This window comes from Mustela lutreola, chromosome 14 (assembly GCF_030435805.1).
Source record: "Mustela lutreola isolate mMusLut2 chromosome 14, mMusLut2.pri, whole genome shotgun sequence".
NCBI classification, from domain to species: domain Eukaryota; kingdom Metazoa; phylum Chordata; class Mammalia; order Carnivora; family Mustelidae; genus Mustela; species Mustela lutreola.
Window position 1 is genome coordinate 746,027 of NC_081303.1, and position 69,606 is coordinate 815,632.

At 53.0% G+C, this 69,606-nt stretch overlaps 2 protein-coding genes across 2 annotated transcripts in view; both read left to right on the plus strand.

The window, feature by feature from the left end:
• Positions 1 to 2,486, plus strand: part of SFT2D2 (SFT2 domain containing 2) — a 19,158-nt gene extending 16,672 nt beyond the window's left edge. The window contains exon 8 of the mRNA XM_059145480.1: positions 1 to 2,486. This exon is cut by the window's left edge and continues 2,538 nt beyond it. The gene's annotated coding sequence lies outside the window, so the exon portion shown is untranslated.
• A 1,390-nt stretch (positions 2,487 to 3,876) lies between these two features.
• Positions 3,877 to 49,996, plus strand: TBX19 (T-box transcription factor 19). Its single transcript, XM_059145479.1, has 8 exons — positions 3,877 to 5,197; positions 27,028 to 27,706; positions 36,257 to 36,521; positions 37,698 to 37,832; positions 40,329 to 40,390; positions 41,780 to 41,841; positions 45,762 to 45,897; positions 48,742 to 49,996. Exons 2-8 carry the CDS (start codon positions 27,510 to 27,512, stop codon positions 49,025 to 49,027), a joined length of 1,143 nt encoding a protein of 380 aa, XP_059001462.1. The 5' UTR covers positions 3,877 to 5,197; positions 27,028 to 27,509; the 3' UTR covers positions 49,028 to 49,996.
• The last annotated feature ends 19,610 nt before the right edge of the window (positions 49,997 to 69,606 follow it).

The following is a 69,606-nucleotide window of genomic DNA, read 5'->3' on the forward strand; positions in this document are numbered from 1 at the left end:
TTAGCCCGCTGCAGGGTGGGAGGAAGAAATCCCCGGGAAGTCTCTGAAAGCTGTTACCAGGCGCCCTCGTGGGCAATTGGGGGTCAGGGTTCAGACCCTGCGGCTGGCTTGCTGCTGGTGGTTTTTGTTTCCTGCAAACTCCCCTCGCCACGGCTGGGGGAAGGAGAGGCTGTTGCATCTCTGGAATGAAAGGAATCAACTCCTGCCCTTGTGCCCATCGGGGGTGAGGCGGTGCCTCCATGCCCGTGAGCCGCGCCCCCCACCTTCTTCCTTCTGTGCGGCTGTGCTGGGCACTGCGCTGCTCCCCAGGCCCAGACAGCCAGCTCCGGCCCTCAGAGCCTGCTGTGTGACTCCCCGCCGCCCAGCTCCCTACGGGGTTCCCCTTCTGCCCACTGGGCTCATGGGCAGTTCTGGCTCCCAGATCCTGTGTGCAGCTGTGCCACTGGCCGCTGCTGCCCAGGCCCAGCTGCGGGTCCCTTGGGAAGGGGTGGGGGACACCATCCTGCATGCAGCATTTCCACTGAGTTGATGATCTCGGTGTTCCCTCATTCTAGTATGGGGACCTTGGGGGGCTGTCCCCCGCCTGCCACCTCCGTCGCACCCTGATTGGTGTGGTCAGGGAGAGGAGAGAAAGTCATGAGGTGCATCTCAGTAGATGGCTTTTGGAACCTGCATTGGAAAAGAGGATTAAGAAGTGGGGCATACCTTGAAAGAAGGGGGTCGGGGATACGGGTGTGGGCGCTTCTGCTTTTGACAGCTCCAGCAGCGGCGAGTGTGGCCTTGTGGCCCTCGGGGGTGAGTCAGGAAACTCAGCCTGTGTCTGTGCATCCTTGTCTGTGGGGCAGCCCATGCTGGCCGCCTGCCCGCTCCTCCCTCAGACATCTGGCCACACTCAGCTGCAGGGTCACAGACGCGTGAAAAATTCACAACCCATCCTTGACCCTCCTTTTCAGCAAATAAATGAAAAAATCCATGTTTGCTCAATTTTTGGCGTAGTTTTTTCTATCTTAAAATTTAAGATTTTGGGGGATGTTCTGAGGGTTGCTGTAGGTTTTTTGCAGATAGCAGTTTTTAAAAAGCCAGTAGAACTACAACCGAAGTTAAATGCAGGTTTACATCCAAAACTCTCGGTAAGATACTAACAAAAGAATTTCGATTCAGAATTTTTGATTTTTTGGGAAATTCTTATTTAAAAAGTTAGTTGGGAGGTTAAATCATGGGACTTTAAAGTAGCTCGTAGTTCACAGTTTATGCATTTTGTGAAGTTATGAGGTCTTGAGTGTTTCCATCCAGTGAAGAGACAGAACTGTCGTGCGGTGTGTTTGGTCCACCAGGACAGGCTGCTTACCTCCTCTTTGGGCTGTTTCAGTTCTGCCCCAAAGGCACAGGCGCCTGTGGTACACCTAAGCCCTGTGGTCGGTGGCTTGGGTTTCTGTAGCGCAGGAGGCCCTGAAGCCTGGGCAGAGAGCGGCGGCAGTGCAGCCCGGCCCGTGCCCATCTACACTGACCACGGGAGACTCCTTCTTCCTGGCAGGAGCCCGCAGGCTGGTAATAGGCTTAGAAATGCACAGAACTTTGTGTCTGGATGGGACAGGCTGAGAACAGGGAAGACTAAGCTCCGTAGGCAGTGCGTGTCCTCTCGGGGACAAGACGTGCTGTGTGAGACGAGAAGTCCTCCCACGGCGTCGTCATCCACAGGCGATGCTCAGGTCCGTGTGGCCAATAAGGTAGTGTCACTGCACATAGACAGTGCGGAGAACCCTGTACACCACAGACAAACTTTCCCTGATAACCACGGGGCTGGCTGGACTCAAGTCCTCGCGGGGCCCCTTTAGACCAAATGGAGGCCGGAGTCCGGGCAAAGCTCTCCGGCCCTCGTTGTGCAGCTGCTGAGCTTGATCGCAAGTACCTGCAGGTGTTGCGTTCATGGGGGGTGCGGGGAAGCGCAGTCTGCGTCCAGCTTTGCGGCCTTCCTGCTCTGAAGTGTATGTCTTGCCTTTTTCAGTACTTTCGCTTGACGTAGCCGCAGTGAACAAGGAAGGAAAGATTTCACATCCTCTCAGCTCTGTTCCTTTGCCACTTTTGTAAATTCTCGTTGGGGGTAAAGATGTTCAAAATCCTGTGGGGAATGTACATGCCTTCAGAACATTGTGCTTGTTCTAATATGAGGAGCTTTTAAGACGCTTTGTTAAAACATGAATCCATTTTTGTAATCGTATAGTAATACTTAACTAATTTTGAATTCTGGTTATTGCATAACTGAATCTTTTATATACAAAAACATATTCTTATGTCCTACTTTTCCTACCTTGAGATTGTTTTGTACAACAAATGTTTTCTTTTCACTGATGTATTTCAAAGAAAAGGAACTTTGCTCATATTAGAGCTGATTTTTTTCCCCACCAGGACATCATAAAACTTAATTTTTCTTGTTTTGCTTTTTGTTTCCTTTTCTAATAAATGATAGGATTATGATCTTTAATAAATCTGGTATCGTGTCTTGTTTATGTCTGTTTCCCCAGGAGCCACTAAACCAAATGAAGATTGTCTGGCTACAAGAAAAGAACACGTCCTTGTATGCGTAGCATGTAGCATTGCAAGCACTTGAGGTGGTTTTTGAGCTAAATTGTTACGTAATCCTCTCTTTCCAAGGGCATGGGAGTAATAGAATCTAAGTCTTAAAGATTTTTGAAGGTAAGAAGTGGAAGATGTTTTTATTTTGGAGAATTCCTGCACACCTGCCTCACCTGCCTGGCTTACACTGCATAAACTGGGTTGTCAGTTAGTGTGAAGTTCGTACTATTTCCATACTCTTTTAATGTTCCAAAATTCAGAGTTATGACCACTCTTTCTCTGATGATGCTGGTACTTTGCTTTATCTCGGTCAGTCTGGTTTGGAGTTTATGGTTTCATGATTTCAGAGACAAACTGGCTGAAAAGATTTGAATGGTCCTTTAACACAAATATGTGAACAGCCAACAAGCGTGTGAAATATATACTATGTTATTTTATGTAATATATTAATATGTGATATTAGTATATATAAGTTGATATTCCTAACTTAGAAGTTAAGAAAACAGGTGAAGCCCACCTCTAAAGGTGCGTTCTCAGGTGGTAAAATTACAATGAAAAGTAGGACATTATTTGTGTAAAGTTCAGATCGTGATGACTTTTTGAGGTATGGAGAGGTTAGTGATTGGGAAGGGATGCAGTGTGGAGGGGGATTCTGGGTGCTGGTTGTCCTTTTTCTTTTGTTTTTTGAGAGCTCAAGGGGCTGGTGAGGGACAGAGGGAGAGAGAAATCTCCAGCAGGTTCCATGTCCAGTGCAGAGCCTGACATGGGGCTTGATCCCAGGACCCTGAGATCGTGATCAGAGGCCAGATCAAGGGTCAGATGCTCAACGGACTGAGCCACCCAGGTGCTCCTGTCCCATTTCTTGGCCGAGTGTTATTTGCAGGGTGTTCACTCTGATAAATCATTACCCTATGTTTTTTTCATATGTGCACTTTTATGATGTGTTATACTTTATAATAAAGGTAAAGGCTTAAGTAATTGGTTTTAGATATTTTTTCTATATAATTTAACATGATAAATGTCCTTCTGAGCATGGCTTTAGTTGCATCTCACAAATTTTGGTATGTTGTATTTTCATTGTAATAAAGTTCAAAGTAGGGGTGCCTGGGTGGCTCAGTGGGTTAAGCCGCTGCCTTCGGCTCGGGTCATGGTCTCAGGGTCCTGGGATCGAGTCCCACATCGGGCTCTTTGCTCAGCAGGGGGCCTGCCTCTCCATCTACTTGTGATTTCTCGCTGTTAAATAAATAAAATCTTTAAAAAAAAAAAGTTCAAAGTATTTTCATTTTTTCCTTTTTACTGTTTACTGCCGCCCCCCTCTGGACCACCTCCTCAGTCCCTGCTCACCACCCAGCCTTCCCTCCTCTGCCCTCCCCTCTTTGTCCTCACCAGCTCCTCCCCTTTTGTGCCCCTCCTCCCCTGCCTTTCCCCACCCCCCACCCTCCCGACGATGAAGAGGCAATGATGACAGCGACAATGACGAGGACAACCCCAATGACACAGACTCTGCTCCCCATGACACCACTCTGACAAGGCTGCCACCCAGAAGAGGCCACCGCTGCAGACAAGGCTGCTCGTGGCTCGGGGTGGTGAGGCATTTTGTGGCAAGGCTGCTGGCGGGTAGGGGGCCGTTGGCATCTCAGGGCTGCTGGCATCTCGGGACCACTGGTGTCTCGAGGCTGCAGGCATTGGGACTGCTGACAGCTGGACCACTGGTCTTAGGACCGCTGACTTCTCAGGGCTGCAGGTGCAGACAGCTGGACCGCTTAGGTCTCGGGACTGCTAGAGGCGGTACAGGTGGTACTGCAGGCAGCTGGAGGCTGTGGGCGGCTTGGGGCCGCAGGCAGCTCGGGGCCGCTGGCGGCTGGCGGCTGCAGAGAGCGCCTCGAGGCCGCCAGAGGTGGAACCACAGGCTGCTTGAAGCTGCAGGCGGCCGCTCAGGGCCGCAGGCGGCTGGAGGTTGCAGATGGCAGCCCAGGGCTGCCTGAGGCAGAACCATAGGCGGCTCAAAGCTACAGGAGGCTCGGGGCCGCCGGAGGTTGGAGACTGCCGGCAGCGGTTATAGCTCTTACAAGAGCTGTTCCAGCTCCTCCAGTCGGCGGGCTCTTCCGTTCTCCTGGACTCTTTCTTCTGCTCCCGCCACAGCTCAACTGCGAGCCTCGCACAGCGACCTTTATGTGGTTGGTTGAACCCCGCCCCTACCCAGGTGACCAATCGGATCTCTATTCACTCTAGTGGCTATAGGTGCGCCCCACCGATTGGACATCTCTACCCAGCCTGCCCCGCCCCTACATCCGGGCTCCACAAGCACGTTCCTCGGGAGCGGCAGGCCCTCACAGTACAGTTCTGGTGTAGTCAGAGAACATATTCATTCGGGAGGGAAAGAGCACGAGGTGAGGGGGAGGGGCCGAGGGAGAAGGAGACGCAGGCTCCCCGCTGGGCAGGGAGCGCCCGCTCTGGGCTCAGTCCCAGGACCCTGGGGTCGGACCGAGCGGAGCGCAGGCAGACGGGGCGGCCGAGCCGCCCAGACGCCCCGGAGGGCGCATCCTCAGGGATTTTAACCCTTTAACACTTACCGGGACCTGTTTTATGCCCCGCCTGCCTTCGGTCTTGCTGGATGTCGCAGGTATGCTTGAGAGGAATGTGTTCAGCAGTTGGTGGAACGTTCTAGAAATGCCACGTCGGTCGAGGTGCCGTTCAGGTTCTAACCGAACCGAGGTGGTCCGTCCTGTCAGTCTGAGAGGCCGCGCATCGCGGTGTGTACTTCACGGTCTCTTCCATTCGGCTCGCTGTAACAATTCCATTTTAAACATAAAATATGCAACACGGAAATGTGCGGCTCAGTGAATTATCTCAACGGGTCGGTGTCGCCGCCTGGGTCACGAAGTAGCGCGTCGCTCGTCCCCGCGCCGGGCGCCGCCGCCGCCTGCGGCCCAGCGGCCGCGAGCTCTGCGGGGATTTCCTCACACGCGGCCTGAGGCAGCGCGCCGTCGGGGCTTCACCGCCACACGCCGCGGAGTGGCCGCCGCGGCCAGTGCCGTCGACCTCCGGCCTCTCGCAGGCGTCAGGACACGGAAGGTAAAAATCCTCATTTCCTTGGACGGGACCTCCGCGGTTTCTTCTCAGCGCCTTTCCACGCGCCCCGCAGCGCTCGCCGCCCGCGCTCCGGGGCTGCTCCTGCCGCCCCCCGCGCCCGCCTCTGGCGCCCGCGCCCCCGGGACCCCGTGTCGTCGACCCACGGGGACGTGCGACGGCCGCGTTCGTCTGCCACGTGCCCCGCTTAGCGCCGCGTCCCCGGGGCCATCCGTGTAGTCGCAGACGGCGCGACGGTCGCTCCCGGGACGGAGCGGAGTCCCTGGGGTCCGAGTCCCCTGCTTGCTGTCGGGCCACCCTCCACGGACACCCCTGCAGTCTCCCGCTCGGTGCCGTGGATCCGGCCATGGCGGGGCTTCTGCGCGGCCCCTAGTCAGGCGGCTGCCTGCGGCTCAGGTAGGGTCGCAGGGTCCGGGGTCGAGCCCCGCGTCAGGCTCCCTGCTCGGCGGGGCCGCTCCTCCCTCCGCCGCTGCTCGCCGAGGCCCGCGCACGAGTAATGACGTCAGCGTGACGTGCCCCGCCGCGGTCTCCCCCGCCGTCTGCGCCGGGAGCCGTGGTTCTCGGGTGTTTTCGTCCCGACGGGGCGTCGAGCCTCGTCAGGCGCCGTTTCTGCGTCAGCTGTGACGGTTGCGTGTTTCCGTCCTGCCGTGAGCGGTGTTCACGGGGCTTTCCTCGCCGAACCGGCCTGAACAATCCGAATCATCACGCCCAGTCCGTTCGTGCGCTGCCGAATCCGGGTCGTTCGCACCTTCGGGGGTTCCCGCCCTGACGTTCGCGACGGAGCTCGGTCGGCAGCTCTGGTGCGGTCTCTGGCCCGACGGGACAAGTGCGGAAGCCTTCCCCTCTCTCCAGGGTTTTGGGAGAATTTCCCAGAATTCATTCCTTAACAGTCCCACGCTGTGAGGGCCCGCCCCTCCCAAAGGAACGTGCTTGTGGACCCCGGATGTAGGGGCGGGGCAGGCCGGGTGGAGATGTCCAATCCGTGCGGCGCGTGTATATCCACTAGAGCGAATAGGGATCCGATTGGCCGCCTGTGTAGGGGCGGGGCTCAACCAACCGCATAAAGGTCGCTGTGCGAGGCTCGCAGGAGAGCAGGAGAGCTGTGGAGAGAGCAGAAGGAGGAGTTGGTGGAAGCGGAAGAGTCCGGGGAGTGGCGTTGTAACAGCTCTTGTAAGAGCTATAACCACCGGCAGCCGTCCTGCCTCCGGCGGCCCCGAGCCACCTGCAACCTTCAGCCGCCTGCAGCTTCCAGCGGCCCTGAGCTGTCAGCGCCCCCACCTTCAGCAGCCCCAAGCTGCAGCCTCCAGCAGTTGTGCTGACAGCAGTCCCGAGACACCGGCGGTCCAGTGGTCAGCCGCCCCAACACTTGCAGCCCCTAGATACCAGCGGTCCCGACGCCTGCAGCCCCTGGACGCCAGCGGCCCTGAGATGCCAACGGCCCCTAGCCGCCAGCAGCCTCGCCGCAAAGTGCCTCGCCACCCCGAGCCACGAGCAGCCTTGTCCACAGCGGTGGCTTCCTCTGGGTGGCAGCCTTGCCAGAGTGGCATCATGGGGAGCAGAGTCTGTGTCGTCCGGGTTGTCCTCCTTGTCATTCGTCGCTGTCATCATTGCCTCTTCATCGTGGGGAGCAGCCTCCTCCGGGAAGCGGTCTTGTCTAGAATGGCCTCTTCTTGGGAGCGGCCTTGTCCGGGGAGCAACCTCATCGAGCAGCAGCCTCGTCTTGGGGGTGGCCTCTTGGGAGCGGCTCCGATCATGGAGCGGCCTCATCTAGAGCAGCCTCGTCCAGAGCGGCCTTCTTGGAAGTGACCTTGTTGTGATCATCGTCATTGTCTTTTAAGAGATCGCTCTGACCGGTCAGTTTGATTCTTGATGCTTGGCGTGAAATAAAGTTTTGCTTGACCTTCGCTTTGTATCCGTCTCGTTCCTTTGATCACAGACCCTAACAACACAACCCACCAGTGATGTCACCAGGCCCAGGACTTGCTTCGGCAAGAGGTTTTTGCTTTCTTTAAAGATTTATTTGAGAGCGCGGAAGAGCGAGAGAAGGGGCAGAGGAAGAGGGTGAAGGAGAGAAGCGGGCGCCCCGCTGAGTTGGGAGCCTCACGAGGCAGGGCTCGATCCCGGCCCTGAGATGGGAGCCGCCGAGGAGAGGTGGAGCCAGCCAGGCCCCCGTGGCAGGAGGTTTGTGAGTGTGCTTTTGTCGTACTAGTCGTGGGCCTACTCTTAGTTTTCATTTCTTCATGATTTAGCTTTAGGACATTTTGTGTTTTTAGGAATTTGTCTACTTCAACTAGATCATCCGTTTTTTGGTATGTCACTGCATAGCATGCTCAGAATCCTTTTTAGTTCTGTGGCACTGATAGTAATGCCTCCCATTTTGATTTCTGCTCATAGTAATTTAGATCTTATGTCTTTTTTCTTATTTCAGCTGGTGAAATGTTTGTCAGTTTTTTTTGATCATTCCAAAGAACCAACTTTTTGTTTTATTGATTTTTTTTTCTTTTAATTTATTTATCTCCGTTCTGTTTATTTCCTTCCTTTTCCTAGCTTGGGGTTTAGGTTGTTTTTCTCCTAGTTCTTTAAGATGTAAAGTTAGGTTGCTGATTTGAGATCTTGTTTTTTAATATTTATTTGCCAGAGAGAGAGAGAGTGCACACAAGCAGGCAGAGCGACGGGCACAGGTGGAGAGAGAAGCAGGTTCTCAGCAGAGCAAGGAACCCAACTCGGGACTTAATCCCAGGACCCTGGGATCATGACCTGAGCCCTAGGCAGTGGCTTAACTGACTGAGCCACCCAGGCGTCTGGAGATCTTGTGTTTTTGTTGTTGTTCTTAACTTTTTATTTATTTATTTGACAGAGATCACAAGTAGGCAGAGAGGCAGGCAGAGAGAGAGGGTGAAGCAGGCTCCCTGCGACCAGGGAGCTTGATGTGGGACCTGATCCCAGGACCCTGAGATCATGACCTGAGCTAAAGGCAGAGACTTAACTCACTGAGCCACCCAGGCGCCCCTGAGATCTTGTTTTTTAATGTGAACATTTATAGCTATAAATTTCCCCCTTAGCACTGCTTTTGCTGCATCCCATGAATTTTGGTATATTGTGTTTTGTTTTCATTCATCTCTAAGTATTTTCTAATTTCCTTCAGGATTTATTCTTTGATCCATTGGCTGTTTAAAGCTGTGTTGTTTCTTTTTCACAATTTTGTGAGTTTTCCTTCCTTTTGTTTTTTGTTTTTAAAGATTTTATTTGCAAGAGAGAGAGAGAGTGAGAGGAGAGAGAGAACCCAAGCAGGGTAAGTGACAGAGGGAGGAGCAGAGTCCATGCAGAGCAGGGAGCCCGATGCGGGGCTCAGTCCTGGGGCTCCAGGATCATGACCTGAGCCGAAGACAGACACTTGACTACTGAGACACCCAGGTGCCTCCATTTTTCTTTATGTTTTGATTTCTAGTTTCATTCCATTGTGGTGAGAGAAGATACTTTGTATGTTATCTGCGTCTTAAAATCTATTGAGACTTAATCCGTGGCCTAACGTCTTCTGTCCTGGAAAATGTCCCATGTATACTTGAAAAGAACGTTTATGCTGTTGTTTTGGGTAGACTGTTCTGTATTTGTCTGTTAGATTGAGTTGTTCTATGTTCTTTATGTCCTTGTTTTCCTAATTTCTGTTTGGTTGTTCCAGCCATTATTCCAAGTGGGCCGTTGGTATCTCCAACAATTATTGTAGAACTCTCATCAGTTCTGTCAGTTTTTGTGTCATGTGTTTTGATGGTCTGTCTTTGGGTGTGTAAATGTTTATAATTGTTAAATATTCTTGCCATATGGAACCTTTTATTTATAGTTTTCTTTTCACCTCTTATAAAATTTTTTGACTTATAGTCTATTTTCCTGTTATGAGAATAGCTACTCCCACTCGTTTTTGGTTACTGTTTGCTTGGAGCATCTTTTTCCATCCATTCATTTGCAACCTGTTGGTGTGTCTGGATCTTAAATGAGTGTCTTGTAGGCAACATAGAGTTGGGTCATGTGTTTTTTGTCCATATTGCCAGTCTCTTTCCTTTGGTCAGTTCACGTGCATGAAAAGTCATTTCTGATCAGAGAGAGTTCTGCTACTGCGTTACTTCTTTCCTATAGATCCTGTAGCTTTTCTTGCCCTTGATTTCTTGCATTCCTATCTTCTTTTGTGTTTCACTGATTTTTTTGGTAATGAAATGTTTAAATTCCTTTTTAATTTCCTTTTGTGTGTATTCTGTAGTGATTTCTTTGTGGTTACCATGGGGATTATATTTAGCATCCTAAAGTTGTCACACTGTAATTTGAATGTATAGCAGCTTAATTTCAATAAGACCCTAAAACTACTCTTTTACAGCTGGGTACCCACCTCTTCTGGTTATTGATGTCACAACATCACACCTCTGTATACATTGTGTGCCCCCAAACATAAACAAAAATTCTTTTAAATGCATTAGTCTCCTGAATTAAGTAGAGAATAGGATTTGGAGTTACAAACCAAAGTTACAGTAATCCTAGTTTTTATGGAAATCCTTTTTTTACTTTAAATGTGTTGGAGTTTATTGGTCTCTAAAGTAATGTAGAAAACAAGAATACAGTTACACACCATTCTTACAACAAAATTCGCTTTCATAATTGCTCCTGGGTTTTCATATGTCAAGTGTCATTTCTCCATGCAGTTTCAAGGTATTGGCTAGTAGTGGGCTTTTGCTTCCCCTCGCAGAACTCCCATGGGCATTCTTGCTAGGCAGGACTAGTGGTCATGAACCCCTCAGCTGTTGTTTTTCTGTGAATGTCTTGATTTCTCTCTCCCTTTCGAAGGGCAGTTTTGTTGGCTATAGAATTCTTAGTAGTTGACAGTTTTTTTCTTTTAGCACTTTGAATATATTGGCTTCCTGTCTTCTAGCCTCCAAAGTTTCTGTTGAGAAATCTGCAGATACTTTTCCTGAGGTTCCCTTGTATGGGATGATTCACTTTTCTCTTGCTGCTTTCAAGATTCACTTCTTTGTCCTTTGAAAGTCTGATTATAATGTGTCTTGGTATGGGTCATTTATCTTGGAGTTTATTGAGCTTCTTGGATGTTCCTATTCATATCTGCTCATCAGATTGGGGAAGTTTTCAATCATTACTTCAGATATTCTTTCCGCCCCTTTCTCGGGACATGCACAGTACATATGTTAGTCAAATTGTTGGTATCCAAGTGGTCCCTTAGGCTCTCTTCACTCTTCTTCAATCTTTTCTGTTTCCCAGTCTTGATAATTTCCGTGGTTCTACCTTCAAGTTTACTAATTCTTCCTTTTGCCTACTCAAATCTGCCTTTGAATCTCTTCAGTGAATTTTTCACTTCCATATTGTACTTTCCAGTGCCAGGATTTCTCCTTTTTTTTTTTTTTTTTTTTTTTGGCTTTCTATCTTTTTATTGATATTTCCATTTTGTTCACACATTTTCTTGACTTTCTCCACATCTTCTTTTGATTCTTTAAGACTTTTCTTTTTTAAGATTCAATTTATTTATTTGACACAGAGAGAGAGATCACAAATAGGCAGAGCAGCAGGCAGGGTCGGGGAGGGGGGAGCAGGCTCCCTGCTGAGCAGAGAGCCTGACCCGGGGCTTGATCCCAGGACCCTGAGATCATGACCTGAGCCGAAAGCAGATGTTTAACCCACTGAGCCACTGAGGTGCCCTGATTGTTCAAGACTCTTTAGGACAGTTGTTTTAAAGTCTTTGTCTAATCTACTTGTCATTAAGTTTTTTTCAGGGACAGATGCTTTTGAATTCTTCCCTTTGAGCATGCCATACTTTACGTTCTTTGTATGACTTTGAGATTTATTATTTTTATTTATTTATTTATTTATTTTTTTGGTGGAACACTGGACATTTGAATATAATAATGTGATAACTCTGGGAATCAGGTTTTCTCTCTTATTCAGGGCTTGCTGTTTTTGTTGTTGTTGTCTGTTTGTTTGTAAGCAGGCTCCACGTCCAACATAGAACCCAAAGGGGCTCAAACCCACAACCCTGAGATCAAGACCTGAATGCTCAGCTGGTACCACCCAGGCATCTCTTGCTTTTTGTTTTGTTTTGATTGTTGTAGGCTGTCTGCGCCAAGGAGAGGCCTGAGGTGTAGTTGTTTCTGAGCCTTTTCTTGGACATGAACTTCCTATTTTTCCCAGTATATGTCTTGTTTTTGCTTGTCTTAGTTATTAACGTACAGGTCCCAAAGGGGAAAAAAAAAGAATGAAGGTGGGTGGGGAGAGGGTACTGGCCCTCTAAATCTCCTGGAAATGACTTTAGGTGGAGGGGGTGGGGCTTCAGTAAGTGGGAGTGTGCAGCAGCAGTGGCTGCTTACTTCTCTGTGTGCACTTCTGTGAGGAAGCAGCAATAAGCCACCAGAGCACAGATCTCCAATATTTAGAGGTCAGGGTCCTTTCTACATTCGCTTTCACAAGCTGTGTGTAGCTGCCCCAGGAACCTGTGCATGGCTGCCTGTCAGGAGCCTAGGGGTGGGAGATGGGTGATGGTCTGTGCTGAGAGCTGAAATTCAATGGGTGATGGTCTGTGCTGAGAGCTGAAATTCACTGAAATAAACTGCAGTTTACTGTGCAAGCCTTCCTTGGAAGGTGCAAGCCTTTAACAGATTCCAGGATTCCAAAATAGTTAAATTGGATTCTGCCAGTACGATTGTTATCTAAGTGGGAAGACAGCTTTCTGGTTCTTCCTAGTGTGCCAGCTTTCCAGAATCATTCTCAGTGGTCTGTTGTCCTTTTACTTTCATCATTTCTGTTAAGAAGTCTGTTTTATGAAAATTGGTGGCGTCTTTGAAGGCAGTCTGCCTTTTTCCATCTCTGTGCTTAGTATTCAGTATTTCACTGTGATGTACTGGGGTGCCAGTGTCGTCTTAGGGTCTTAAGATGGGCTTCTTGAACCTTTAGCTCAATGTCTTTCATTAGTTTTGGAGAGGTCTTAGCCTTTATGCCTTCAGCTACAGCTTCATTGTTTCTCTTCTCCTTCTGGGACTCTGACATGGTCTGTCCCTCTCTCTTCTCTGTGTGCTTTAGTTCTTCTGTTTCCTCACACCTCGTTGCCAGTACCCGGGCTCTTCTAGTAGATGTGGTCTGCAGCTATGACCAGTAGCTTATTGAACCTATCCATACTGAGTTCTTATTTTCAGTTGTATTTTTAGTTCTAGACTTTCCATTTAGTTCTTTTAAGAATAGTTTTCAGTTTCCTGTGGAAAAATCCCTACAATTTTTTTTACCTCCCTGATAGTGGTCAGCACGTATGGGTCAAATCTATTATCTGAAGCCTTATAGTTCTGTTTCTAGTGTCCTTTGGTTTTTCTGGTGTTCCTTCCTACTGTCTTTTACCTTATTTGCCTCTTTTTATTATAGGCATTGGTGTTGCATTTGCAGAATGCTTAGTTGAAATAATTTGAAGCCTGGAATCTTCCAGCGACAATTTATACCCGGGGCATGGCTCTTCAAGGGCCGACCCAGAGATCTGTTGTTTGACCTCTTTGCACCCTAAGCTCCCTGCCCCCCAGACTGAGAAGGCCTTCAAAATGCTTGTGAGATTGTTAGCCTCCGCTTTTGAATCACAAAAATCTTCTCAGGAAAAGCACTGCAAACACCCAGATCACTTCCCTAGCCTCTATCTTCCTCTGTGTCCTGACCTTGTAGTTCTTTGCCATCTTGTTGGTGCTCTGATGACTTCAAGGAGATGATTATATTTTGTTCAGATTACATATTTGTCCTCAGCACGAGGACTTGTTCCGGATTTTTAGTTTGCCATTAATGGAAACAAAAATACTGTCCTCTTAACTTTTGAGATTCTGTCATTGCCTCAAATGGACTTTTATGTTTCTTTATAATTCTTAAGCTTTTGACTAGTTGACTAATAAGCGTAATGACCATTTTGGTTCTCTTCCTGGCTGTTTTGTGTGTGTGTGTGTGTGTAATTTTTTTGCTCAGCTCTTATATTTTTTCCTTTATATGCTATCTTTTTCAAGTTCTATCAAAGCAGATGCAAAAGAAAACAAAAAAATAGTCAAGTATTGTGAATATGTTTGTGCATGCAGGGTGAAATTTGATTTCATTCTTCCTACTTTCCTCATAACCGGAGTAGTTTGCTAGGCTGCCTTAGAATTTTTGTGCTTCAGAATTTAGTTTTAGAAGATAACATTACATTTAATTTAGGTAAAATGCTTCAGTTGTACATAAAAAAACCTGTTCGTTTGGTTCCTTATTTATCTGCATGTATTTTTTTCATTATAAAAGACATTTCTCATTAGATTTAGATATAGATATGTAGTGGGTAATTGAAAGTCTCTATTTTGGGGCATCTGGGTGATGCAGTCCGTTAAGCACCAGACTCTTGGTTTTGGCTCAGGTCCCGATCTCAGGGTGGTGAGATCAAGTCCCATATTGAGCTCCATACTCAGTGTGAAGTCTTAGACTCTCTCTCCATGTCCCTCCTCCTTTTATTTATTAAATAAAGAGAGAGCACAAGCAGGGGGATAGTCAGAGGGAGAGAGGTGAGCAGATTCCCTGCTGAGCGGAAGCCCACGAGAGGCTTAATCTCATGACCCTGAGACCATGACCTGAGCTGAGATCAAGAGTCAGATGCTTAACCACCCAGGTGCACCACCACCCCCCCCCCCCCCCCCGGCAAAGTCTCTTTTTAAAAACTTTATTTAAATAAATTAATTAATTAATTTCAGTTCAAGTGTAGCTGACACAATGTTACTTTCAGGCATAGAATAGATTTGACATTTACATACATTAGGAAATGTTTACGTGGTAAAGAGAGTTACCATTTTTCACCATACAGTTATTATGACATGTGGACTGTGTTGCATGTGCTATACTCTTCATCCCTGTGACTTACTTGTTCTAGAACTAGAAGTTTGTACCTCTTAATCTCTACCCATTTTGCCCATCCCCCCAACTCCCAAAAATCTTTCAACTTTTTTTTTTTAAGATTTTATTTCTTTATTTGACACAGAGAGAGGGGTAGAGAGAGAGAAAGAAAGAGAGGGACAGCACAAGCAGGGGGGCGGTGGGTCGAGGGAGAGGGAGAAGGCAGCTTCCCACAGAGCAGGGAGCCCGATGTGGGGCTCGATCCCAGGACCTTGAGATCATGACCTGAGCAGACGCTTAACCCTCCGAGCCTCCCAGGCGTCCCTCAGCTTTCTTCTGAACTGTGGGCTAGAACTCGCTTCTGTTTTCTAGAGTCAGGTTCATCCTTCCGCTAACTCATGAGGAAGGAGGAAATGTTAGCTTCTATGTAGAAAGTCAGAGAGCTTGATTTAAGGTAGATAACACAATCAGTCAACCAAGAGACAATATATATAAAAAAAATCACTAGCAAGTTTGTATATAGAAATGTTTTTGGGGGGCGCCTGGGTGGCTCAGTGGGTTAGGCCTCTGCCTTCGGCTCGGGTCATGATCCCGGGGGCCTGGGATCGAGTCCCGCATCGGGCTCTCTGCTCAGCAGGGAGCCTGCTTCTCCTCCTCTCTCTCTCTCTCTGTCTGTCTCTCTGCCTATTTGTGATCTCTGTCTGTCAAATAAATAAATAAATAAATAAAATCTTAAAAAAAAAAAAAAAAAAAGAAATGTTTTTGGACCAGGGGCACCAGTCAGGGAGGAGAAGCGAGGCTTCCTCTGGAATCTGAAGGGCAGGTAGGAGGGAACTGGGCAAAAAGGAGAGATGCAGGAAAATGAAACCGGATACGCAAGGCCCACCGGGCCAGAGAGTGTGGCAGGGATGAGACCAGCGAAGGAAGGTGGGCCGGGAGGAGGGGCGGGACCAGACACTGTGCTGGTGACTTGTTACGAGTTGAGTGGATTAAATAAGAAAGGAGGGAGCATGTCAAGTAGTGGGGTCCCCTGACGACCAAAGCTGAAATGGACACTGTCAGTATTTTCATAGACGTTGCTCAAGAGGAAGTACGAGGTGAAATTGGGAAATTTATAGACTGTGCAAAGTTCACCCGAAAGTAAAAATTCTGCAGCTGATATGAAAGTGCAGGAAAACCAAAACAATTCTTTGGGGCAGAAAAGCGGCGGTTGGGGCGCCTGGGTGGCTCAGTTGGTTGAGCGACTGACTGCCTTCGGCTTAGGTCATGACCCCGGACTTCCAGGATCGAGTCCCGCATCGGGCTCCCAGCTCCTTGGGGAGTCGGCTTCTCCCTCTGACCTTCTCCTCTCTCATGCTCTCTCTCACTCCTTCTCTCTCAAATAAATAAATAAAATCTTTTAAAAAACCAAAAAAACGGCAGTTAGAGAAGTGCCCAGTGAAAAGCGGCTCAGTGTGCACAGGCGGCAGCTTGGCACGGTCTTTGGACCTTCCTGTGGGTGCGGTGGGAAGGCATTGTCCGCCGAGCAGAACAGCCTTCGGCGGCAGTTGTGAACCCAGATCCCGGGAATACTTGCGCTGACTCACCCCGAGAAGTCTGCACAGAGCCGCAAGTCGTTGGCAGATCCCCAGGGTTTGCGAACAGGTTCGGGAGAGAAGCGTTTGCGGTCTTGGCGGCAGGAACGCAGCCGGCTGGCAGGCTGGGAGGGGCGCCGGGCCTGGAGAGGACCGGAGCCCTGGAAGAAAGCAGACACAGGCTGGCACCCCAGATTCTTAATCTGAGAACTGGAGCTGCTCCCCAAGAACCAAAGGAGGCCGATTTAGACTCATTTTAGATTCAAGTTACTGCCGTTCAGTGCGGCAATGACGTGGCCTTGTGACTCAGAGATTGTGCGGGGACGTCCACGTCACCGCTCACTCGTTGGAGATAGAAAATGCCCCTGATTTGTCCCCTCGTGCAGTCCAGTCCCTGCATTGTGACGCGAGTGGGCTTTTTGAAGTGCAGCACTTTTAGGATGAGGCAGTGTCTCCGACTCTGACCCAGCAGACTGGATGGTCTCATCTGGTCCCGCCCCTGCCTCCCTGGCCACCTTCCTTCCTTAGTCTCTTCCCTGTCACGCTGTCTGGCCTGGTGGGCCTGGCGTATGCGATTTCATCTCCCTGTGTCTCTCCGTTTCGCCCAGTTCCTGCCTACCTGTCCTTCAGATTTTGTAGGCCTCACTTCCTCTGGGAGGCTCTCTCTCACCTCCCTGACTGGTGCCCCTGTCCTTAGCCGACACTGTTCCACGAGGGTGCGGGCCGTATCTGTTCCTGCCAGCGGCTCTACCCCCGGCCCCTTGCACAGCGCCTGGAGGAGAGCCTTGAGAAGTACCGCTGGAGAAGTGGAAGCATAAACAGGGAAAGGAGGTCAGAGCAGGCCGGCAGACTGAGCCGGACACATTCTGTTTATCTGCCGCACAACGTTGAGAATGTCTTCTGACACCTTTGGCTGGGCATCAGTCTTTCCACTTCCCTGTGTCTGGCGTGCCCAGCCTTCACTCGGCCGTCTGTGTGTCGGTGTCCCCGATTTAGCTGCCGGAGAGGTGCTGGATCTGTGGCGGGTAGCTGTGTAGGGAGGGAAAGATCTGTCAGCTGTGTCCACACGGAGGACACTCCTGTTCCGGTCCCTGTACTGTTCCTTCTTACCATCGTCAGAGACTGAAGTGGGGATTTGGAACAACATTCTCATAGACCCCTAGAAACTCAGAGCAGAATTCATTTTGGGGGACTGTTGTGATGAAAAAGTGCAGCTGATGGGGGACCTGAGAAATGGTGTGTTACCAGCGGCTTTGTGAGATCCAGCCTTTGAGACATAGGAACGGATGGACTGTGGCCTCAGAGGGTATCTTAACAGGCTGTGGTGTCATCGTATTGGAACTGACCCCAGACACTAATGAAAGAGTAATCCTCCCTAAATCCCCCCAAAGCTAGTAATCCCCAGGGCTGCATGTTGATGATTAAAAAAGAAAGGTAGAGCAGCTGTCTTTTTGTTCAGTTTAATTATGACCGATACCTGGGTGAGTGTTAATTTCCCGGGGCCCCCGGAGGCGGGTGGAGGCAGGTGTTAGGTTTCTGCAGGCTGCCGGCACCGAATGTGCAGACCTGGATTCTGTGGCTGTGCTCGGGGCTCCAGTGCTCAGTTTGTCCGGCTTTCAGTTCCTGCCCTTTAAGTCTAGGACCTGGGCTGCTGTGTGCCTGGGGACACAGAAGTGCTATCAGGTGTCATTCAGACCGCACACCTTCATTAATAAGGCCCCCCTTGCCTGGCAGGCGGGCAGCTGCTGGGCCCGGGAGATAGAACTTTATTGAGTCATCAGGCAGGAGAGGAACATCTTGCCCTTTTGAGCCCTTCAGCAGTGTTCAAGGCCAGAGGTCCCGGAACCGGGCATCTGCTTTGCCCAGCTCCCAGTTCCGAACATTCAGGTGGTGTCCAAGGCTGGGTTCAGAGCTAGGCTGTGCTGACCCTTCTTGGAAGTGAAAGCCCCTTTTGTAAGGAACATGGAGCCCGTTCCAGCTGTCCTCCGTGATCTGTCCTGGGGGACGGTCCCGTCCCCTGCCTGGCCCCTGCCAGCCGCTTGAGCGTGACCCATGCACGTGCTTTCTCCTTTGACCGCCGTACTAAGGGCAGCAGCTTCCATGGACCCTGCTTTCTCAGGAGGGCTCACCCCTGCAGAGTCTCTCCTGTTTCCCCTCCTTACCCTCCCCACCTCCTCCAGGGCTCCCCTGCCTGCCTGTTTTCCCACCCGGCTGCTACACCACCGAAAGCCCTCGTCCCACAATGCTGCCCTCCGCCTGTCTACCCGCCCGAATCACCCTGCGACTCCTCTCGGGCTGTGGCAGGTTTTGCTGACTCCCAGTCATCTCCCCTCGTTGGGGAGGCTCAAGTTTTACCTTCACTGTTGCCTTAGTAACATTTTAATTTAAGCTCCATCTCTTTTCTGGTTTTACTTTTTACTTGTCCTAAGAAATATCCTCAGAGGCGTGGGTTTCCCATGCTGGTCACATTTCTCTGTCATAATAACCAGGGTGAGTCCGCACCCACAATCGTTCACTCACGGAAACCGCACATCCGAGCCCACTGTCATTTCCCGAGGGGTCCGATGTTCTGGGGGCTGAACCTTGATGTTACGGAAACTCTCCGTGTTTTTATTCCTCTGACCTTGTCGGATGCTCTGTCTCCTGGAGTATCGTTCCGTCTGTGCCCGAGACAGCGGCTCTTCTTTAAAACCCCAGCCCAAGCGCCCCTGTTCCGTGAGGGAGTCCCTGGCTCTCCCTTTCCTCCTCCTCCTGGGGGGACTCCCTGCCAGACCCCTGCCGGACCGGCCCTGCAGGTGACTTGTCCGGCTCCTGCGGCCTGAGCCTCTGGAGGTCAGACGTGGTGCCGGGCACACAGCCTGCACCAAGCCCACTTCCAGGGAGGCCCATAAGTGAAGATCCAGATGGACATGAAACCCTCGGGCAGGTGAATTGTTGCAGAAAGAGGTCTCTGCTTTTTTATAGAACTCACAACAGAATTACTTACACAGCAAGCTTCCTGTTAACACCTCAAAGGCTCTCTAAGGAGTTTTTGGCATGAGGGTTGTGTGGTTGTGTATCTGTTTCCTCACGAGGAGTATGGGGCTGCACCTGCTGGGAAGCGTTGGTGAGAGCTAGAGCAGCGGTTCTGTCGGTGGACTGTGGCTGTGACACGTGTGGCTGAGCACTCCAGACGGGTGCTTGTCTCCACAGCTAGCAGGGGACCAGGATTTGATTTGATTTGATTTTTTAAAAGATTTTATTTTATTTATTTGACAGAGATCACAAGGAGGCAGAGAGGCAGGCAGAGAGAGGGGGGGAAGCAGGCTCGCTACTGAGCAGAGAGCCCAATGCGGGGCTTGATTCCAGGACCTTGAGATCATGACCTGGGCTGAAGGCAGAGGCTTTAACCCACTGAGCCACCCAGGTACCCCAGGGACCAGGATTTTAGGTGCTTAGGGTTTTGTGTGATGTCTCAGTTCATCATCTCCTTTTATTTTATTGCACGTGTGCACATGGGTTGGGGGAGAGTCAGACATGGGGCTCGATCCCAGGACCCTGGGGTCATGACCTGAACTGAAGTTAGATGCTTAACCCACTGAGCCACCCAGACTCCCCCTCATCTCCATTCTGGTATTAAATCACTTCTTCACAGATCAGGAATAGTATATATATTTTTAATTGTGTTGAGTTTTTTTTGGTTGTGTGTGTGTGTCTTTTTTGTTTTTTTTGATACTTTGTTGAAAGTGCAGCATTCCCCAATCCAGGAAGAATTATTACATATAATAATAACTTAAAAGCTACTAGTTTTACTTTTCATTATTTTCCTGTGAAACTATTTTTAGCTTTCTTAATGGGGTATTACTTTTCAGTGTTTTCCATCAAAATACCTTTAGGTCATCTCAAAGATAGCAATATGTTTTAAAAACAAAAATATTCTTGAAAAAAATACTTACAAAATACTAGTTTTCTCTTAAAAAGGGCTCAATAAAAATCATAATGCCTCTCAAAGCATATAGTTAAGCAAAAACAATGATTTTTCTTAAATAGCAGTTTCTATCTCATCGCATCTTGGTATATTAAATAATACACAATAATTATAGAGGGTCTTCTAGCTAGCTGTTGGTTTTAGGTAAAAAGTAATACGGCAAATGACACTGGAGGAAAACAATTAGTTCAGTGATTTTGCCCCAAGATGCAGGTATGAAGTTATACTTTTTAAATGATGAAGATGTGACATTGAAACATGTATTATCTAAGATTGAATTCTGCATTTTAGGAAAGTATTGTGCTGCAGAGACACTTGAAGAGAGAACAGATGAGTGACTTGTTTTCTAAGATGTTTGACCAGAACCCCTACTTATAAAATATGCCGGGGTTGCAAAAGAGTGGCTCTTAGAGGATAATTTTCAGCAACACACTCTAATGGAAAGCCAGAGTAGCATGTTATCTCGGAGCAAGACAAGCATTCCATGAAGGATTCTGAGCCTTTTTTTTTTTTTTTAAGTATATATAATGATTGATCCCTTGCTAGTAGATAAAAATAACAATAGCCTTTGGAGTGATAATTCGGACTGAAATGGCTTTACCGTTTACCTTGTACGTGTCATAAGCAGGATATGTAATGCCTCAGAGCCGAGTGCCCTCCCCGTTTAAAAAAAAAAAAAAACCGGTGGTGGCAAGGATTCTTTACCAGGTTATCAGTATTATATGAGGTCATATATAAAGCATATCGTGCAGTGCCAGGTACTTAGTAAGTACTTGGTACAACATAATGGTTAAAAGAATAAACCACTCCTTGGGCTCCAGTATGGGCTTTACTATTCACAGGTTAGATGCCTGTGGGCAAATTACTTAAAACCACTCAGATTCAGTTTTCTCACCCAGAAATGGATATAATCATAGCACTGACCTTATAGAATTGTTGCAAGGATTAAATGAGATAGTGCATATGAATTGCTCAGCATATTTTGTTCCATCAACTAACATTATTTCTGAGAATACAGTGTAAGAAAATAATCATGGATGTTCCCAAATATTTATTGTCTAAAATTTTGTCAAATTGTTTAAAATTATAAAAAAGAAACCCAGAGAGCCTGTAAATATTTAAGAGTAGAAGATAGGGGGATGCCTGGATGGCTTATTTGGTTAAGTGGCTGCCTTCAGCTCAGGTCATGGTCCCAGGGTCCTGGGATCGAGTCCCGCATCCAGCCTCTTGCTCGGCAGGAAGCCTGCTTCTCCCTCTGCTGCTACCTGCCACTCTGCCTGCTTGTGCTCTTTATCTCTCTCTAACAAAGAAATAAATAAAATCTTAAAAAAGAAAAGAGTAGAAGATCGGGAAAGTAGCATGATTCATTCCTAAGATGGAATGTTTGATGAACTTTAAGATAATAATGTGAACTATTATTTGATAACATCGGAAAATATTCCTATAAACTGTTAAAAATTGGGTTATGAAATAAATTTTATTAGTGTTTTATTTACTCATAAGGTTAAAAACTTACTACAAGAAAGAAAATGCTTTCGTCTCTTTTTCTAGAGGCGATCACTTTCCTCTCTTTTTGCTGTTATTTCTGTCAGTTTTTTCTGGATTTCTAGACATACCTATACTGCTTTCTCTTGCTTTTTCAACTTTAGACATTATTTACCATCTTCACACTATAGGAGATGAGAATTTAGCAGCCCCTTCTCCTTAAAATATAAATTTCTCCTTTGCTCGTCATCTTAATATGATTTTTGTTTAAATCAATATTTAATATTTGTTCTTACTTGTGTTTCCAGTTAAGCCACGGTATGCTGTGATTACACTTTTTTCTTGGACAACTTGTTTTTTCCCTGGTAGTTTGTAGTTGCTTCAGATTTTCCACTGTTCTCTTGCTTGTTTATTTTTAATGTACTCTGAGGCAGAATTTGAAGATGGCGGCCGAACTTTCTGTCTCCGGTGGACATGCCCCATGTAATGCCCTCCCTTTGAGTGTCGGCAGGACCTCTGAAGATGATGAGGTACCTCTGTTATGACGTTACCTTATATGGCAAAAAGAACTTTGCAGATGTAATTAAGATTCCTAATTACTTGACTGTGGCTGAATATAAGGGAGATCATCTTGGGTCGGTCTGACTGAATCATTTCAGCTCTTAAAAGCAGAATGAAGCAGCAACAGATGTTCTCCTGCTGGCCTGGAGGAAAAAAGGAAAACGGACAATTTTCTGAAATGGTAATGGAGAGTGGTGGCTTCTAGGAGCCTTAGTCCTTCAACCAGAAGGAACGGAATTCTGCCAACAACCTGAATGAGGTTGGAAAAGGACCCAAGTCTGAGGTGAGATGACAGAATGGTCTCTGTTTCCTCAGATTCCTTCCTTAATTTATTTTTTTCCTTTGGTCTGACTGGCATGTCTGAAATTTGATGGTGTGTGTGGTTGTATTTCCGGCTGAGGATGCCCGTGTGCATGGGCAGGGCTTCACCCACGTCGGCTTCCCCCATCTGACTGGCATCCGCAGTGGCTGGGGATGGGTCGTTTCACTGAGGACTCCTCGGATCTGTTACCTAAGGCATGTGTCTTGGCCCTCTGTTTTCAGTATGGTCCTCCCCGCTGTCCCCGTCAGTGACTGTTGTCTCTGAGTACCAATCCCCTCAGACCCTCTCTCTTCTGAAAGTCAGTCTCTTGTTTTCTGCTGCAACAGGGGAGAGATCGTTGCCTGGCGGAGGGGTGGGGATCTCAAAAAAGTTAACTGTTTCTTCTCTAAACTTCTGAACTTTCTCTTTCTTCTCTAAACCTTCTTCTCTAACTACAAGTTAACTGTTTCTTCTCTAAACCTTTCCTGGTTGGTCCGAGCCGGAAGTACCCACCCTCTATTTTAGGTGTCTGTGATGTACTTCCGAGTGCTGTGGCACACACTGGCTTGCTTCTCACTGGCCTTTGCCTGCAGAGCCAAGATTTAGCTTTCTCAGATCTGCCCGTCCGTCACCACCCAGCCGTCCAGTTCGTCAGTTTCCAGCCTTGGTTGACAGCCCTTTCCTGCCTCCATTTCCTCTTCTGTGTGCTTCAGCTTCGTGGGTTCACATTTTTTATTTCCTTGGAGCCATTTTAGAGGGGATTGGTGGGGAGCAGATATAAAAGCGTGTGTTCCATCTGCCATGCTGTTTTTAAATTTCACTTAAAAATATTTTATTTATTTATTTGACAGAGAGACAGATCACAAGCACACAGAGAGGCAGGCAGAGAGAGAGGGAGGCGGGCTCCCCGCAGGGCAGAGAGCCTGATGTGGGGCTCAATCCCAGGGCCCCGAGATCATGACCTGGGCTGAAGGTAGAGGCTGAACCCACTGAGGCACCCAGGTGCCCCTAAATCCCATTTTTCTTTATAAAGCAGAAAGTATGTGTATATTTGTAGGTGAAAAATGTCTATGCCAGACTTGTCAACAGAAGTTGTCTCTGGGTATTGAGATTGTGGGTGGTTCTTATTTTCTTGCTTATGTTTCTCAGAGTCATTTATAATAAGATAATAACTAGAGAACAATTAAAGTAAAATGGCATTATTTAGATATATCAGTCAAGGCATTTTATATTAGTTTCAAACCCAAGAATCAGGTTGACCCATAGGAAATCGATGTTTAGTCTTTTTCAGGTAAAACAGAGGGTGAGTAGCTGCAGTTTTACGTGGTTCCCTCTGAAGTATCTAACACAAGACAGATCTCAGAGGAAGTGTTGCCTGGAGAGGGCAGCAGCTGTCCAGAGAGGCCAGGGTGAAGGCCAGGAGAGGGTGCACCGGCCATGCTGGGAGGGGCCCGCTCTTGGGTGGCCATTGCATGTGCTGTTCCCTGAGAGTCGTCCTCTCCCGGGCCCCCAGGTTGAAGAGACTCTCGAGCTGACCTGCTACTCTGGTTTTCAGGAGCTCACGATTTGGGATGAAACTGACAAGAAACAAAACTATTATTTCCTACTTTTCTCCGTTATCGGTACTTCCAAAACACTTTGCACACTCGGTATTAAAGTTCTCTGGGCAGATGCCTTTTTCTCCATCTTAGGTTGTTTAATTCTTTGAAGGCAGGGACCCTCATCTTAGTGATATGATGGACTGTCTGGGGAAACACTGTTCACTATATTACTCAGTGTTTTCTTTATAAAGATTCGTGGGAAAAGTTTCTTCCAGGTAAATGGCTTGTTTTTTTATTTTAGGAACACAGTGTAGTTATGCCAGATTTTACTCCCCCGCTCTTTGGAAGAGGAAGCTCCCAGCCACGCTTACGCCATGGTCCTAAGCCGCACCGTCTTGAAATCTCTCCTTGGCTGGATGTGTCGTCGTCTTTGTATTAGTTTCTTATTGCTGCTCTAACAAAGTACCCTAGACTTAGTGTCTTAATACAACATACATTTATCTTCTAGTTCTGGAGGTCCAAAGTCTTAAGTCTGTTTCATGGGGCTAAAAGCCAGGTGTCGGCAGGTGTTCCTTCCAGAAGCTCTAGGGGAGAATCCATTTCCTTGTGTGTCCATCTTTTAGATGCTTCTGACTTTTCTCGGCTTGCAACTCCTTCCTCCATCTCCAAAGCCAGCAGCGTGGCTTCTTTCTTCTCTGATGCCTGCTTTCATTCCTTGCGCCTTCTCTGTTTGGCTCTGACCCTTTTGCTCCTTCATATAAAGACTTCTGTGACTACGCTGCACCCTACCTGGTAATTCTGGATAGTCACATGTGCAGATGCCCCCTCACTGCCTGCCCTGAGTAGATTTTAGTTTTTGGAGTGGTTTTAATTTTACAGCAAAATTGAGCTGAGAGGATACAGATTTCCATATACCTGCTGCCCCCGTGTCCCCCCACCCCCCGCACAGCCTCCTCTGCTATCAATATCCTGCACCAGAACGGTAAATTTATTATAACTGATGAACTACAATGACATGTCATCATTACTCCACATCCAGGGTTTTCTTTCTTTCTTTTTTCAAAACAAAGTTTATTTATTTTTATTAATTTCAAAAAATTTTTTAAAAATTTTATTCATTTGGCAGCTCAAGTACGGGGAGGAGTGGAGGGAGAGGGAGAAGCAGGCTCCCGACTGAGCAGGGGGTCTGAGTTGGGACTCGATCCCAGGACCCCGAGAGCATGACCTGAGCCGGAGGCAGACGCTTCGCCGACTGAGCCCCCCAGGCAGCCCCCAGGATTTTCATTAGGTTCCTTCTTGGTGTTGTACGTTCTGTGGGTTTGGGCGAACGTAGAATGACGTGTATCCATCGTTATGGTACCTTACGGAGTATCTTCTCCACCTTAAAAGCCCCCTGTGCTCTACCTGTTCTCTCTCTCCCCAGCCCCTGGCAACCTCCAGTGTTCGCCCGCTCCGGCTCCGTAGTTGAGCCTTTTCTAAAATGCCACAGGCTCTGGAACGTAGCCTTTTCAGATGGGTTTCTTTCACTTAAAGTGTGAATGTAAGGTTTTTCCATGTCTTCTCATATTTGATAGCTCCTTTCTTTTTAGTGGTGAGTAATATTCTTTTGTCTGGATGGACCACAGTTTACTTATCCATTCACCTATTAAAAAACATCTTGGTTGCTTCCAACTTTTGGCAAGTGTGCATAAAGCTACTAAAAACCTCTCCGTGGGATGCCTGGGTGGCCCCGTCGGTTAAGCCACTGCCTTCGGCTCAGGTCATGGTCCCAGGGTCCTGGGTTCGAGTCCCACATCAGGGTCCTTGCTTGGTGGGGAGCCTGCTTCTCCCTCTCCCTCTGCCTGCTTGTGCACGTGTGAGCGCTCTCTCTCCCTCTCTCTCTGACAAATAAATAAATAAATAAAATCTAAAAAATACCCAAAACCCTCTTTGTGCAGGTTTTTGTATGAACATAAATTTTCAACAACTTTGGATGAATACCAAGGAAAGCGATTGCTGGGTCATACAGTTAGAGTATCTTTAGGTGCTTTTGTTTTTTTAAAGATTTATTTGTTTATTTAGAGAGAGCACGAGCCTGGGGGGCAGAGGGAGACTCTCAGGCAGGCTCCCTGCTGAGTGCTGAGCCTCGGGTCAACACAGGGCCGGATCCCACACGCCGAGACCAGAACCTGAGCCAAAACTAAGAGCCAGAAGCTAGACCCATGGAGCCTCCCAGGGTTCCTGCCCCGAATACACTTTAAGTACTGAGTGTCCTTCCTCAGTGCACTTTATGTTTTAATTTTTGCTTTTGTTTTTCCTTTTCATTTTGATGCTCTTGTGGTTGTAGTGAGGGAAAAGCTCTAACCCCCAGGGTCTACTCTGGGTTGGGAAGGTAGAGCGCGCGACCCCTGTCCTTTCCCGCATCTCCCCAGGTTTTACTCTGAGTTACGGGTAAGAGAAGCATTTTCTGCTGGTAGTATATTACCTGGGAATGTGGGAATCCATCCTGGAATGCCAGGTAGGTCATGGACTGTCTACCAGGAAAGCCAGAGGGCCCTTCTGGATCCTCCTGATCCTTCTGGATCAAAGTTGCTCAGCATTGTAATGTCAGCAGCTTATTTTCAGTCGTGGAGGGAAGAATGCCTCTGTAGAGAAAGAGTAATATGATGCTAAATGAGTTTTTTTCCTCTCTGGCGAGGGCTAGAAAAAGGCAAATTGGGGATTTGGGTTCTAGGGAGGAAGGACAAGCTTCAGAGTCCCATTTGCCAGAGACGCTGAGGGCCTTTGGGATGAGCAGGCGTGCGTGTGCACGGGATAGGATCCCTCAGCGTGGAGAGGAGCAGTGGGGGGTGCCCGGGGAGGAGGAGACCTTAGGTCCACTTTCCTTTCCTCTGGATCTTGATCCTTGGGTGGGGGTGCACAGAGCCCCCCCTTCACTCCCGGGCGCAGCTGTCCTGTTCCTGGCACAGCGCACGCTCTTCTCTCCGGGGCTGCTAGACGGCGGCGGGGTTTGGGTTCTCGACTGCGTCCGGAAAGCCGCTTTGGCATCAAGTTTGCCGGTTCTCACCAGGACTTCTTTTCCTATAGGTGCCGCATGCCACGATTTATACACAAACATGGTTTGCCTGATTGTTGCAGTCTGGGCCTGGAACAATTTTAATTAATGGGAAAATGGTCCTCAAAACAGTGATTAGACCTCTTCAGGTACAACAAGATAAAAGCCTGATAATTTGGATGGAGTACTCTTCTTAAATGTCTATTCTGTGCCTGGCAGCCAATGGGAGAGCGGGGCCGTCTCCCACCTGATCCGATGAGTAATTAAGAGAGGGCTTTTTCTTCCTACCTCTCCCCTCCCTCCCCTCCCCACTGGAGCTTAACAGGTTGGTGGTATAATTTGGAGACTTTAAGGGGTGTCATGCTAGGGGCTTAGGCAAGGGCCCTGCATCTTCTCTCCAGCTCCCCAGACACTGCCCAGCTGGGTTTGAAAAGCCGGCAAGTGAGGGGAGGAAGGAGGTGGTGGCAGGAGAGAGGTGACGCTTCTCAGCCAAGTTTGAGAGGGGCCTGTGGCCATGAGCGAGCCAGGCAGCCAGAAGAGCAGCGACGGCACTGTGTCTCGCCTCCTCAACGTGGTGGAAAGTGAGCTACAGGCCGGGAGGGAGAAAGGCGACCCTACGGAGAAGCAGCTTCAGGTCGTCCTGGAGGATGCCCCTCTCTGGCAGAGATTCAAGGAAGTCACTAACGAGATGATCGTGACCAAGAATGGCAGGTGAGTTTCTCCGCCGGCCCGCTTGGGCTGGGAGGGCTCGGCGAGGGCGGCGAGCCCCCGACTGCCGGAGAGGCTGCCCGTCTTTGCTCAGAGGCAGCGCGGGCTGATGGCAGAGCTCAGAAGGACAGGCTCGCTCGGCTTTCCCCAGCCAACTCAATCAATTTCCCGAGATCAGCAGAGGTGCAGGGGTGAAGCCAGCTTGCCTGCGTGTTCACCGGACAGACTGCGGGAAGGCAGCGCACGGGGGCCATGCCCCATGGGTTAGGGAGATTAGCCCGAAATTATTGTTATTTTCTGACTCACTGCCTGTCCTGGAGCAGACCTGAGCTCCAGCTCGGTTCAGATAAGGTGAAAGTCAACTTTATTTGGAAGCTGAGTGTTTCCTCTTAAGCACGGCAAACTTGCCAGAAATTCGGGACCAGCTGAAGAAGGGGAACCAAAGGGCAGACGTCATCTCGCTGCCCATCGCTCCCTCGGCTTCCTGGTGTGTGTTCGTGGGACATTGTGTGTGTGTGATGGCGTGAGAGCCGTGGCAAGGACAATACCTGCCCGAGGCCGTGATGCGCTGAGGGAAGACACCTTCTTTTTTCTCGGTGCGGCAGATTAGAGATGAGCAGCAACCGGTCTCTGCCGGCCTTTCTTGGATTCTGTGCGATCCAGCCCTGCTAAGTGGCTGTCGAGGTCACGGTGGGAGCGCTCGCTCTGTAGAGGAAGTGCACATGCTCCGCAAGACAGTCTCTCTGCCCGCAGCTTGGCCAGACTGGCTCCCGGCATTGAGCTGCTGCTCACAGACCCTTTGGCTCACAAGGTCAGGAAGTACAGAGGTCGGAAGGCGCGTTTCCGCAGGGCTCCGGCGGTGGCCCTCAGGAGAAATTCTGCTACGAGAGAAAAGTTGAGGCCTGCGGGATTTCTGGCCAGCTTTTGACCTTGTGCAAAATGCTTCCTTTCCCGATGCCTTGGCTTCCTATTTTAAGAAAAAATCCACACCGTAGAAACGAACCATCCCTTGTCTCTCTGGGAGAATTGTGAACTCGAGCACTTTTGCATGGCATTGAAGTGCTCTGCGAGGGGAAGGTGTGCCAGAAATCAGGGCATTTCAATACATTGTAATCACTCCTAGTAGAAAGGATATTAAACCTGCTAGGAATACCAACCAAACGAGCTTGATATTTCTGTTTTCTGACTCTAAATGGGTCCCCTACTTGTTTCATATATCGGATTTGTTACTTTTAATATTTGCAGTTGTAACGATCTCAGTGCCTACTCTTGATCTGCATTTATACATTATTTTGGGTAGAAAGAAATAGAAAATACTTTTAAAAAAAGATTTTATTTATTTGGCAGTGAGAGCGAGAGAGCACAAGCAGGGGGAACAGTAGAGAGAGAGGGGGAAGCAGGCTCCCCCACCGAGCAGGGAGCCCAATGCAGGGCTCGATACCAGGACCCCGAGATCATGACCTGAGCCAAAGGCAGAGGCTTAACCATCTGAGCCACAGAGGTGCCCCAAAAATATGTTTTTTTTTTTTTAAGATTTTATTTATTTATTTGACAGAAAGAAAGATCACAAGTAGGCAGAGAGGCAGGCAGAGAGAGAGGTGGGGAAGCAGGCTCCCCGCTGAGCAGAGACCCCGACGTGGGACTCGATCCCAGACCCTGAGATCATGACCTGAGCCGAAGGCAGAGGCTTTATTTAACCCACTGAGCCACCCAGGTGCCCCCAAAATGTTTTTAATATCAAAGAATCAGCCCCACGTTTCTAGTTGGATTTACTTTCCTTCCTTTCACGCTGAATGACGCTGCAGTTGTACAAGTTCTGTCCAGTAGTAGGTGGGAGCGACTGTGGTTCATCCCTTGTGCTTAGTGGATAGTGTTTGTGCCAACGTCCAGCCTCACACTCTCCATTTGGCTGTCCAGGCGCTACCTGTGAGAGTAGAATAAGCACCATCACCAAGTAAAAATACAGTCCGTCTAGTCCAGTGAGGAAGAAATACAGTTTCTGAAGCCATTTAAGATCCAGGTTAATGATAGGACACATTGGGATGTTCTTTCACAATTTAGGAAGAGCTTTCTCTTGCCCGTGTTCACCTACATCATTTTTTCTGCTTATTTAAAATGTAAAATTCTTCCCGTTTAATGTCCTTTGATATTAAATATGGGAAAAATATTCTTTGTAGAAACGTCTCATCCCAGTCAACTCGGTTGCTGCTGTGCGTGGAGGCCCTGCGGCCGTTTCCCCTTCTCCAGTGAACCGAATCTTCTCTTAGGTTCCATTATGGTCCCTGAACCCCTTAGGGGGTTTTGCCAGGAAACAGTTCCCTTTACACTTCAGATAAAAGAAGGGAGATGCTCGTCTAAGAGATGGATGTGTTGATGATGAATGAGGTTAGCCGGAAATTACTCTCAGTCTCTTATTTTCACAGATTTAAATTGTTAGCAACTTCTTCCTGTTCTCGATACAGAAAGCTCTTGTTTCCGGTCCCTCCTCTCTTATGGGTCTATTCTTGTATGTCTCCTTCGTACCCACTGTCCTCTGCTTGCAGACCCAACCCGTCTCCTCTAGATGCTTCACCCCTGCCTTTCACACCAACTCCTGAGCCCGGGGCACCTGCCCCCACAGCCCTTCTCTGCAGAGAAGCTTAACACCCGGCTCCGGCCCCTCTCGTTCACATAGCCTGCCGGCCCCCGTGGGCAGACTCTGGATTTCTAGAAGCATCGGGGTGGGGGGGATCATCAGATTGTTCCTGTCCGCTATAAGAGCTTGAGCTCTGGAAAACAAACTGAGGGCTGCTGGAGGGAAGGGGTGGGGGACGGGTAACTGGGTGAGGGCCTTCAGGAGGACATGGGAAGTGAGGAGCCCTGGGGGTTCCACACAACTGATGAGTCCCGGATTCAGCCTCCGGAACTAGGAATGCATGATATGTGAATTAGCTGATTTTAAATAAAATTAAAAGAAGAGAAAGTTTTGAAATACCATAGCATGGCCTGATGGAAGAGTTCAGTCTGGGTTTCAGAAGGAGACCCTTCGGAGCATGCCAGTGGGAGGCTTGCCTCTGACAGGTCGAGGTGGGAAAGAGGGTTCTCCTGCGCATCATCCCCAGACGCCGGCACCCGACGACCTTCGTCCCCCTCCCTCTCTCCTGGCTCCCCCCTCCCTCCTTTTCTTTCCCTGCTTTTTCCCTTCCCTCTTTTTAAACGTCAGTTTGTTTTCCACACGTGTGTTTCCGATGCAGCAGCAGCAGTTGTGCCAACCTCCCTTCGCACCCTCGGCAGAGCGTCTGGCGGTGAATCCTCCCTTTCCTTCCCGGCGAACTTGAACTTCGATTGTAGGTTGAAGGAAAGACACTAATTTGAGGCTCTGAGACAAATCTGTGAAATCTCTTGCACCTCTTGTTTTCTTTACTAAAACATCTTCACGTTAGCGGAAGATGCTGTGTTTCCCAGGTATTTCCAAGCAGTTGAATAATTTCGACTCAGTTCTGATCGGATTTGCCTCCAGCAGGTTTTCAGAAGTTGGAAGCATCTCGGATGTAACTGAGACGTCCGTTTGTTATCCAAAAACATACGCTGGGAATCCTAAGTCGGATTTGCCAGCGATTCAGGGCAGCGAGCTGATGCGGGCACAGAGAGGGGAGAAAACGGAGCTTGTGCATCCGGCAAATACATTTCCGTGCCCTGTAGCCCCAGACACTTCCCCCAGGTTGACGGGCACGATCCCTGAGGGTCCTCTGAGTCTGTGTAACCTGCCTCCGACCCACTGTTTCGGCCTCTTGCAATTCTGGGAGGGGACAAAGGAAGGTGCTTACAGGAGCGAGTGAGTTTTACCTTCAGCCATCTCTGCTCCCCTCACCTGCAAAAGCTGCCTCCTTCCTGCAGACCTCACTCCTCATAGCCTCCGTCAGTAGTCCTGGCTCTTGAGATCGCCTGCAAGGAAAGCAGAAGCCAGAGACCGGCCCCCTGGCGCCGTGGCAGGGAGCAGAACCCAGCCACCTGCGGAGTGCTCGTTCCTCCATCCGCGCCTGCTTTCCTGGTCCTTGTGCTAGCTCTCTCTCCTCCCCCCCACCCCCGAATTAGGGGCCGGTGTACATGTTTCTCAGCTCCTCAGAGGCGCTGGGGCTCCTCTGTGGTTAGCCATCCCTTGGAAAGGAAAGAAGAAAAGCTGGCTGGGTTAGAGGTGCAGTTCACCCTGGAGGACAAACCCAGGCGCGTGCTGCCCGCATGTGAGGGCACGGACTCCCCTGGACAGTGCTCCTGCACCTTGTGACGTGGGGGTGACGTGGACACGAGGCTCAGGGTCTGGACTAGGCCTAGACTTGGGATGAGCTCCCGTCCTGGTTACCAGACTCATGACAAGGTGATGGACCTTCTTGTTCCTCACTGGGATAATAGAGGTTAAAAAATTCATAGCATCTTAGTTCATTCGTGTGGCGATAAAAGAACAAAAGTATTTTTAAAATAAGTTTTTTTATTTGAGTAGATAGATATGGTGTTGTCTGATTTTCAAGTGTACAACATAGTGGTTCGACAAGTTCATACATTATGCTGTGCTCACCACAGGTGTAGCTGTGTAACAAAACAGAAATAATCATAAAATTCTTGGTAGACAAGTACTAAAGAGAATAAAGCAATAAACCATTATGTAACTTTTCACAAACTTTTTACCCCCTTTAAGTAGACTCCACACCCAGCATGGAGCCCAGTGCGGGGTTTGCACTCACAACCCTGAGATCAAGGCCTGAGCTGAGATCAAGAGTCAGACACTTAACCGACTGAGCTACCCAGCCGGCTCCATTCTGTAACTTTTCAGATGTGTCCTTCTAAAATCCAGGACTATGGTTTCTTTATCTTTTTTTCTTTACTTTAAAAAAGAGTTTTATTGGGACCATTCATGTGCCGTACAACTCACCCACTGAAAGCGTGTACAATTTGGTGATTTTTGCTATATTCACAGGGTTATACATACATGCTCACAAATAATGTTTTAAGCATTTTCATTATCCACAAAAGAAATCCTGCATCTCTAGCCATCATCCCCCAAGTCCCCCCGTCCTGCTTGGCCCTGGCACCCACTGATCTTTTACAGTCTGTGGATTTGCCGACTGGACAGTTCGTACGAGTGGAATCATGCAATAGGTGGTCCCTTTCCATGAGCGTCATGTCTTCACAGTTCAGCCGTGCTGTACCATTTTTATTGCCAAATCATACTCACTTGTGTACATGGGTCCTGTTTTGTTTGCCCATTCTTCAGTGGATGGGCATGTGGGCTGTGTCCACTTTCTTTGCTCTTACGAATAACACTGTTGTGAACATTTGTGTACAAGATTTTGTGTGTTTCATGTCTCTCGCATGTGTGTGTAGGCGTGGAATTGCGGGGTCATATGGCAGCTCTGTCTGTAACCGGCTGAGGAGCTACTGGACTGTTCTCCAGAGTGGTCCTACTGTTCCGCATCCCCACCGCTGTGTTCAGTCTCCTAGTTTCTCTGCAGCCTCGGCAACACTTGTTACTGTCCACTTTTTAATCACAGACGTCCTCGTGAATGGGAAGTGATTCCTCACTGCACTTTCCGGTTTGCATGTCTCTGATGGCTAACGATGTTGAGAATCTTTTCGTGCGGTCGCAGGTTCTTGAGAACATCAGGTGTGGCTCCTGAACATAGCACAACAGGAGAAAAGCCATGACACATTCCCATATTCTGGAATTAAAGGTCATGCTACATTCTTTGTGAGACCTAGCATGACACAGCTAGGAGAGAGAGCACAAATGAAAAGAGAGAGAGCACAGGTTTCCCCCCTCATTTTGCCTTAGTCACCCTAATCTTCTCTTTCCTCGGTAGTCCTCAACGGTCCAGGCTTATCTGGACCCCAGGACCATGTACTTGCTGTTCTTTTCGTGTGCAGTTGCTTTTATAGAAGTCATTTCTGGCATCTGTAGGGTTCATTTCTTCTCCTTACTTGGCCTTAGCTTACTGTCCCCTGGACCTGCTAAGATCCATCTAGAGCAGTTTCTCACTCTTAATTCCCCTCTGTGACATCACCCACTGTTGTTCCTTCATAACAGTCTTGCAATTTAAAATTATCTTCTACATTTATTTATTATTACTTTTTAAAAAATCTTTTTTTAAAAAAAAGATTTTATTTATTTATTTGACAGACAGAGATCACAAGTAGGCAGAGAGGCAGAGACAGAGAGGAAGAGAAGCAGGCTTCCCATCGAGCAAGGAGCTGGACACAGGACTCGATCCCAGGAGCCTGGGATCATGACCAGAGCTGAAGGCAGACGTTTAAGTGACTGAGCCGCTCAGGTGCTCCAAATCATCTCTTCAGTGTTAAGGCAGAATTGTAGGAAACTTCTTAACATTTCATGCCCTGAAGATAGCGGCCATGCCACATGCTTGAGGGGCTGTGTCCTTACTCTGCCAGTTCAGTGTATGACGAAGATACGTTATATGAGCTTTCCTTCTTTCTTTTTTTTTTTTTTTTTACTTTTACATGTACTGCATATCCTTATCAAGAAAACTTACAGTACTTTTAAACTTCATATGTGAAATTATGATTACACATTTCATTTCTTTGTTTTCTTTGAACCAAACCACACCGGACCAAACAATTTCACCATTTCAGAAAAAGCCATAGACTAGAAATCAGACCGTCTCTCCATGTGCCTCACAGAAACGAGCCAGGCTCCCGTTGGTGAGGGTGACCAGTGTGGCCGGCGGGGTCATGTCTGATGTCTGCTTTGGTGATTCTTGGCAAACGGCTCTGTGCTTTTCAGGGGGCTGCTTCTTTCGATACTTGGCCAATATTATTAAAATAATTTAAAATAATTTAAAATGTTAAAATATGTTGTGGAAGGGAATAGTTTCGTCAAATACGACGAGAAAAGAATACATGAACTCCTTCTGTTGAAGAAAGAGCAAAAGAATATGCAAGGGGACGAATTTTGATGCCACAGGTTGCTCCCGGGGGGAGGACCATCATTTTCCTCTACAGGAAAGTCACCATCATGTCGTGAAGGGACCGGAGGGAGGAGGTGAGTCACGCAGCATCAGGCAGGACCTGGACTCAAGATGCAGGTTTCCCGTCAGAGTCTCCTGTAGTTCACGCACTCGCACTGGTCCAGCCTCCTACTTAGATTTTCTCTCCTTGAGCCAAGACTGGGGGAGGAGAGAGACGACTCTGGGGAGCCGAGGGAGGGAGGGAGCAGGCCGTCAGCATTCCCATGCACAATCCTGAGGCCAGGGGCTCCTTTTTTTTTTTAGAAGGTGTTATTGATTTGTTTTTTGAGAGAGAGCAAGAGAAATAAAGAGCCAGGGGGAGGGACAGAGGGAGAAACAAATCCCCCCGCTGAGCAAGGAGCCCAATGCGGGACCCTGGGATCATGACCCAAGCCGAAGGCAGACACCGAACAGAGTGAGCCACCCAGGTGCCCCAAGGCCAGGGTCTCCTTGCAAATGACCGTGAGCTAGCCCCGCCCTCACTCCCTCACATATCTCCCGAGTTTTTTTCTCAAAAGCTAAAGATGCTCTACACCCGCACATCTTACGTGTTAATGTTCCTGTGACTGGCCTGGGGACTTTGGAAAAGCACAGCTTCTGATCGAGCAGGTCTAGCGTGAGGTCTGAGGTTCTGCATTTCAAATGACCTTCCAGCTGGTCAGGGACCAGTGGTGCTGGTTCAGGGGTCGCTTTGGCAGCAAGTGTCTAGACTCGGGACTGTTAGCTTCTCAGTTTGGGGATTCAGATGTTAAGAGGTATTGACAAATAAGCCAGTGTCTCGGGCATTCGGGTGGGAGTATGTCTAGAAACCAGGTCTTTTAAGGATAATTTGGAGCAACTTAGTACATTTGTCAAGGGGAAAACAAATCAGAGGGAATGAGATGCCCAGTGAGGGGCTCTGCAAATGCATGAGACCAAACTTGCTGGTGCTGTTCTAGAGCGCGGCAGAAGGACCAAGGAGTCCAGGTCGGTGCGTCTTGAGCTCAAATTCCCACAAAACCCTCAGTGAAAGGAAGGTTCCACAGTCATACCAGTTCAGTGTGTGCACAGACCCTACCTTTGCAGAGGTTTGTAGAGTGCATTAGTATATTAAAGGCTCTGAGAAGTTATGCAGGGAAGGAATTGGTCTAACCATAACCGTGAAACCACCTGCTCCCTGTTCATGCTATTACTGTCGCTCCGCACTGGTGTTCCTTGTGGGGGAAGGGCTGGTTGGTGGCGTTAGTGTGGAGACTGGTGTGCGCCCGGAGGACGTCTTTGAAGAAAGATCTCTGAGAATGTGGCATCTGATGACAGACTTTGGGCTTCAGCCTCCTCTGTCAAATGATGAGATCAGTGGCTTTTGGATGTTAAAACAGACACAATGGTTTGAAGTAAAAACCCCACCATGACATGCACTTGTAAGAAGAGGCCCCTGTTGGAATTGGGGCTGCAGGCCTGGGCATTCTCTGCGCCCCGGGGGCACTCCAGGGCAGGTCTCCCGAGTGCGGAGGGACGGCTGGGTGAGTCCCCCAACATTGACATCCCTCCTGTGACTCAGTTCTGCCTTTCCTTTTAGACGGATGTTCCCTGTCCTCAAGATCAGTGTCACGGGGCTGGACCCCAATGCTATGTACTCCCTCCTGCTGGACTTCGTCCCCACGGACGGTCACCGCTGGAAGTATGTCAACGGGGAGTGGGTGCCCGCGGGCAAGCCGGAGGTCTCCAGCCACAGCTGCGTCTACATCCACCCAGACTCCCCCAACTTCGGAGCCCACTGGATGAAAGCTCCCATCTCCTTCAGCAAAGTCAAGCTCACCAACAGGCTCAACGGAGGCGGGCAGGTACGACCGGGTCACCCGGCCACGCGGCCGCCCCACAGCGCCAATCAAGAAATATCAAGGGTGCATTTAGGCAATTAGAGGGGTCCTCACCGGCCTCTTCTCCCACGGAAGCCAATTACTCCCTGGAGCCCAAATGTGATCAGGAATAAACAGGTCTTAATTGGCCGCTCTCAGTTTTTAATGGACTTCCTGATGGTAAGAGCGCGCGGGAGTGCGCGGTTTCCTTAATCATCGGCCCTGCCGCAGCGCTGGCCTGCGTGCTGCCTTTTTACCCAGCCCCGGGAGGAGACGTCTGTGCGTCCCGGCTCTGTTGTTCTCTCCTCTCTTTGGTGTAAGTGGCGTGTTGGCAGTAGACAAAAAACCTTAATAAAAAGCTGCTCCTAAATGAAATAATTGTGGCTTCCAGCGGGGCATTATGATAATTGTCAGTAGAATATCCGAGCGGCTTTGGGTTTTCAGAAAAACAAACAGACCTTAAATAAGGAAGGTTTGATTTAAGGTCTCCAGTCAGAGTAAGTAAGAATTCGGGGCTTTTGTCCCTCTTTTGTTTTCTCTGCGAAGACTGCGAATGTACCGTGCAAAGCTGTGATTTCTGTTAGGACGCGGACGGTGGAGGGGGTGGGCGGCCCGTGGCTGGGGGAGAGGCTGGCCGGCCCCCCGCTGTTTGTGTGGGGAGCCGCCGGGTCCCGGGTCCTCGCGCCTCCTCTGACTCGCGGGCTTGGCCTGCGGGTCCCCGGAGCTCACGCGTCAGCAGGAGGAGATGCGCCTCGCCGCCCCGCAGCGTGCGGGAGGTTCCGGGCCTTTCCTGCAGCAGGACGCTGACCCGCGCACAGCTCCTGCCTCCCCGCCTCGCGCCGTGAGTCCTGCAGTCGGGCTCGGGGGTCACCGCGAGCGCATGCCGTGGGGCGGCGGTGGCCGGTGCCCTCTCTGCAGGCGGCGACTTGGGAGACGGCAGGGCTCCTCCCGGAAGACCAGGATGTCCTCCCGACGAAGCCCACGGTCGTTGTTGGGAGAACAGGGAGGGAGAGAAAGGACAGCCGGGCCGGGCGGAGAGCCGGCCTTTAGGACAGCTTTCTGGCCGGCCCTGGTCAGGCGGGCCGGGGGCGCGGTGGGCCTGGGGGGCCGGGCCGGGCGCAGCGTCCGCGGGCCTCCGTCCTCTGCTATCCCGCCCCACAGATCATGCTGAATTCTCTGCACAAGTACGAGCCGCAGGTGCACATCGTGCGGGTCGGGGGCGCGCATCGGATGGTGGCGAACTGCTCCTTCCCCGAGACCCAGTTCATCGCCGTGACGGCCTATCAGAACGAGGAGGTGCGCGGGCGCGGGCGCGGGGCGGGAGGGGCCGGCGGGCACCGCGCGGGGCCGCGGGCGGCTGTGCAGGTCTCCGAGGTCTCGCCGAGACGCGGTTCAACGGCGGGTCGCCGCTTCCACGCGCCCTTGCCTGTCCGGGGGCCGGTGCTTCCCCTGCGGGCCCAGGAAGGTGCGGCCTGCGCGCGCGGAAGCCCCAGACGCCCCGGGGGCTCCGTGGTCCGGGCCCCGTGTGCCCTCGGCCGCCCCGCGCGGGGAGCCCCTGCCCTTCGAGGCGAGGAGCCAGCCCCGGCCTCTGCCGCTGGCCGGGGCGCCACGACCGGGCTCACTGGAGAGCGTCCTGGGCCGGCGCGTCCGGACGCAGAAGCGCCGGGGTGGGTCGGATTCTTTCTGACTCAAGTTTAAAAAATTCTTTTTAGAATAATACCTGTTTATTAGAGAAACGCCCGTGTAATAAATAAATAGCACAGACGTACGTTCCGCGAACAAGAAAAAGGAGAGCTGCCCTTTCTCTCCTGCGTCTCGAGCCGGCCCGAGGACACGACACATGAGAGCTGCGAGTGTGCTTGCGCCCGGTATTCCCGTCTGTAACAGACGAGAATGGGCTTCCTCGCGTGCACCGGCTCACGTCCTGCATGTTAGTCTGCAGACTTCTCCTTTTTTCCAGGCCTGTCTCTTTTCCTGACGTGCCCGCAGAGGACATCCGTGCTTCAGGCCGTCAGCTGCCCACTGCTGGGCATTAGGCCGTGCACAGTCGTCTCATCGGCTGTTGGAGATAACGCTGCAGGGTCGCCCCGGGTCGCCCCCGTCCACTGCCGCTGGCTTGCGTGGGTGAACTCCTAGCAATGGCATTGCTCCAGGGAGAGCGTGGGTTTAGGTACCCCCACACCGCGGGGCAGAGAGCGTACTCCTCTCGGTGCGGCACCGTTCCCAGCAGCTTTGATAACCTGCTGGTGAAGAAAACAAAGCGCACCTCTCGTACCAAAATAGACCCAGAAGGTGTCTTGTTGCTCCCTTCATCTGCATTTCTTTTTTGGAGGCTTTTAAAGAATTTGGGCTCCTTCCCAGCCCACCGAGTCTGAATCCCCAGGGCTGGTACTTGCAGTCTAGAGTCTCTAAATTCTCCCCAAAGGATTCTGATGAGCACCTGGGCTTGGAAACTTAGAGAGCCTCCAGGTCAAACTGAGCTGTGGATTGAAGTGGAATCACAGGTGGGCAGAGAAAATGTGATTTCTTTCCTTTATGTAGTCTGGCCTCTTGGCTGAGCCCCTCTAGCAGGCGGGTGGGGACAGAGGTTAAATATTTGATCATTTCAGCAGGTGCTGTCTTCGCAGGCGAAAACATGCTGTGTTCAAGATGGCCCACCCTCTCCTGCTTCTCTCCCTTGGAGGGAGTCTGGGTCTTTGAGGGGGGTATGTCTTTTGCAACTCTGGAGAGCGCATGTTTGTGTATGTCAGGGGGTGCTGGAGACTGTGTCCTAGCTGCCCGGTGGCCTGTTTCAGCCTTGATTATGCCCCGTGGGAATCAAGTCAAGAAAACCCAAACTTAGAGCCTCTCTCGCTGCCAGCACTCCCTGCTGAGTCGACGCTGATGCACCCTCGAGGGGGGCAGGCCTGTGGGTCAGTGCTGGTCTCACTGTGCACCTTGACCTCTCTAGGTTTAGACCAGGAGAAAGACCGGGACAGGTGCATCAGACTCTATGGCTCGCCTCCCTCTTCTGATTTCTTCCCCGTTCCCGGGTCGGAAAGAGTGGTGCTTTTATTTAACTTTTCTTCTTTCTACCAGGCCCTTGCTGAAATAAACATTCTTTCCAATGCTCTTTTATTGAGCAAAGATTTGTTGACTAGGACTGCCTGCTGGGAACACCGCGGTGGGCATCACAGGTGTGGGTGCTGTCCTCAAGTCCGTATAGCCCACGGGGAGAGGCCGTTAGCTAATAGACGTTGTATATGGTGGCCGCTGGCTCTGAAGAGGGAAGCCGGCAAAGGCCATGGGACGGAGCGCCAGCGGCGGGGAGCAGTACAGTGTGTTTCTGTAACCCGGATCACCGAGGAAGTGATCACTGAGACTCAGGGAGTGCGGCTGGACCGTGCTCTCCGGGAGACACGGACTCAAACCTGCGTGACTGACCGTGTTCCTGGTGACTTCTTAGAAGAGTAGCTGATGGGAGGGGCATGATCAATATATTAAAAAAAAAAAAAAGATGAATAAACAAAGAAGGAATGCTAGGGTTAGCACTTCAGGCTTTGCACATTTCTAATGCTTTGCCCTTTTTTTGCTCATATCCCGCTGTGTTTCCCATTTTCACCACGGGCTACAGCACAGTGCTGTCAGAGGCCGTGCATGAGTAATTTCGTGCAGAACTGAGCAAAGACACGTGGAGAGGGAGAGCAAGAGGGGTTATTGCGATGTTACAGAAATTCCCAGGTGAAGGTAAAGGTTCCGTTTGTTCATGTATGTTCCACTTTCACTAACGCTTCTTGTCTTTGTAAATGGAAGATAACAGCTCTCAAAATCAAGTACAACCCTTTTGCCAAAGCCTTCTTGGATGCCAAGGAAAGGTGAGTAGAGAAATTTCAGTAAAATCGTATGAGCTGACGTCTGCAAATGTGAGATTTATGCTCGTCTTGGAAGGAACTTGCATTACCTTTGATAGAAATAGGTTTGTGACATTTAATTTCATATTCAACAAACTCCTAACCATCTGTGCCTGGGAGCAGGGCTCCAGGGGAACCTCTAACTGGCAATGTTTGCTCAGCTCTCTTTTATTACTGATTCTTGAAAGTAACATAGGCAGATGTAAAAAAAAAAAAAAAAGTGATTTTGAGTGTTGTTGTTGTTTTTAAGATTTTATTTATTTATTTGACAGAGATCACAAGTAGGCAGAGAGGCAGGCAGAGAGAGAGAGGGAAGCAGGGTCCCTGCTGAGCAGAGAGCCCGATGTGGGGCTCGATCCCAGGACCCTAAGACCATGACCTGAGCCGAAGGCAGAGGCTTAACTCACTGAGCCCCCCAGGTGCCCTGTGATTTTGAGTTTTAATGATCACTCTGCCCTTCCTCCAATTCTCTCTGAGTGGTACAGTTGCAATTATTATTATTTTTTTTAACTCCATGTAGCCCAGGAGAGGTGAGTGATTTGTATAAGTAGGTCATAAAGGTGAGAGCTCCTATCTTTCAGGTCTGAGGGAAGACCATTCAGAGACTGCTAGGGATCTCTTCTGGGCCTTTTGGCTAAGATCAGTGTAGTTTCTGCTCTTGCCAGTTCCGAGGCTTCTGGGATGGTGAATGGTGACGCCACCACTTAGGCTAGTGACTCCCCAGCTCCGTGTTTTCCTTTTCCATTCTAGAAAAAAAATAAAACAACAATATTACCTAATTGACTTCTATTGATGGACTTTGTCCTGTTAGTATTTAATTTAACTTAATTTCAGATATCTAAAGCCCAAGGGAGATCGCAGGTGTGAGATGAACAGGAAAAGCAGGTCGTCCTGACTTGGAGTCCTGGCTCTGCTGTTCCCTGGGGGTTGGTCATGCTACCTCTCTGAGACCCGCTTTTCCATCTGCTGAGTGGGTCTAGCAGTATTTTCCTGGCAGAGTTATTGGTGGGTCTAGCCTATCCCAGATTCGCGCATGCCCCGAAGTCCTGCGCAAACCCCAGCTGCTGTCAGCGCCGGAGTTCTGTCAGACAGAAGCAGTGACCACAAGCGAGAGAGACCCAACTAAGTGGGACAGCAGGAAACAGGGCAAATCGGCATGACCACGGGTCGTGTTCTGAGGGGGATCACACACTAGATAAAGCACCCTGGGTGAAGGGGGGAGACGTCTGAGACCAAAGGTGTCTGGTTTCCTTATTTCAAGAAAGGGATTGCTTTCCAAAGGGAGCGTGGGGTAGATGTCCCGCTGGACTTGTGTTCCGCCGGACAGCCCGGGCGCACTTCCCTGTGTTCCAGGAGTCACCTCAGAGACGCTCCTGAAGCTGTGTCTGAGAGCCAGCGCGTGGCCTACTCTCACCGTGAGTCGGGTGAACGCCGGGTGGGGGGTTCCCTGGGGACCCTGGGAGCCATCCCCCACCACACGCAGACCCTCCCTGTGGCAGAGGCTTGGGGACTGTTCCACAGCTTTTCTCAAGACTCAACAGGTTGCTTCTTCCACTCAAGTCCAGTGTGTGCCCTTCTAGGATTCCCAGAGAGAACCAGTATTCCTGAGGGGCTGGACCGAAGCTGGGGCGGGAGATAGCGTTCTCAGACTGGACTTTTCATGTCCCAGAGGCTATGGACTGTCCCAAGTGCACTCTGGGAGTCTCTCCTGCCTCTCCACCTCCACTCTTGGTGGTCTGGCCTGGGTTGGCCCTGTTTTAGTGTTTGCCCATTTTTGAGTTGGTTCCCACCACAATGCTTCAGGCAGGCTCCAGCCTTGCCCGTGGGGAGGACTCTGGGTGGCTGACTGGACGCCCACAGGGTGGGGTGAGTGATACACGGCTGGGGACCCTACAGACACTGGGGGTCCCTCACCAGGCACCGGCCTCCCCATGTCAGGATGGCGGGGGAGACCCCCTGAGGGAGGAAGGCCCTGGAGCTGCAGCAGAGGCCCAGGCCAGTGAGGTCAGGGTGGAAGGTTAACCCTGGCATCGGAGAAATTTGAATGAGAATCGTAGTGGTTCACTCGCTCGGGCACTCTGCTGTCGCCCTGCTCTGGGGTTCTGGGGTTCTCTCCTGGCTCCTTCCCGTAAGCCTTGGCGCGTGTTCCGCTGCAGAGTGGAAAGGGAACAGCTCCCAGAAAAGCACTTAAAAAAAAAAAAAGGAAGAAAGAAAGAAAAGCCCTTTTTAAAGCGAGCTAGAAAAACGAACCTTTTGTACCGGCCCCGTGTGCTGAGCCCCACACTAAGCTCTCGTGTTGTCATCTTCTCAGCGAATGTCTCCAGAGTCAAGGGCACAGGAGCCTGGCTCCGGGAGACCCCATGCCTGGCTTTGCCCACTGGACACCTGCGTCAAGAACATTTTCTTTCTTTATTTCCAGTTCGGGTGCCTTTTCTTTGTTTCTTGTCCTTTTCATTCAAAAACAAATTTCTGTGAACTGTTGTATAACCTTCCAGAATGTTCTGCAAGATTCTTAGTGCTAGCCAGCTCCCCACGTTTTGCTTCCAGAAGCCTCTGGTGAGGGGAGCCATCGTGGCTCTGGCTGGGGGTGAGAACTGCAGACACCTTCCCCCTGGGCAGAGAGAGACCCTTGTTCCCGTGAAGCACACTAAGGGTGCCCTGGTGGCTGGGGATGACACAGACATCTGACATCCCTGTCTCAGACTGACTTTTAATTTAACTCAAGTGAGTCAGAAGCAACCTGACTTCTGCATTCCCGTGACTCACTCACTCGAAGGGCCTTTTGCACAGCTCTGTGCCAGCCTTCCCCGCGCGGCTTTCCGAGCCTTGAGAGCACTGCGGGCCTTGTCCTAAGCAGCCAGCCACGCCGCTGCGTGGAAGGGGGGGGACAGTGAGCGGGGTGGCCTCCGTCTCCCTGGGGCAGACCTTTAGGGTCGCTCACACAGAGGCGCAGTGTGTGAGGGGCCTGGAGACCTGACCTCTGGTGTGCAAGTTCAGGGTCGGTCCGAGCCTTCCTTTCGTCTCTTCCAGTGGGAGGCTGGATCTTTTCCAACCCGGAGGGAGTGTGCGCAGCAGGACACGCCAATCACCAGTATGCGGCCCCCTTGCCTCTGCCTGCGCCCCACACGCATCACGGTGGTCGTGAGCTCTACCCTGGCCTCCGGGGGCACCGGCAGGCTCCCTACCCTGCGGCCCACATGCACAGAAACCATTCTCCCTCAGGTGCGTGGTTTTGCTAATGAAGCCCCTGGGGGTGGGGCTGGTTTGGGAAACAGTAAACAGCCCGTAGTAACAAGAGGTATCGAAGGTGGCATCGCTTTCATCTAACATACGCAACGGATTGTGTATTGTTATTTTAACGTCTTGTTTTACTCACTAGCAGTGGAGCATATAATCATGACGTCTTCCGTGTTTCATGATCTTTTCATAAGACCATGTCCTGGTCCCTGATACGTGTGATGGGTCTCCTCCCAGGCCGCCGGTGGACTCAGCAGCTCAAGCTGCGTCTCCAAAAGCCAAGCCGGGGGGCGCCCAGGGTCCTCAGCTCACCGCCTCCCCGTGGCTCCTTTCTGCACTCGTAGGCCGCGGCTCTGCCCAGGGCAGAGCGGGCCCAGTCCCGGAGGGCCTGTAGGAAGCCGGGCGACTGCAGCCAGACTTCCGCGTGGTTCGGCTGGGGGCGCGCAGGGCCGGCCTCCGGCACATCCGCAGCTTCTCTGCTTATTTGCGGAGCCGCCGCTGGCCTTGGTGCGCTTTCTTCCTCCCTGACCCCACCGAGCCGGCCTTGGTCTTGCAGAAGCCCAGACCCTTGCCTGCTTGTTAGATGTGTGGGGAGGCAGGAAGGGGGAAGGGAAGCCAGGGCTGAGTTCTCGTTCAGTGATGGGCGCCCCAGAGATTTCCTGAGGGCTGGCTGTGTGCTGGGTTCTGTCCGTGTGCGGAGTAGACAAACCCCCAGCCTGACAGAGACTCTGGTTCCCTGTGGGGAGAGCGACGCTAGACGGCAGAGAGAGGGAGACGCGCGGCAGGGGACGTGGAGGAGAAGCGTTAAGGTTCCATCCTTCGGGATGCCCGAGCTGTCCGCAGAGGCCCTCCCTGTCACCTGCCACCTGTGTCCCTTCGCTGCTGCTCCCAGCAACCTTGAAAGCCTCTGCCGGGAAGACGGAACATGGAGCTTCGTGACATCAGAAAGTGGGCGGTGTTCTCACCGGGTCCCTCCTCGGTCAGCACAGAAAACACGGCTTCTGAGCACCTGCTGGGCGCCAGGCCCTCTTGTAGCTGGCGGGGGGGATGGGATGGGGGGGCAGGCTCTTGCATGAGGAAGCTCGGGACACGTCAATGCCAGAGCGGGGCACGCCGTCGCAGGGGCTCTTCCGTGGCGCTCGGACCCATGGCAGCAGCACAGCTTGTTACAAGTGTAGGCTCTCGGGTTCTCCTTCACTTTAACCAGGGCCCAGGGGGACGCGCGGGCACAGTGAAGTTGGAGGAAGTCTGTGACACTCACCGGCCGCGGGGCTGGGGGAGAAAGAGCCGCGGAGCCGCCCACAGGGGCTCCGGCCGGAGCTGGGATTTGCGGGATGCGCAGAAGGGGAAAGCGGTGGCAGTGGGCGGGAGTGAGGTGGCCAGCAGGGGACCCCGGAGAGGCCCAGGGCACTCCAGGGAAGAGTGGTGCGGGCAGGGGCACAGCGGAGAGAGGCCCGGGGTGACTGGGGGGCAGGTCTGGGACGGAGGTGGTGGGGGTGGGGGGGCGGGGGGGCGCGGGGCTGAGGCTGAAGCGGTTCCAAGGGCCCCGTCCTGAGAGGCGTGCGTGCCTGGGCCAGCCTGGCGTAGGCACCAGAAACTTCCTCCTCGCCCCCCTCTTCCCCCTCATGTCTGCACGTTCACGCAGGCGGAGGCTCGCAGACTCCGTGCTTGCGGGGTTTCACGTTACTTGGGGTTGCTCAGAAGAGGAAGGGGCCGGTCCTCAGAAATGCCATCTGGGGCTCCGGCGGGCCCTCCAGCCTGTATTGAGGGGACGCTGACGTGCCCGTTCTTCCACGGGACAGCGCGGGGTGGTGCGCGTCCGGCGGGTCTGGTCACCCACGGCGGACCGACCCTCCCCTCCGGGCCTCCTCTATACTGTGGGGAGGTCAGGTCACTGCGGTGACAATTAAAACGTGAGCGCCGTGTGGCCTACGGTGGACACTCGGTGTGTCTGGGAGACCGCGTCTCGTTTCCTTCCGCAAGGACCCACAGACTCCCGGCATCAGCAGCACAGACCACGGTGTGTCACCGTGAGACGGGTCCTCGGCCACTGTCTTCTCTGCGCTCTGTCAACTCAACTGTTGTCCTTTCCCCAAAGTGAACTTGATGGAGAGCTCGAGCAGCAACCTGCAGGTGTTCTCCGCAGCGGACAGCTGGACCTCCTTGTCCTCCGCGCCGCACACCAGCATCCTGCCCGTCCCGCACACTAGCGGCCCGCTCAACCCAGGGCCTAGGTAAGACCAGCACCGGCAGCTTTGCTCCTCGGTGGTCTCGGGGGTGATGCGGGTGCTGGAGACTCATGTCCCCGCTCTTCCGACGGTGGCTTCGCTGCGGACTCGTTGTCCTGACTCTTAAGCCACTACAAGCGCAGGGAGCAAGACGATGGACTTTCCTCTCCCAGAGATGAGGGAGGGGAAAGCACTTGCTCCGCTGCATGCTTCGGTGTTCTGTTTTGAAAAGGGAAAAAACTTGATGGCCTGGAGTTGTTTGTCCTGAACCAGCCAGAGATGGTGTGAGCTGTGGTGGCGGCAGATAGACACCGACCGTGGGAGGTGGCTGGAGGAAGTGTCAGTAGATACTGAGAATCAAGATGCTGGGTTGTCCGTGTTGTCATAAACCACCCGTCCTACCCGGGGACAGGCTGTGGGAGTCTGGCCCACAGCCCAGGTGACAGAGCCGCGGCGTGGCCTGCACACCAGAGACCTGCGTTTTGTTCGGACTTCTGGAGATGAGGGGAGAGAGGACGGACAGGGACCTTGGCGTTTGGTGGACGTGGGCTTTAGTCCTGCTTCTGTCCCTTACTGATGTCGCGTCTTCGGGCAGTTTTCTTGGCCTCACTGAGCTCCAGCATTCTGGTCGTTAAAGCGGAAACTATAGGGGCTGCCCTGGGTCGTGATGAGCCCAGGAGGAGAAAAGGCACTAAAATGCTTCGTGAGCGGTAATGCGCTGCAGAAGCGCCAGCTGTACTTCCCGCGTAGGTGTGCCGATGGTGAGAAGGTCCAGACAGGGATCCCACACTGAACGGTGGGTCTCGGAAGATTCCGAGGATGGCTGTGGTTTGCCGGTCTAGAAAACGTGAGGAGATGGTAGCGTTTGGGTGTACAGCACGGCTGCTCACGCCGGAGGAGAGTTAGAATCACCTGGGATGTCGTTAAAATGCAGGATCTGGAGACAGGTCTGGGTTGGAGCCTACGATTCTGCCCTGTGACAGGCTGTGGGTGTTGTACGCTTGGCCTTGGTGGTCTTGATGCTGATGCTGCCTTGGTGCTCGGGGTCCAGCTGTGCTGTCCCACACAGCTGCCGGCGGCTGCGGGCGGCCGCTGAGCCCTGGAGACGGAGCGGGTCCCAGGGGGTGTGTGTGCCGGAAACACACACACACTGGCTTGAAGATGTAGCAGAACACAGAGCATAAAAAGCTCAACTCTTTTTTTTTTTCTCTTTTTACCTCAAAACCATGTTGAAATGACAATATTTAAATATTCCTGGTTCCATAAAATATAGCGAGAAGCGTCGTCCTCCTGAAATGCGTAGCTGCTAGACAGCGGAGCCTTGCAGTTGTGGTCACGTCTTGTATCTACTGGACAGCGCCCGAGTGGGTTATCTGAGGAAAGAGCGTGGATTTGGGTTGTGGTAGGAGGCAGACAGGGAGCCCCTGAAGACGTTAAGTAGCCCCGTGGCGAGTTCTGTCCTCCGTCCCTCACGGAAGTCATTTACAGTATCCAAGACGTCCATGAGGCTGGCGCTGGACCCTGTTTTACCACTGGAGGAACTACAGCTCGGAGGCATTAAAAGCGGCCCGAAGGTCGTGCACCGCGTGTGTAACGAGCGCGGGGCTCCCACCGGGCGGGAGGCATCAGGCAGGGCCCACCCTGAGCGACGTTGTGGAAACGTCTCTTCTGGAGATCAGGCCTCAAATCCCAGCCAGCCGAGCTGGCTAACACCCAGACAGACAGACACCCCCAGAGCCTGGCCTCCTGTGGGTTTCCTCTGGCCCCGTGAGGTCTGTAGTCTCTGGGCTGGGGCGCAGAGCACAGGGGGCATTTCTCCCTCTTGTTCCCTCAGTAGCGTGTTTAACCGACGACCGGCTCCGTACAGATTTTGCTAGAGAACAGCAAACGTGCCCGGGATGGTCGGCGTGTCCCGAGCTCTTCTCAGGCCAGGCGTATCAGAAGAGGCAGGACTCTAAACGTCCGTAGGGACGACGGAAGGCCGTGGGCGTGGGCGTTTACCCCACCTGCTGCAGCAGCGGGCGTGTTCGTCTGTGTTCGCGAGCAAAAATTATGATCCACTGGAAAGCTTTAAAAAGCCCTGATGCCCGGGCCACAAGCCAGATGGTCGCGTCAGGGTGTGCGGCGGCAGGCCCCAGCACCGGTGTTATTTCAGAACTTGCCTCGTGATTCCCCGGCACAGCCAGGTTTGTGACCAGGGCTTGCAAATGGGAGCGGTCCGAGGCGGTGGTCTAGCTCCCAGCCTTTCTGCCGGGAGCAGAGCCGTTGGGTGCAGCCGAGAGTCCGTTACAAGCGCCGCCCTTCCTGGGTGCCGTGGGCCGGGCATCGCCCGCTCCCTCTTCCTCCAGTGCACGCCGGCCTCTGCACCCTGTGTGTGAGTGCGACCCTGAGTCTTGAAGGTGAGGCCGCGGAGGCCGTGAGCCGTAGGGCGGGGAGGCCGACCTGGGTCTTCTGACGCCTGTATGTCCCGGCCGCTACACCCGTTAGCCCTCTTGCCAGTCTGAGGTCCCCCTCGCAGGCCTGGCCTTCCACATCCGCCCCCGTTTGGCTCTCCAGCCGTCCACGCAGGCTGCAGGGCGGGGCTCCGGAGTGAAACGCTGTGTTCAAAATCAAACGTGCCGGTGGCAGGGCGGAGGAAATTCAGGTCAGGATACCTAATCCCCATGCTCCTTCCGCAGCGGGTCACCGCTGGCCTCCGCTGCTCCACAGAAACAGGGCTGTGCTGTGTCAGAGCCAGAAAGCCATGGGGGAGGCACCGTCTTCCTAGACCTGGGCCTCCTGGTGCAGTGTGCGTGCTGGGCAGCTGGCTGGGCCTGCGGGCAGCATCCTCAGCGTTCTGTGTCTCTGCAGCCCCTACCCGTGCCTGTGGACCATCAGCAACGGCGGCGGAGGTCCTGCCGGGCCTGGCCCAGACGTGCACGCCAGCTCCCCGGGGACCTTTCTTCTGGGGAGCCCAGCTGTGACTTCACCCCTCTCCGCCCAGGCACCCAGTTCAGCGGGTGCCGAGGTTCTGGGGGAGCCCTCGCTGACCAGCATCGCCGTGTCCACCTGGACAGCGGTGGCCTCACATCCCTTCTCGGGCTGGGGTGGCCCGGGGAGTGGGGGGCGCCATTCTCCCTCCTCGCTGGATGGGTAAGCCGGATCCTGGGGAGGGGTCAGCGGAGAGCCCTGTCTGTACAGAGCGTTTAGAAGCCCCACCTCTGCGTCTAGTGAGTTAGACAGCCGGGTCTCCCCACCCAGTGAGCGCAGGGTGGAGGGGTTCCGGGAGGTGGTTTAGTTTGGAGATGCTCTCTGGTTTCTTGTCCCACACCCGTTTTCTCGGCAGCCCGTCGGTGACATGCTTAGGTAACTGGGGTTCACAGGGCACCTTCCTTGGCTCTGCTGCTTACTTTCAGATGATTCTAGAAGGCCTCACCTCCTGCTTGCTGTTCCATGGAGGTGGTGCGAAGCTCTTCAGCGAGCTCCGCGTCTACCTGCACTGCGCCTTCCTGGCCTTGGGCAGCCCTGGGAAGTCTCTGCAGCCCCGGGGTTTCTGCTTGGACACCAGGAAAGAGTGCAAGCCCCGGAGTGACGTTCCGGAGAAGAGAGGCCATCACGCGTTACAGCAATGCGCCTGGAGTTTAGAAAGCGAGGTCATGTCCTTCCCTTGCTCAGAAACCTTCCGTGGCTCACCATGGCCCACAGAACGAAGTCCTACCCGACTCGGAGGACACCCCCACTTCCTGGCCTCAGCCCCTGCTCCCAGCTTCAGTTCCCTCCGTCATCCCGGGAGAGGCCGACATGTCAGGGGACCCTCCCATCCCCCTGCCTTCCCTGTGCCTGAGACGGCCTTCTCTGGTCAGCCCCATCCGTGTGAATCCTGCCCATCCCCGGGGACTGGCCGGAGGGCCCGGCCAAACACCCAGGGTGCCTCGGCACACGTGACCTTGCCCGGCTGCCTGCCTTCCCACGGGTCCTGCCTCTTTCTGGAGCTCGCCCCCCGCCCCCGTGTTTTTGTTTGCCTGTGAGCGTGTCTGTCCCCCACTAGACTGTGAGCCCTTGAGGGCGAGGGCTAGCCTTCTGTCTTTGTACCCCACAGCACCTGGAACTGTGCCTTGTCCCTAGTAGGTGCCCAATAAACGGAGTGCAGTTGGTGTGCCGTGCCTGTGTGCTAGAATGACAGCTGTGGGGCCCGTGGGGAGGCAGAGCTCAGAGATGCGTGTCAGGCACACGCTAGTAGGTCAGTGTGGGGAGCCCAGAACATGCTGGGTGGTCCCCCAGGCCCCCTGTCTGAGCCACAGCCCGTCCCAGCAATGGATGCTGTGGAGACAGTGTGGGCTCGAGCCGTTCCTTCCAAATACCACTCCATGGATCCCCTGTGCCACGTGACCAAGAGCACCTGTTGGAGCACAGTTCTGGGCACACTCCATCCCTCCTGGATAAGAATCTTTAGGGTCCGAGTCCAGGAATCCGCGTGCCAACAAGAGCCCTGGAGGTCAGCCGCAGAGCCAGGTTTGGAGCCGACTTGCCTGGAACAGAGAAGTGGAGCGGTAGGTGCTGCAGGAGCCTCACTCCAGGCAGGAGTTCAGCCTCCGCCGCAGCGAGGGCTGGTGCTACAGCCGTCCCGGGCCGGTGCACGAAGTCAGTGTTGTCTCAGTTTGCCTTTTCCCTTTTGTACTGCTGCGGGCTGTGCTGGTAATGCCCGGAGGGGTTTCCAGACCTGCGTGATGCCTGGCTCTCCCAGACCGTTACCAGCCTGTGGACGGAGTGGTCCCTTGGGCATCCCTGAAGGCGTGGGAGAGGGTTCTGCTGGGAGCCTGTGGGGAGCCCACGCACGCCCACTGCACGCCCAGCCGTAGTCTGGGTGTCCACACAGCACGCCACTGAGTCCCTGACTCTTTCCCCAGGCGAGGGACCCTCGCCAGGCTGTGGCTAGCACTGTCTGGTCTTCCGGTGCCAGCCCACTCTTGGACACGGAGCTCTGGAAACAATGCCCCTCCAGCAGCGTGGGGTCCCGGGAAGTGGCTTTATGCTCTCAGGGCTGCCTGCCCAGTGCTCCAGGTCCCTAACTGATGGACGAGTGACCGAGCCCAGAGTACTGACACCGCTGCTCTCGGAAAAGCGACCTACTCCGCATGCCCTGTGGCAGGAGTGTTTTCGGTTCCCTGGTTCCCCTGTGACAGCGTAAGAGGCCATTGAGATATTAATGTATTAGCACCTCTGCAAGATGCTATTTTGGTAAGTTTACAAAAGTGGCCGTTTCTTGTCTGTTAGGAGTTCAGGCAATGGTAGCCTCCAGCTACCCAGGAGGCCTGGCAAGGGCCCTGCCCTGGTCACGGAAGCCGTTGGTCATGCGCCCGCAGCTCAGCAAGCTCAGTGAGGTCCACGGACCGGTCTCTCGTCTTGCCCTTTCTGACCCACCCCTCACAGCCAGGACTGGACAGGAAACGTGGCCCAGGTCAGAGCAGAGAGAAGCTGATCACCTTCTGCTTTTTCTATTCTTCTTGCTCAGGGGATGGGGTCCTCTGCACAGCGACAGCGGAAGCCTCAGCCGAATTTGGGGTCGTTGCGTGTCATCGGCCAGGAGCCCGTGATGGTTGTGAAACACGGGACATGACAGCTGGTTCTGCCCCAAGGGCCTCTCCTTGCGTGGTGTCCCCAGTGCAGCCAGAGTAGTGTGCTTTCTGGTGGTTTCTCCAGATAGTGCAGGCTCATTTCTGCCTGGGAGAGCAACTCTTGGTTGCTGAAGTCATCGTAATGACTGACGGAGCCTCTGACGTCCCAGACTAACTTTGGAGCCTTTGTGCCAGCTCCTTGCTCAGCTGCTCACTTTACCCAGCTCCTGAGCAACACCGATGCCACGCCAGAGATCCAGGCCTGTCGCCATGAATTTTAGAGAAACTTAAACCCCACCCGAATGAGGCACGTGCCCGGCTCAGTCGGTTGAGTGTCTGGCTCTTGGTTTCGGCTCAGGTCGTGATCTCAGGGTTGTGACACTGAGCCCTGCTTTCAGCTCTGTGTTCAGCGTGGGGTTTGCTGGGGGCTCTCCCCTTATCCCTCGGCCCCTTCCCCTGCACTCTCTCTCTCAAATCAATACATAAATCTTTAAAAAACAACGAAATAAAGAGTTAATACAATTCTTTGAGCCAAGCCTGGTGTGTGAAGGTGTCCCCCTGGTCTCTGAAGGTGTCCCCCGGTCTGTGAAGGTGTCCCCTGGTCTCTGAAGGTGTCCCCTGGTCTGTGAAGGTGTCTTCCCTTGTGGGACCTTTGTTTGGTCTGTGTGGCTCCACCAGCCCTCCCCTTTCCAGGTGAGTCAGCCTTGTCACCAAACACCTCAGCCCAGCATACCTCGGCCAGGTGCTTCCAGATGCTTCCAGTCACTCAGTGGGCCACCCAGGTTTGTTAGCACACATGACTGGTCTAGCCTAGAAAAGGGGCGGAGATCATCCCATGAAGTAAAGACTTTCCCATTGGAGGATCCAACATACTGGCTAGATCCTGTGCAAAGCCCAAGTCCCGCTCCAGCTGGGCAGACGTCTCTCCCCAACTCGTGGAGACTGTCTCTGTGCCATGGAGACGCGCAGGGTCCTACTGGGGACGCATTCATTGTCCCACTGCTCGGCTTGTCTGCCTGGTAATGCCTCAGGCATCTTAGTTCTTAGGCTGCTGTTAGGGTCTTGGATCTCGAGTACCACAGTGTGCAGAAGGGGCTGCGAGGGAAACCGCCGTTTCCATCAGCAGAGGCGCACACAGATCCTCGTTGGCTGGCAGTGGAGGCAGAACGTTCTGTGAGGAGCAGCACTTAGATTTTGCAGCTTCTGGGTTTCTGATGCCTCTTTCAGACCACCACAGCCTCTGCTGCACCGGGCTCTGGGGCCGGCTTGGGGGGGATGCGTGACCGCTGCGCAGTGATCCTCAAACCCAGCTGTGGTGCCTTTTTTCCTAACGGCTTCGTGCCCACAGAGGGAGGCTGAGCATGACAAGCCCCTCCATCCGGAGCAGTCACTAGAACTCAGCTTCCGATCCTGGGAGTCTGCTGGGAAACTACTTGTATTGAGATGTAAGACTCCGTAAGTAAACAAACCTCAAGTGTACATCTTGATGAGGGTTTACATGTACATCTGCTTGTAAAACACCCAACGAGATCAAGACAGAGCGTTTCCACATCCCCGAAGGCTCAGCCCGAGACAGACACTCGCTGGTCAGTCTGGTGCGCGTCAGTCTAGCTCTTGACCTTCATGGGTGGGAGGCGGAGGTAGAGACTCGTCCGTGTCTGAACGCTGTGTCTTTGGTGCCCCGTCTGGCTCCCGCCCAGCCCTCCATTCTGCAAGATCGTCCTTACACTCATTAGTTAAAATACCCTCAGTAGATAGTCCAGTTCTTTGATATCCAAACCAAGACTGATGCCCGGGAGAAAGCAGGCATTTTTCTTCCATGGTTTCCCACCCTCTCCCTGGACCACGAGCAGACAGACTGCCCACCTCCTCGCTGAGGCTCTCTCTCTCCCTCCCCCCGAATGACAACCGCATGGCAAAGCCACACGGTGAACCCAACGCCTGCAGCCTTCTGGTTCTTGTGGGATTGTTGCAAGGTTTCGGGAGGCATCTATAGTGGCCGATTCTCTTTCCAGAAGAGAAGACTCGGGTTTGGCGTCACCGATGCGTGCAGTCGGTCGTGGTAGGTGGTCTGAAAGCCAGTGAGGAAGGACTCCCGGAAGTATGTATGTCTGCAGCCTGACCGACTCCAGTTTTTCCCCCAATTTGTGTTTCTTTTGGGTTAGGACAAAAACCCCTTTTATTATGTAACTATTATCTGTGGTGAATAAGTCAGTTTTCTGTTGCTTACAGGGCTGCAGGCCCCAGGAACTACCGGTTGGTCAGCAGCAGTGAAAGGACTTCCTGGACGCGAAGAGGTTACCGGCGACTGCAGGAAACCTGGCGGGCGGCTGGCGGCCCAGAGACAGTAAGCACAGGGTTCCAGTTCTAGTTCCGGCCAATCCAGATTTAAGGGGGAAGGAATGTGGACGCTCCCTTTGGAGAGTAGGCATGCCACAGCCATGCTGGGAGAAGAGAGCGTGACACGTGGCCTTTATTGAAAAAGACCTACCTGCCACAGTAGCCCAGTCTTGTTTTTATTTTATTTTTTTATTATTTATTTTTAAAAGATTGTATTTATTTATTTGACAGAAAGACAGAGAGAGGGAACACAAGCAGTGGGAGTGGGAGAGGGAGAAGCAGGCTCCCTGCTAAGCAGAACCCTATGCGGGGCTCGATCCCAGCATCCTGAGATCATGACCTGAGCCGAAGGCAGATGCCCCATGACTGAGCCCCCGCGTCCCCTCCAGTCTTGATTGAACGTCACTTTTGCCAGTTGGGGTTTGCTTGTTCCCAAGTGTTGAACCAGTGCTAAGTCCAGAGTCTCAGGTCCAAGGTTTTAGACTAAGTGACCCTAAATCCAACATCTCAGCTCAAAGGTTTAAACTATGAAGGGAGAACTTTTCTCCCACTTGGAAACCAGAAAAGGTGGGTCATCTTCCATGCAGTTCTTCCTGTGTCCAGCGGCGGGCTTTCTCAAGTTCTGTCTTTCATGGACAATGTCATGTTTTGAAGGTCAGGGTTCCTATAACTGCCTCAGTTTTATCTTTTTAGGCATCTTTCTGCCGCACTGAAAGAAGATTCCCCCAGAACAGCGGCTATCCATCCTTGTATTTCTAACAACAAACACGGACACCGTTCGAGGTAGAGGCTCACTGAGTGGTTTTGAATGGGAATGAGCTCCTTTCTTCTATTTTGACCTCTTGCTTTTGTCCTTTATTAAGTATCCATTCATTCTTGCTGACTGCATTATTTTATCTTGGATTTTTTAAAAAGTTATTTGTTGTTTAAAGACTCCCTGACATTCCTGGCAAGAAAGGCCTGTAGCTATCTAATAACTTAGTAATGAGTTTAGCATTTATATGATTCTGTGTATTTGCAAAGCAGCAAACACCAGTATTTCAGTGTAAGACACTTACAGGGTAGCAGGTAGAGAAGCGTGTCCCTGGGCCTGTGACCCTTTGGGGTGACACTTCCCGTGCTGCTCTACCCGTACCTCCTCCCTCCAGTGCTCCCTTGTCGGCATTGAGAGCCCTTCGAAAAGCTGTGGCCTGCGGCATTGTGCTGAGCTTGGGGCTCTAGGGCTGTTCCCCTCCGTCCTGGCTGGGCACTGCCTGTTGTCCTGTCCTGTCCACGAAGCTGTGGGGTCTGTGTCTTTCTGATGCAATTTGTGCCTCTAACCCGTGAAGACTGGCGGATGAAAAGGCAGGGGAGAGTGTATTGAAAATAAGGGTTCAGGAGCGCCAGGTGGCTCCGTCGGTGGAGCCTCGGACTCTTGATCTCAGCTCAGGCCCTGATCTCAGGGTCTCGAGTTCAAGCCCCGGGTCGGGCTCCATGACGGGCGCGGAGCCTCCGCAGGGAAACGTGAGGAGTAAGAACCCGTGCCCCCCGGGGCTCCCTCCGGCCGCATGTCCCGCCGCGCTCGCTGTCACCCGCTGTCCTCGCCGGAGACGCGCTCGGTCCCTGTGCTCCCGCCGGAGCCGCCCCGCGGGCTGTCGGGCTCGACGTCCGTCCTCGGGTCTCCTCCGGCGACGGCGACACACGGCCTTTCCCGCCGGAGCGTCCCGCGCCCGGTGCCATCCGTGTCCAGCGCGAGCGCACGGACCCCGCGGGGAGCGGACCGGACGCCGGTTCCCGCCGCCGCGCGAGGGTCCAGGCCCTGGACGCGCGGCCGGTTCAGCCTGAGTGTCCGGCGCTGCCCGAGACCGTCGCGCTCCCCCCGCCCCCCGGGCCCGTCGCACGCGGCCTCGCCGCTCCGGAGCGGATCCCGACGGCAGCGGCGCCGCCGGACACTCGTGTCCCCGCCGCGGGCTCTGGGGCGAGCGGCTGAGCTGACCACGACCGCGACACCGCTGGAGGGAGGACGTCCCGGGACACGAGGGACGCGACTCGCACCGCGGCGGCTCCGGGGCTCCGAGGCCCTTCGACCGCCGGAGCCGCGTGGCCTCCACACGCGTCCCCGACGGACGACCCGACGGACGCCCTGACGGACGCCCCCGATGGACGACCCGACGGACGCCCCGACGGACGCCCCCGATGGACGCCCCGACGGACGCCCTGACGGACGCCCCCGATGGACGCCCCGACGGACGCCCCGACGGACGCCCCCACGGACGACCCGGGGCGCGACCGTGAACCGCGGGGGCGTCGGGCCGGGCCGGGCTCCGTCGGACCAAACCCGGGGCCCGCGGACGGGGCGGACACGGGCTGCGAGCGCGGACTCCGGCCGGTTCCCCAAGCGCGGGTCTCGGGTCCGCGGAGGAGCGGCCGGAGCGCGGCGGTGTCTGCCCCGGAGCGGACGAGGCCGCGAGGGACCGGGTCGGAGCGGCGGGAGCGGTTGGGGAGCGGCTGCGGCGTCGCTGCCCGAGACTCGCGTGCGGATCCCTCCGGTGCTTGCGTGTTCAGGACGTTTCTGCTTCTTAAAGAAGATTTTATTTATTCATGTGACTCAGCGACAGAGCGAGGGAGGGACAGAGGGACAGAGCACAGGCAGGGGGGCGGCGGGGAGAGGCGGGCGCAGGCTCCCCGCCGAGCAGGGCGCCCACCGCGGGGCTCCATCCCGCGACCCGGCACCATGACCTGAGCCGAAGGCAGACACCCCGCATCTGAGCCGTGCGCCCCGCAGGCGCCCGTGGACGCGTCTGGAGCAAGCGGGGATGTAACTTGTCACTTCGTCCTCCTGGGCAGGAACATCCCAGATGGTAGAGTCACGCGAGTGTGGACAGTCCTAGGTCTTCATCCTCCCCCACTGCAGGGCGGTTGGCCATTCTGCCAGGCGGACCTGGGACGTGGACTCCGTGCCAAGTGGGGGGCGCCCGAGGGCATGGGGGCGCAGCAGTGGATCTGATGAACAGAGACCCCTCTTCAGGGAAGCGGCCCTGGATTCCAGAGTAGATGCAAACTAGAAGGAAAGGACGGTGACATGAACGTGTGTGCTGGACGCTCACGGGCACAGGCCCTGCCAGGCGCGGTGTGGGGACAGCGAGTCTGCTCACCGGAGGGACACAGGTGGGGCTGGCACTGCAGTGGTGCCTGCACGGTCGGTGGGTGCTGAGACCACGGCGTGGACATCGGGAGCAGAGCCGGAAGCCTTCACCAGGTGGGGCTGACCCTGTGTGTGACAGCGAGATCTGTCCCTAGTCCTCCAGCCACCGGATGGATGTCGTAGCCTGGCTGTCAGCCGTCACGTCAGCCACACGCTGTGAAACCCGGAGGACATGGAGTGCATCCTCCAGAGCAAAGCCGAGGCCAGACTGGACTTTCCCAGGAATCCCCGAGAAGCGACCAGTGCTCCCACTGGCAGGAGTCAAGCAGTTAGAAAGGGACTGGGATTGGGGCCAGCGTTGTCCCCGAGTGATCCCTCAAGGCCTCCTGCAGCAAGAGGGCGGTTGGGGGGTCTACATGAAGTGATCCGCGGCCGGCAGACGCTTCTCCCGTCGTTCTGTGTACGACCCTGGCTGGCTGTCCTCTCCCAGTGAGCACACCTGTCCCTGGGACCCGATCTCCTGGTGGATCAGGATCACGTCTCTACAGTTTCAGGATGTGGAGCTTCCAGGCCCTGCCAGGAGGGCTCTCCCGGTAGGAGGACGCTCTGCTGCAGAGCCACACGCGCTCCCCAGCTTTGCCGTTGGCCTGTGAGCCCTGCTCCAGGCGCAGCTGCTTGAGCCCCAGTGCCACGGGGCTCTGGGATGTTGTGGTCCCAGCACTCCTCAGCGGCCAGGCGTGGCGACATTTGGGGAGGCTCCGTGGTCCAGGACCATGGAGAAGATGCCTCTAAGATGCCTCTTAGCACAGGGCGGAGGGGCAACCCAGTAGGTGGCTTCCCAGTGTTCCAGAGGAAAGACCGCCTGGTTGCCTGCTCCCAAGTGGGGTCTCCGTAGACAAATTCAAGACCGAAGCCAGGCAGGGGCCCGCACACGGGTCCAGAGTCGGGACGGGCAGGATCGTGGGGGGAACGTAACTGGAGCGGGCGGTTGGGTAATGAGAGGAAAAGACTTTGACTCCGGGGTGATGTGAGTTGAAATGGGGCCCGCCTGTATTTCACACCTTTCGTTCGGAGCCTGCGAGAGGCGGCAGAGTTACCTTCCCCGCAGCCTCAGTGTCGGATCGCGTCGCGTTCTGCCGGGCCCTCTGGGAGCGCCGGAAGCTGGCTCTGGTCATGCCGCCTATTTTCTTCTCCTCGGCAGCCCACTCCCCCTTTAAAGAAGTCTTGGGGATTCCTGTATCTCCGGTCTCTCAGGGGAGGGCCCTGGGTATACAGGTCACGGCCCCCTTATCTCTGTCCAGTATGAAGCAGAACAAACCAGAGTCTCCACAAGCCCTGAACTCGCTCCCCGAACCTTCCCCGTCGGTGCGCATCACCGCGTCCTGTCCCACACGCTTACACGCATCGGCTTTGCTGATCCGTAACTTGTAGAAGTTCGTGTTTTTGAGAGAAAATGGTATTTGACCTGGAAGACCGTAGAACCATCCATGCAATAAGCTGTAGACAGGAAAGGCCGGTGAGGACGTGGGTTCAGAGCAGACTCGTGTTCTCAGGTGGAATAAATGTGTGGGGGGACGAGAGGCGCTGCGGGGGTCTCTGAGGTTCCCCAGAACCGCCCCCTGGGCCTCACCCAGCCCTGAAACTCTGAGGAGGGGTTTAGACTCCCCATGTAAGTTCTGGGAAATTTGTGTCCGACTAACATGTGAGCCAGTGAACTCCTCTCCCTCAGATGGTGTCCAAAGGGGTCCTCGGTCCTGACCACCCGGCAGGAGGCTGGCAAAGGGCCTGGCAGCTGCCACCCCCCCCCCCCTTTGCTGGGGAAATTGCTGAACTCATGCCCTTCGCTCCGTGTGGGTGAATCACACCGTGCGGGACTCCGTCGCTCCCGGTGCAGCGGAGAACCTCGGCAGGACGCAAGCCAGACCCTGAGCCCTCTTTCCCATGCGTCTGGAGTTCAGTCTTCAGGGTCTGGTTCAACTCCAGGTCTTTCAACTGAAGAGCGGTGACCCTGTGGCCGAGGAGGGCCGCCTTCTGCCTTGGGGTCCTCCGTGTCGCGCTCTCCCCCATGCGTACAGGGAGGCAGAGAAATCCAGGCAGCTGGGAGGGGGCAGAGGGACGGAGAGAGGATGAGGTAGGAGAAGTGCTGGAAAACCCAAGGCGTCCGAAGAATTTCCAGTTTCTCCAGCAATGCCCCGTCTCCCGGCCTCCGAGAGGTGGGAGCCCAGCTTCAGGCGGTGCCGGTTAGCAAACCCAGGTGGGCGCCCCACGGACCAACACCACCGCAGCCGTCCATCACTTTTCGCTTCCCCGACTCTCCTGGGCCCCGCTCACCCTCCCTGCCATTCCCTGACACCCCGTAACTTCTGCGCAAGTCGAAGGACAGTTCAGCTCGTGCCGGACTCTTTTCCCTCCTGGTTCAGTCCGTCCTGGCCACGTCAGGTAGTGTCTGCCTCTGTTCACCTTTGCCACTTGTCTCTGTCGGTGCCATCAAGACTCTTCTGGCGTCTTTGCCAGCCGTGCCAGGTCAGTTGTGGGCAGCAGCCCACACCTGGGCTTTGAGCCACGTTTGCACACCCTTTCTTTGTGCAATCAACTTAAAATTAGCGGGCTCTAGTCTCATCTCGGAGAAGTCTGAATTTTCCCCTGTTGGATGATTTTTGGATGCAGTCCTGCCACCGAACCCGTGATCCATCTTCCCCAGCCTCTGCTGTGTGAAATTTGGTCAACACGTCTCATTCTTCCCAGGTATGAACAGAAGTCATCACAGGACACAGACTGTGAGCGTTGTAACCACCAGAAACCATCTTCCAGGATAAGAGACAATTTCTGTCTTAACTCTCAGTTCACTAGAGAATGGAATTACACCTTCCTGACCCCGATCCTCCTGATGAAGTCAAGTTCAGAGCATTATTGCTAAAGGTTCGAGGAAGTCTGGTGTGAGCGTTCCCCGTTTTGTTTCCATACGGAATGCACACCAGGCACTCCTGGAGCTTTGGACTCGCAGGCGGATGAACCGCAAACAACTGTCGGACGTATGTTTAGTTAAATTAGCTTTAGTGTTTTCCCTTGCGTGTTTGTGTGTGGCTGGGTCACGGGTCCTGTCCAGCCCTTCCTAAGGAACCATGTGCATCACTGGGATGGCCCATGTCTCCTGAAGATTTCTGGGCACGGATTGAACTACGATTCCACTCAGAACTCTGTGTAGGGGCTTGAGGAGCCCCGAGGGGATCACAGACTTGGTTTCCCTCCTCTGCCCTTCATCCATTCACTAGGGGAGCCTTTGGCGGAGGTGGGGGTGTGGGATTCAGGCAGAAAAAATCACCGAGGCCATTTGGAAAGTTCTGTGGGTGCCTGGGTGGCTCTGTCGCTTGAGCGTCTGCCTTGGGCTGGGGTCATGATGCCAGGGTTCTGGATCGATCGGCATCGGGCTCGCTGCTCAGTGGGGAGCCTGCTTCCCCCTCCCTCTGCTGCTGCCTCCCTGCTTGTGCTTGCTCTGACAAACAAACAAAATACAATCTTAAAAAAAATTACAGTAATGAAAAAAGGAAAGGTCTGTGGGGAGCGGGCAAGTGAGGGCCACCCTGACTTTGCCCTGGCGAGGACTCAGGGGGCAGGATTGGGTTTTCTGTCTCTGGGTCGACCTCCTGAAGTCAGCCGTGGCCCAGAGCTCTGCACGGTTCCTCACCCCTGTCTCCACGCAGCCCTGGGCCCCGGGGGCCAGTCTTCACCTGGAACCACCACGGACTGAGAGAGCCTGCAGGGCCGGCCTCCCACAGCCCCTGCCTCTCTCCTATGCAACCTCGACGGTGGACACCAGGTGGCAGCAAAGCCCGTCCCACCGGCGCCCGCCGCAGAGCGACAGGAAAGGTGTCTGCAGATTTTCGGTTCAGAGGGACCGACTGGGCCAGATGAGCAGCTCTGAAGACAGCAGTCGGGGTGGCTGAGCTGTCGCCGGGACCAAAGCTGCTTTTCATTATGTTTCGTCATGGAACACGTCTGGGGACGGTCCACGCCATTGTGGCCCTGGTGCCAGGAGCTGACCACCGGGGGCAGGCGGTGTGCAAGGACGCGGAGCGGGCGCTTCTCTGACGCCCCTTCTCCCGGCAGCCCGGCCGTTCAACGTGAACATTTCATGAAAATCTGTTGGCCGTGGAGGAGGTCGTTGTGCGCCTGAGTGAGGTCGCCTCTGACCCACGGCCGCGGGCCCTGCAGCGCTCGCGAGCACCCTGGAGGTGTGTGTGGGCCCAGACGGTGTCAAGAGGGGCTTCCTGACCGACAGGGGTCGGCCTGGGAGAAAGGCTCCGTCTGCTTCTGAGGCAGAGCCTTCAGACAGCCGATGGCCAACCCCATTGCGCCCGGCTGCATCCCGGAGGAAGGCAAGGACACGTGGGGGCGGGCGGCGGCGTGTGTGGAAACACGTGCTCTGCTGGGCCCAGAGCACCCGAGTCCTGCCTCCCGAAGGCCACACCGTTCTTAGCATTTAACGAGCCCACCCCTCACCCCTGCTCCCCACTCCCACACGTGCTACTACCTCAGCAGGATTTTTTTAGAGGGCTGTCAGGAGCCGTTCTCTCTCTTTTTTTTCTTTTTAAAAGGTTTTATTTATTTGGGAGAGGGAGAGAGACAGAGGGTGCAGGGGTGCGGAGGGGAGGGAGAGGGAAGGAAACCCACAGAGCAGACTCTGTGCCGAGCCTGCAGCCACATGTGGGGCTCGATTCCGCCACCCCCGGACCCAGGCTGAAACCAAGCGTCCACTGCTCAGCCCACGGAGCCGCCCGGCGCCCCAACGAGCCAGCGTGTCTCAGCTGAGCTTGTCACACTTGCGAAAACGATCTTCTTGCTGAGGATGGGGTTTTCAGCTCGCCTGAAAGCTACTGACGTCACTCAGAGATGGTGGGAGGCTTCCAAAGGCCGCGGAGAGGCCGCCGGACCGGAGCGAGCGGGGGCGCCTCCCCTCCGGAGTCTTCACCATCTAAATGCACATCTGCTCCAGAGGCAGTGGAGAGCTGCAGGTTTGCCGAGGAGGAGAAACCCGATGCTGCCATCTCTGTGGCCATGTTGACTTTCTCATCTGGCAAGGTCTCCCTGTGGCTTCAGTGAGACAGAGAACATGGCCCGTGTGCCCCATGGGCTCTCCTAAGAGCCGGGGGATCGCTGAGATAAATCCGTGTGCTGTCAGGGGTCAGTGGACCACTTCACCCACAGAAGTGCATTTAGGTTCACCTTCTGATAGTTGTAAGGAGCCTGAAATCCCTCCTTCTCCAGAAAGCCTTCTTGGCTTAATGAGTGAGAGTGGAATCCCATACATGCAAGTTCTACTTTTCTATTTTCACGTATGACCTCACCGGAATCAATTCTTTGCGTACAATGGAAGCATTTCTTGATGAATTTGAGGATGGATGCTGGGTTTGCTCATAATTTGCATTTTCCCAGTGTCCCCAGAATCGCTCTGCCGTGTCTCAGAGAGTGTGCGAACAGGAGGTTGACAAGAAGAATGGCATGGAAATCCACGTATGAAATAGAGGGAACTCACGGCCTCGGTGCTTTATGACTTACAGAGTGATGCTAGGTACTTTAATCTAACTTGACCTCTGCAGAGACCACATGTTTTAACTGGGAAACTGCGGCTTGGAAGGATCGAGTACGACACTGGCACAGGACACGACTGTCCAAGGTCGAAGTCTACCCCGAGCCACAAGGCATAACCTGCGGCAGTGGGCGGGGGCCATGTGTACAGCAGCTCCGGGAAGACAGGGACTGGGACGCGGCCGGGCCAGGAGAGGCAGCTTGCAGGACTGGCCTCTTGGGTGAACAAGGCATCCGCATAATTCCAAGCTTCAACCCACTGAGAGACGCACGCTCACTCTGATGGCAGCGCTGGAGGGACTCTACGGCTGGGAGGGAGGCGCTGAGCATCTTCCTGTGGCTCAGGACAGCTCTAGTGGCTGCAGAAGCTCCAGGTCCCACCGTGCCTCTAGTGCGAAAGGGCAGCCGTCGCCTCAGAGAGATGCGGGTGGAGGACGCAGGGTCTCCTCCCACTCAGGAGCCTCTGCAGGCGGTGCGGGGCCGGCCCGCCCGCGCGGACCTGGGGTGCCCCGGCAGTTCCGGGCACTCAAGGGGGTGCGTGCTGCGCAGGTGCGAGCCGGGGGGCGGGTCTGGGGAACGGGGGACGCAGAAGAGAGCGGCTCCCGGGGAGGCCGGCTGCCGAGGTCGCTCCGCGCTCTGGCCCCTGCGGAGAGCGGGACGGGTCTGCGCTGCGAGGGCGCCTCTTGCAAGGGGACCCCCGAGCCCTGATGACTGTGAGCTGGGGGTCGCAGCACGCAGCGGGGCAGATGGTGACTGTCACCCCGTTTAAAGCTGCGGCCTCGCAATGACTTTGGGGCCCGGGGTCCTGGGCGCACAAGGCTCAGGAGATGGTTGTGCATGGGCAGGAGCTGCGTGGGTCTGGAGGTCCCCGTGAGGTCCCAGGGTGGCGGGGGTGGGGCGCCGTTGTGCACACGCGCAGCGCCCGCTCAAGAGTGAGAAACCCAGACTCGGCAGGTGCCCGGTCTGGAGAGGTGAGGGCGCAGGTGTGCGCTCTCTGCGGGATCAGAGCCGTCTGCTTCAGTCCAATTCCTTGGTCCCTGAGCTCCGAGCCTTGCCCAGGCGTCGTGAACTGTTCCAGATGCGACACCATTAGGTCCTGGGTACATGTTCGTAATGACAGCGGGTGGAGATGTGGCTGTCAAGACAGGTTAAAACCAAGTGGAAAATTGTATCTTGGTTACTTTGTCATGATGTTTCCTCCACTGTCTCCTCTGTTTTCTGAATTTTAAATGTGGTTTTACTGATTTTTTTCCCTGAATATCAAACTTAGCAAGCTTATTGTAGAACAAGAGGAATCTTATTTATGAAAAGCCATACGAATGCTCTACAAATTCAAGGGACCCAGTGACAGTGATGGGGAGACTGGAGAGGGGACCAGGTCTTTCGTTTCTCGGGCTCTGAGCAAACTGCGGGGCACTGCTATGGACCAGATTCTCCTTCCACTCCAGGTTCTCCTCTGTCCCACGTGGGGTAAAATAGGGTTGGGGAGTGTGAAAGCCGCCCCCATGCTGGGGGCTCGGCAGACCTGGCTTGAAAGTCTGGCTCTCCGTTGCTGGGATGAGTGAGTTGACGTCCTTCTTAAAGCTTTCTGGGTCTGTGCTTCGGCCTCTGTAGAGCGGGGGATGGTAATACCTAATTTGCGGGGCTGTTGTGAGATCCAAGGGGGCCCGGGATCAGTTGGGACAGATCCAACTGTCCAACGCCTGGCACTTTGCAGGTAGAGAATCTCCACAGCAAGGAGTGGACCCGATGTCCCAACTGATCAGAGATGCTAGGATGTTATACGACGGCCCGGCTCTGTGGCCTAGCGGAAGAATTCCTGCCCTCCTGCGAGCTCCTTAGTGTTTGGGGGGGAGGTGCGTGTCCTCCACCGGGGAGTCACCTCTGTGCAGTCACCTCATCACCTGCCCTCTGAAAGACCCGCGGATCCCCTTACCCAAGAATCCAACACTGCCACTGGATGCAATCAGCAAGAGGTTCTTTATTGTTACGCAGGCGCCTGCGGGTGGTCAGCGCGCGCCTGCGGGTGGTCAGCAGCTCCTGCTAGCTGAGCACACCCGGCTGGGGTAGTGCAGGATTTTTATAGACAGGTACAAACAAGTTTCGGGTGGGGCTGAGCTGATTGGTTGACAGTTTGAACAGGCATACTTGGCGTCCGTGGATTGGGTCAGGGGACACGCGTGCGAAAGCAGACAAAGCAATCTTACAGAAGCAGAACTGGCCGGTTAGCCCACGCATGCGAATGAAAGCACTATCAGGATATTGAAGGCCTGGTTACTATCAAGCCAAGGCCACTTTCCCTCTAATGAGGCACTAACATAAAGACAATTGGGAGTCTCCTGGTGGAATGTTACATTCCTGCTATCAAATGTCCTTGTTAGTGAGATTTAGGTCTTAAAAGAAATTTAACTTTATTTACTTTTCCTTCTACCTCCATCTCCTTCGGTTTTTTATGGAGGGGAGGGTGACGTTAGGGCTTGAGAAACTGAGTTATGTGTCTTTGGAAATTGAGCTATTGATAAGGCTACTTCTTTGTTGTAAATCTCAAGGACATTTGTAAACCAAGAGAGACTCCTGCCTTGCAGGACTGTGATCTCTGCAAGATAACCATTTGCTCTTCTTGTAGGGCAGTCAGGGGTGCCTGTGAAATGTCACACATGTTACCAAGGGGAGTGGGTGAAGGGGGGGGGTGCAAGGCGCCAGCTTTCGCTTTGTCCTCAGCCAGCCTCCCGCTCCTTAGAGTTGAGGGTTTAAGCAATTTTTCATTTCTTAGCAAAGCATTAGAAGCATTATTATACAGAAGCCAGAAACAGCCGGGTTAAACACAGATTTTCGCTATTCGTTATCCTGTTATGCTGCTTGCTGACTCCCTTATCTATCGTCAGCTAGCTACAGTTTCTCAGTTAGCATAAGCTGGTCATAAAAAGAATGTTAAAACTTATAGGCTATAGTATAATTCTGACCTGGGGTCCTTCACCTCTTAGCAGCATGAAGGCCGAGCTGGGAAGAATTCCCTTCTCTCTTGCGCACTCTTCCTGGGCTGCAAGATGTGTACTTATTTTTCCCTCTGGGCACGGGCACCTCCATGTTTAACAAAGCCTGGCTATTGCCTGTTTAAAATATGGTCTTTTGAGGGGGTGGGGGGGTGGGAGGTCGGGGTACCAGGTGGTAGGTATTAGAGAGGGCACGGATTGCATGGAGCACTGGGTGTGGTGCAAAAACAATGAATACTGTTACGCTGAAAAGAAATAAAAAATTAAAAAAAAATGTGTTCTTTTGCATGTGTTCTGGGGAGAAGCAGCAGCCTGCCGAGAGCCCCAGGAGCTTCACGGAGCTGCCCGATCCCAAGAGACAGCTGCTCTCAGCGCCTCTGCCCTGCAAATGGCTTGTCTTGGTGGTGTGCCGAATTTGGGCCACTCCTTTTTGGGACCTTTTGGAAGGGAAGAGTCCTGAGAGACACTTTCAAAACTAGCCCCGGAAGGTTAGGAAAAGAGAGCAATCGCATTTTCAGAAAGGGTGTGAAAGTCGAGGAGCAATGTAGATACTCGACTTTCATTTTATTGAGAGTAAACCAAGTAACTAAGTTCCAAGAAGGGAGATCCGTCTAAGGGAGGCTCACGGTCTCCCACTGGCACAGGCACTCCAACCCTCCAAGTGTCAGACAAAATGACTTTGAAAATGATTGTTTCAGTAGAGTCCCAAAGACCTTACAGTCTCTTGCCTTCATAGGTGGTGCGTTTTTAGTTCTCTCTTTTTTTTTTCTTGAAAGGTTTATTTATTTAGCTTTTCAAAAATATCTCTGAGTACATAGTATCTAGCTGGGACTATGCAGGGGTGACGCACTTGTGCTGCCCAAGGAAGGATAAGCTTCCTTGGCGTGGGACTTTCCTATTTACTGTTTGTTTGTTTTTTTCAAAGGCATCATTTCACTTCCTACAAAGGTCTAGAATGGCTGGAAGAAAGCAGGGTGTGCTGACTTGAAGTCGGCGGGGCTCAGGTCCTGGGTGGCACTCAGATCTTAATCAGGTATCTATTTTTGTTTTCTTCACTGTACTGTAGTGTGTCCTCTTTTTTTTTTTTTTTCCCCCACCTTGAGTTGAGGGGACGTGGTCAGCCATTGGCTTAGATTCATATCATCCCTCTGCTTTAACACCTCCAACAATTTCCTTGAAGACAGACCGTACAGAGGGAAGTGTGGTGGGTTTGGGGTGATGGTGTGAACTTGGGCCATGACTCAAAGCAGACCAGCACCGTGCCAGGGAGGAACCAGGTCTAGCACCTTGGGGTGCAGGCTTCCACGCCGGCCCTCCCACTCATGGTGCTGCCTGCAGGAGGAAGCGTGAAAGAAAGGGGGAGAGTCTTACACACAAGACCGACCGAGGGAAAAGCCCGTCAGGAAGGGCCTCGCCAGGGCGGACTTCTACAAGCTGCTGTAGTTGCGTTTGAAATGTGTGACCTGATGAGTCACAGACCTGTACCCTGGGGGCCAGTAATACATTGTATGTTAATAAAAATAATTAAAAGAAAAGAAAAGAAGAGAAAAGGCTTCTGAAATCTTGCTTGGATCCGGAAATCCTCACCCTATGGAGGAGCTGGTTTAATATTAAAAAATTAATCGTCTCCTCTGATTGTCTTACTGCGTTTACTCATGCTTGTTTATCTCTCCATGTGTTTCAAGAGGGTCTGGTGCAAGTTGGCTTTTCTCCAGAAGAGAGAATGGACAATTACAAAGAGCCAGGCCCCTCTCCCCTGGGACAAGGTGGCGGTGAGCTTTCCCGAAGAAGCGTGTAGACTCTCACTAGCTAACACTGAGAAATCGGAGAGCTGCAGGCAGGGAGGCACGCTCTTGACACCCGCCACGTTCAAAATCCATTTCTAAAAGTAAGTTTTATTTACTTGTTTGAGAGAGAATGATGGTGGGGAGGGAACCCCAAGGAAACCTGCGCTAAGTGCAGAGCCCTACCTGGGGCTTGATCTCGAAACCCCGAGATCGAGATCGTGACCTGAGACCAAACCGAGAGTCGGAAGCTTGACTGACTGAGCCACCCAGGCGCCCCTCAAAATCCATTTCTTAAAGGATGTTGAGTATTTTGAAGTGGATGCAGAGGTAAGTTCCTACCGGACAAAAATATAAGAAATGAACATCAGTATGATTGTAGAAGCAGGGCAATTAATTTGCGAGTTTCAGGAGAGCTGTGGATCCAGTGTTGCCATTTCTGCCTGGCATGAGGAAAGTGTGTTCTGCGTTCTCTCAAGGCAGAAGAGTGTCGTCCTTGAGTGGATGCTGTTGTCGGGATTTCCAGCCTCGCTGGAAGAAACATGTCCTTGCTGAGCCCCGGGGATGGTCTCTGGCTGAGGCAGAAGGCTTTGTCCTTGACCTTGGCTTTGTCCTGTTCAAAAACCTTAGTTATGCCTCCGTTGAAGAAGGGCATATTTTATAATCCAGCAGATGAGACCAAGCTCTGCGGATCCTCGTGGCAGAGACGGCAGGACCGAGGCTGGAGAATGGTTTCCGTGGCCTGGAATAGCAGGCCGGAAACTAACAGGATGAAGTTAGAACTTCACAGATTTAAGAAAAGCAACGATCCAGATATAGAACGCGAACTGTTTCTGGGAAAAGATCTGGGAGTAACCGATACTGCGGCTGAAGAGATCGGAGAATTCAGAGACGAGCGGCAGGCCTGGGCGGAGCCAGGGGACGCGGGGGCACAGAGGCCGAGGACCTCGCCGCCCGCCTGCACCCCTACCGCCGGGGAGGGCGTGGTGAGCCACGGGGTGGGCAGAGCAGCCCTCCAGGAGGTCAGCGGGCTCCAGAGTAACAAAACACAGAAAGGAGGGGCAGAGAAGGGCCAGAGGGACCTGGGAGTTGTTCACACAGAGGCGGGACTGACGGGCAGCAGGTGGCCCCAGGGACCAGAAGGGTTCCCGGTCCCCGCGCCTCCCCGGCCTGCACCCTCTGCTCCAGCAGGCCTCCCCTGAGCCCGTGAACGGCAGCCGCCACCCTTGTCCCTTTGCCCCCCTTCCCACACTGTGCTGCTCTTCTCCTCGGAGCACGGGTCAGCGGCCGAACAGCGACGTCCCTGTCTCTGCGCCATCGCTGTGTCTCAGCGGGACTCCACGGCGGGGGCTGGGCTGTGGCTTCGGCCTGCAGGTTCACTCCCCTGGGCCTGTTTTTTTCTCGGTGTGTAACCTCAGGCATGTTTGTTGACTTCTCTGGACTCCATCCCCTCATGTATAACACGGTGTATGTGTGTGTGTGTGTGGATATGCATGTGTGTGTGTGCATACATGTGTGTTTGTGTATTTGTGTGTATGTGTATACGTGTGTATATGTGTGCGTATGTATGTGTGTGTGTGAGAGAGATAATTGTACCTCCTCATGGGGAGGTTGTGAGCATTAAACGTTATGTGGGAACTTGCCCCAGATCAGAGCTCTTCAGGAACAGAAGGGCCATTGGGGGGTCGGGGAGGTAGGAGCTCGGGGCCCTGTAGATGCTGAAAGCGGGGCTGCTGGCCCCCAGTTAGGGTGTGGGGTGCAGAGCATCTCTGCTTAGGCTAGAATGGTGGGTCTTCAAGGTGCTTTGCTGCTCCTGAGTCAGGAAGTGATCTGCTGAGGTGACAAAGGCCATCACTGGGCAGGAGGCGCAGATCCCCTGAGTTGGGAGCCAGGTGGGACGCCCTTGGGTACCCATAAAGAAGCAGCTCTGGGAGCTGAAGAAGCCGACTTGGCAAGCAGGTGGGCACCAGGTGGGCTCTGGGGCTCATGAGGCTGGAAGCCCAAGGTGCCTTAGTTATCACTGGGGCTGAGAGGGTTCACTGTCCTTCTAGTGTGAAAGGGGGTGGCCTTTCTCCTATAGAAACTCACAAAACAGGAAACGCCCCCGAACAGGGAGCAGGCTGGGTGCTGGGGCACCGCGCAATGTGGCAGAAGTCCCTGGGCCTCCACCGCTGAACCACCTCCTCCCAGGGAGCTCCGGGCGCCGGGAGAACAGTCTGGTCCTACAGGCCTGGCTCACGCCGTGAGTTTGGGCTCCGTCCCCAGCAGCAGCCTCTGCCTTTGCTGTTTCTTCC

Excerpts from the sequence above, each read along its gene's own strand:
- TBX19 (XM_059145479.1), top strand. The coding sequence starts at position 27,510 with ATGAGCGAGCCAGGCAGCCAGAAGAGCAGCGACGGCACTGTGTCTCGC. Across the intron at positions 37,833-40,328 it reads CGGCCTATCAGAACGAGGAG|ATAACAGCTCTCAAAATCAA; the intron begins GTGCGCGGGCGC and ends TGTAAATGGAAG. Across the intron at positions 41,842-45,761 it reads GCGCGTGGCCTACTCTCACC|TGAACTTGATGGAGAGCTCG; the intron begins GTGAGTCGGGTG and ends CTTTCCCCAAAG.